General features: G+C 35.0%; 1 protein-coding gene across 2 annotated transcripts; it reads right to left on the bottom strand.

Annotated features, from left to right (window-relative positions):
• Nucleotides 1–20,638: 20,638 nt before the first annotated feature.
• On the bottom strand, nt 20,639–54,444 carry LOC149842598 (PGR5-like protein 1B, chloroplastic). Of its 2 annotated transcripts, none has more exons than XM_089999305.1 (11): nt 54,091–54,444; nt 52,502–52,617; nt 52,261–52,357; nt 52,013–52,113; nt 51,613–51,669; nt 29,758–29,834; nt 29,620–29,671; nt 28,732–28,842; nt 28,555–28,652; nt 28,346–28,400; nt 20,639–20,900 (listed from the first exon to the last, which is right to left on the bottom strand). In XM_089999305.1, exons 1-11 carry the CDS (start codon nt 54,308–54,310, stop codon nt 20,877–20,879), a joined length of 1,008 nt encoding a protein of 335 aa, XP_089855431.1. In that variant the 5' UTR covers nt 54,311–54,444; the 3' UTR covers nt 20,639–20,876. The 2 variants fall into 2 exon arrangements, with proteins under 2 accessions (XP_089855431.1, XP_089855430.1); XM_089999304.1 differs by having other exon boundaries at nt 20,639–20,884.
• Between the last annotated feature and the right edge of the window lie 14,377 nt (nt 54,445–68,821).

Here is a 68,821-nt window from a genome sequence, read left to right as displayed (position 1 = left end):
TTAGTTTAGTTAATATATATATATATATATATATATATATATATATATATATATATATATATATATATATATATATATATTTTAGAGTATGCTACAACTATCTTTTTTTTTTGGGCATTCAAACAAACCTGTGTGAGTGTGTTGCATATATTGATCTTTCTTTGATAAATACGATCAACAAATCATGTTCGGTTGCTTTGAATCTGCAGAAATCAGCAAATACATCACTTTAAGAAAATCATATTTTGTTTCATGCTGGAATTTCATTAGATCACATAGAAAAACGTGAATGCACTCTTAACATCAATTTGATATAACTTGAAGTTCATGTAACTAGCAAAAACAAGCATCATATGATTTGACTCTAATCGAGCCAGTGGTGCATAGGTTTCATCAAAATCTATGCCTTCTTCTTGATTATAGCCTTGTGCCACTAGCCTTGCTTTGTTACGAATGACTTCACCATTTTCATCCAGCTTATTTTGGAAGACCCATCTTGTTCCAATTACTGGATGATCCTTTGGTCTATCAACTAGATCCCAAACATCATTCCTAGTAAATTGGTTAAGTTCTTCAGACATGGCCAAAAGCCAAAATTCATCATCACATGCCTCATTGATATTCTTGGTTCTAATTTAGATATGAAAGCAACATTTGCAATATATTTTTCTAACTGCCTTCTAGTTTGGACACCACTCTTTATTTCACCAATAACTTGTTCATGTGGATGATTAGGAACTTCTTTCCAAACCGGTTGAAGAGGAATATTTTCTTGAGAAGTACTCTTTATCAAGGGTTCTTCTTGAAATATTGCTTCTTCTTCTTCGCTTAGAGGAATAACCTGCTCACAATTCTCATCAAATGCAACATGTAAAGATTCTTCAATACAAGATGTTCTTTTATTGAAAATATGATATGCTTTACTTCTAGAAGAATATCCAAGAAATATTGATTCATCTGATTTTGAATCAAACTTATCAAGATTATCTTTGGTATTTAACAAGAAACATTTACTACCAAAATTTTTGAAATATGAGATCTTTGGTATACGATCATAATACAATTCAAAACATGTTTTATGTAAAATTGGTCGAATAAGAACACGATTTAAGACATAACATGCTGTATTAATTGCTTCAGCCCAAAAATATTTTGGTAAATTTTTATCTTGAAGCATGGTTCTAGCACATTCTTGCAAAGTTCTATTCTTTCTTTCAACAACTTCATTTTGTGGAGCCGCTCTAGGAAAAGCAAAGTTGTGAGATATACCATGTAAATCACAAAACTTTAGAAAAGATTTATTTTCAAATTCACCACCATGATCACTACGGATTTTAATAATAGATGTAGATTTTTCATTTGTAATTCTCCTACAAAGTTTAGAAAATTCTGAAAAAGCATCATTTTTGCTTTTTAGAAAAATCACCCATGTAAACCGAGAATAATCATCTACTATAACAAAAGCATACTTGCTACCATTCAAACTTTGAATTCTAGATGGTCCAAATAGATCTAAATGTAAAAGTTCAAGATGACGTTTTGTTGAAACTATATCTTTAGCTTTAAAAGAACTCTTGATTTGTTTACCCCTTTGACAAGCATCACATAAGTGATCCTTTTTATATGGTATTCTAGGTAGGCCTCTTACAAGATCATTCTTGGATAATTTTGAAATAATTTTAAAGTTAACATGTCCAAGTCTCTTGTGCCAGAACCATTGAATTTCATTTGAAACAATAAGACATTTTTCATTAAAAGAGGGTAATTCATCTAGATATAGTTCATACACATTATTTCTTCTTTTACCTTTAAAAATGATCTTTTTAGATTGAAAATCGGAAATCAAGCATAAATCATTTTCAAAAGAAACATGAAAACCTTTATCACATAATTGACTAATAGATATTAAATTATGCATTAAACCATCTACTAAAAGAATATTTTCTATCAAGGGAAATTTTGGATTACCAATATTACCAATACCTATCACTTTTCCCTTGTTATTGTCACCAAAGGTGACGGTTCCTCCATCCTTATTTTGGAGGGTGAAAAATAACTCCGGCCTTCTAGTCATATGTTTGGAACAGCCGCTGTCCAATATCCATTTGCTCCTTATGTTGTGTACCTACAACAAAATCAGAAAACAGAGCATTTGACCCCTTTCTATTTTTGGGTCCATGAGAGTTAGTCTTAGGAACCCATATCCATTTGGATTTTGGTTTCCTTTGATAATAAATATTCTTTCTATAAAAGAATTTAGAATAAACATTTCTAGAATAATCATTTCTAGATGCATTTCTATTAGAATTAGAAAGTTTAGTTTTATGAACAAAAGGTTGAGAATAATGTCTTTGATTTTTCACCACATAGTTTGGTCTATTTTGAGTATCAAAGAAGCTATATCCCAATCCGGTTTTATTAACCAAGCATCTTTGAGAACCAAGAAGTTTTTCTAGATTCTCTTGACCATTTGTGAATTTGGTCACTATAGAAAGAAGATCATTTGACTTTTCTTTAAGACTAAATATTTCATTTTGTAAGAGATTGGTTTTAACTCCAATTTCTTTTATCTCAAGTGCTTGGCAAGAATTTTCCTTCTTGAGATCTTCTATTTCTTGAAGTAACACTTTATTTTGAGAGTCAAGAGTTAAATTTTCAGTTTTTAACTCTTTATTTTTAGAATTAAGACTCTTAAATTTAGCATATAAATCATTAAATGCTTCAAATAACTCATCATAGTCAAATTGACTTACCGAATCTTCTTGTGCTACAAAACACATGTTGGCGACTTCTTCATTTGATTCTTCATCGGAAGAGGAGTCACTATCATCCCAACAGGCTTGAAATGCCTTTTTCTTCTTGAATTGGTCCTTGGGCTTGAATTTGAGAAGAGGACAATCTTTCTTGATATGTCCTGCCTTTTTGCAGTTAAAGCACTTTACTTCATTGGGAATGGAAGAATCTGCTTTCTTTGCCTTTCTTTGAAATCTTCCCTTTTTCATGATTCTTCTGAATTGCCTTGTGATGAGGGCAATATCTTCATCTTCATCTTCTTCAGAATTTTCTGAGTCAGAAGTAGCCTTAAAAGCAAGAGATTTCTTCTTAGGCTCTTCTTCTTATCTGTCTTGAAGTTGGACCTCATGTGCCATTAGGTTACCTACTAAGTCTTCAAGAGTGAGAGTATTAAGATCATTTGCTTCTTCAATAGCAGTGGTTTTTCTCTCCCATTCAGGAGTTAAACATCTTAGAATCTTTCTGACTAAATCCACTTGTGAATATTCTTTTCCAAGGGATTTCAAAGTGTTAGTTATATCGGTCATTCTAGTTACCATGTCCGATATAGATTCATTTTGCTTCATTTTGAACAATTCAAATTTATGAACTAAAGAAGCAATTTTAGATTCCTTTACCTTTGACGTACCTTCGTGTGTTACGAGAAGAGTATGCCAGATTTCATTAGCTGTAGAGCATTGAGAGATGCGATTGAACTCTACCTTGTCAACGCCACAATATAAGGCATTCATTGCCTTGGCATTAAGTGAAGCAGTCTTCTTTTCATCATCAGTCCATCGGCTGAAATCAGTTGATGGAGGTTGGTACTTTTCTTAAACAACTCTCCAGATATCGAGATCCATGGATTGCAAGAATATTGTCATTCTTACTTTCCAGTATCCATAGTTTGTTCCATCGAAGAGAGGAAGACGAACAAAAGAACTTCCTTCTTTGTGCTGAGATGTTGTAGTTGCCATGCTAGATGATGGTCAAATCAAAATAATAGCAAACCTTGCTCTGATACCAAATGAAAGTGCACTAGGATCGAGGCAACGAGCACTAGAGGGGGGGTGAATAGTGCTTTTATAACTTTCTGCAGAATATTGAAGGATTTTGCAAATCTCAAAGCAAACACACAAAGAACACAAGATTTTATCCTGGTTCGGTCAAACCCGACCTACATCTAGTCCCCAAGCAAAACCCACTTGAGATTTCCCACTATCAACCTTGTAAACTACAAGATCACACAGACCATAACCGGTCCCACTTTCAGTAACAATCCCACTGAAAGCAAACAACTCCTTTACACCAAGAGTCCTTCTTTTTACACAAAAGAAATAACAACTTACAATACAACCTATGAGCCTTCCTTTTGAATGCAAATGAAATGCAATTGGCTTGTGAGGTTGTTGAAACACTCTACTTACGAATTCACTATCTCTCAAAGTGATTTGAGTGAAAAATTGAAGTGAAAATATCACGTGAGTGAGAAAACAAATACTTGAATGGATAGGAGTGAAAAGCAAGAAGTAAATGATTCAAATCGATTGAATTCTTTTTCATTTGAGTGTAAAATGCACTCATATTTATAGTTAAAAGATTCCATACGTTGAGAGTATGAAAGGGTGTCAAAACTGTCTATTTGAACGATCAAAACGTTTGAAAAATGAAAAGACACGCCTTTTTGAAGTTTCAGGAAAACGGCAAAATTAGTCGACTGAAACATCAGTTAGTCGACTAATAGTTAGTTATTAGTAGACTGACAGTTATCGTCGGTCGACTGATCTGTTAATCGAGCCGTTTGAAAATCTGAACTTTTGAAACTTAGTCGACTTGAGAAAAGTTAGTCGACTGATAATATCATCAGTAGACTGAAAAACCTTTTAGTCGACTGCTGCTAAAAACTTCTGAAAAACAAACATTCTGTTCGGTCGACTGATAAAAAGCATTAGTCGACTGCTGCTAAATTTTTCAGAAAACATACATTCTGTCCAGTCGACTGATAAAACCTTCGGTCGACTAATTTGACAAGAATGACTTTTTAGAAAATATGGCGCGAAAGGATTAGTCGACTGATAAGTCTATTTGTCGACTAATAAACATGAAAATTTAAGAAAAGAGTTTTCTAAAAAGATTTTCAAAAGAGTTTCTTTTAGAAAAGTTTTTCTAAAGACTTTTAAGGTGAAATGCAACCTAAATATGCACTCTAAGTAAGGCTCTTACAAGAATCTAAGACTTTTAATGAATTAAACATTTGCACACTAGTCTTCAAAGATTCTTCACTGAATTCTTCAATTTCTTCATAGCCTTAGCTGAAATGCAGTTGATTCCACTTGCTCATCATCAAAACCTTGTACTTGAAGTATCATGTATGGCTTCATTGTCGTAACAACATACACCATCTTTCGGGTGTACTCAGAATGCTGGAAAACCAGTAACATATACCCTTTTCAGGTATACCCAGAATCCCAAGAAACTGGTAACATATACCGTCTTTCAAGTATACCCAGAATCTCGCAGTTAGGTTATATGTACATATATTACATTTTGTTTATTTCTTTTGTGCGAGTTATTGCACGACAATGAATTTCTAAAATCCGAAACCCACACTCGGGGTGATCAAGTGTATGCACATTACCAAGATAGTGCACATTGGGTGACAACAAAAATTCTCGGAATCATAAGCTCATATATGAGCTGAGCACCTATGCATGAAATATTCAATTTTATAAGTCTGAGTGTAAGTATTGTACTTTATTGGTCTTTTTTGACCGCATGCCCAATCATGTGTAAAACACACAGGTATATCTATCACATCAATGTATCATAACACATGCATAGCATACCACACGTAGAAATCTTAAAAGTGCTCGTGTGGCACTACAAAGGTTCTGTGGAACCACATGCTTAGTTTTGAGCTTTAGTTTACTCATGACCCCAATATTTTCATACTGTGCAAATATCAAATACATGCATCTAATAATAGGTAGTTTATACCCTGGACATGGTCAAGACATTCAAATGTGAATCACATATCAAATTTTCAAGTGAAACCAATAGCAATATTAATATCTCATTCTTTTGCAAAGCTTAGTAATAACATGACATTTTGTTCATATGCATATGATGAAATTTGCATTTATGTGAAATACATACATGTACATTTATTTCAATAACATAATGGTAAGAATCATGAAATAAATATTTCTTTCCTATTTAAGTGGGTTTTCAAATGTACGACCACCCTGTTGAATACATGACCATAAATGTAATGAATTTTTACATTTTGTAAAACTATGGTGGAATTTGTTCATTTTATTGACCAGATGCAAGATGTCAGAACATAAAATAGTTAATCTTATATCTTTTAGTGTGTTTAGTGCAATATATGGCACCTCAAGGGTCAAAAAGAGCCCAACCCGCATTCGGATGATTCAGTAAGGTGCAATACCACGAACTATTATGCAAAGGCACCAATAAGTTTTTCACTGAAAACTAAAGACTTAGTCATGATCCTCATCACAAAGGTTTGTTTGCCCACAACCATATTACCTTGTATTATTTATACTTTGCACTTGAATTTGGTCATGTGCAGTTGTCATTCAAGTCTAATTTTTATTTGAAGTAACACACACACATTATCACATCCACTAGTCTATGACTAATCGCATACCCATACCCAACTGAATTTCACAAACACACCTGTGGGTGTACTTGCAAATTCACATAATCATGTACATTTCATTCTAAACCCATGCTTGTGTGTGTTGCTGACTTAAATTCGCAGATTCACCTATACATATATTCTTTTAAATTCACAATCATACTCTTGTACGCATTTGTATAGTTATTTTTCTATGTGGGTCATCCACTAACCCATAAGCGCATACAAGTGTTTAAACTGCAAATTCGCATACATAACCGGTTGTACACATACCCGAATTGCATGCCTAGTCGATTTCTATGCTCACTTATGTAACATACACTCTTGTGTGCAATAATGTATATGACAGCATGTACTGGGATATCTTTGCCGTTCCAACACACATTTATGTGAAAACACTGGATTTCCAAACTATACATTTTAATGAAATATGAATTATATATATTATACTGGAAATTTTCTGTGTAAAAATTACACATCGTGTATGCAGGTTATCTACATTCTGGAAATATTATTTTGGATAGATTCGATGATGTGTGTACAAGTCGTGTATTCGGATCTGCACATTCTCAAGATCCACCATACTATGTATCGTGTAAGCAAAATATTTACAATCTGGATTTTTTTTTTACAGATTCGATGATGTGTATGCAAATCATGTAATCTGATCTGCACAATCACAAGATCCACCAACTAACACATCATGCAAGCAAGTTATTTACATTCTAGAAATATATTTTTTTCTAATAGGTTCGATGGTGTGTATGCAGGTCGCGTGATCGGGTCTGCACCTGATCAAGCTGTAATCACGTTAACTATGAAGCTACAATAAAAAAAATATATTAGGAACACTAGCATATGCAAGTTCATCATTAGAGTACATGACTATGAAAATTCATTGTTAAGAATGTTAGTATATGCAAATATGTTGTTCATGAATACATACCTATGTGTATCCTTAGTCAGGATTTTACAAGAATCGGCAGATTCGTTTTCTTTTATACACATTTCTACCTAATTTGGAAATTAGATATACATGAATACGCAGATTCATGTTTGAACTGAATTTATAAATATACATACACGCAACACCTTGATCTGCATATTTTATATACATTATTGTTCTCAACTAAACCATATAATTTTTTTTTTATATATGGTTATGGAGTTCCGTGTACATACATCTAGAAATATCAGGAGACCTCTGCGTCAACCATAGCTAAGGCTGCTGGTTGAGCATATATGTATTATCATATCTGTAAATAGATGGTCCAGTACATACACGTACCTCCTACACTATGCACAAGCATAATGAGATTATGTCCTTACGTACAATCGAAAGGTGTTGCAACATACTCATGCTACAGGGCACCGAACACATGCATATAGATACTAACCCCTTACCTTAACTTGAAGATGCAAATCCGAATTTGAGAATGTTTGACTTCTCACGCAGCTTGCATGCCCTCTTGCATCATTCTTCTCAGAGGTAACAGAAGCACTTGGTTCACGCACTCTAATGGAGTAGAAGTGGCTGGAAAGAGGAAGAGGATGAAATAAGAAAGGGTAGGATGGAGAGGGAAGGACTTGCTCCCTACCAATTTTTTTTTAAAGCCCTTATTAATTTCCATTTAATTTTCTTGAAAGCCCCCCTTGTCATTATTCCCTGTAACTCCCCTTTTCAAAATCGTGGTTATGGCTTGGTCTTTCTTCCAAAGAAGGAAAACACGTGAATACTTCTTTCTCTTTTGGTTTTCCCTTAGCTTTTATGAGGTGGCCCATTTAGAGAAAGAAGAACATTTTCCAAAACTATTTCTTTTGTTGTTTAATATCTTTATTGGGTTTCCCATTTGAGAATTCGGACAGCCTCCTTCCTTGAAAATGTGCTTTCCTAATAAAGCCACTTTAATGAGTTACTAATAAAAAAAATGAATTGAAATTCTTTTTTTAAAAAAGAATCCGGCGCACAAGGGGATTTGAACATGAGTCCTTCTTCCTCAGGGGCAACAAACCCCACCAGTGCACTACTTTTTATTTCATTGCAATTCATATCTTACTTAAATTACTTAACTCTTTATAGACGTTAGGCATTTTTGACAAAAAGCCACGTTCTCTTGCTAAAATTCGTGTATGTGGTTAATGAAATTTGAACCCGGGTTGCCTCGTAACTAGGCAATACCTATTGCCATAACACCACTTCACCTCTTGTTGTATTATTAGTCTTTGTTAATTCATTTATATATGAATTGGTTTTTGACGAATCTCAAGTATGAGTTGAATAAAAATTATATTTTAGATCTTCTGAACTTTCTAACTAGAATTTTGGATCTTGATTGAGATTCGACCATATTTGGATCCATTAAAATCCAATTGAATTCCAATTGGGTTTCAGATCCATCCAGGATCCGAATCCATTCACCATATTCGAATCCAAATACTGGATCTATTTGATCCTGTTTGGATCCAAGATCCATTTGGATCAAATCCATATAATGTTACCGTATTGATTTTGAAGAATTTTAACATTTATTTATTTTGATAATTATTGAAATTTGACAGGTTTTACAACACTTGACTGTGACTAGTATCACCTCTAATACATGTCTAGAACTATATTCCAACATATGGATGCACCCTTCGTGGTATGTACACATGCATATGACAAAGGTTCCCTACCTAAAATTACATAAACGAAAAAATCATCGGACATTCGATGTAGGTGTGAAACTTCACCACCAATGGATATACAACCCTACTTCTAATCTCCAATGAAGGGCTAGACCTAGAGTTTGAGGAAGAAGAGGGTAAAGAGATAGGAAGAGACAAAATTAAGTGAGGGATCTCCTCTTCTTCTTTTATAGATTTTCTTAGAGTCATTTTCCCAAAAAAACTTACTTCTATAAGAACTATATCCTTCTAAGAGGGTTACAAACATGAAAACTCAAACGAATTGATATTTGAATGGTTGATTCGATAGCCATAGAAATGTAAATCATCATTTTAGTCTTGGATTTAATCATACTTGCACAGATCCATCAAAACATTTAGTCAACGTCAAAAAATATTAATGTTCAGACTGCAATTAGGCACAAACTTCGGTCGACAATAAAATTCTCAAATGAACACCAATTTGGGAGTGTAGATAGTCTATTTTGATTCCCTCAAGATGAGAAACGTCAAGGTTGACTCAATTTAATCGATGAGCTAACAATCGGCAGGAATTTTTGCCAAAATAGTAATGATGTTGTTTAGAGCATCCTACCCTATGGGTCCAATCTATTTGATATTGAATCAATATACCAAATCAAATCTGGTCCAAACTCTTTAATTAAGAGTTTGAATCCAAAATCTAATTCAAACCCACATTTGATCCAGTTAATATTGTTTAGACCCATATCCAATATATTCATAATCTATTAATTAATCTAAATGCACATTGAATCTAAATACTAATGTTTGAATCCATATATGACCTATCCAAAGTCTATTATTTTAAAAAAATACCAAATGACCTAGGATCCACCTGGAGGATCTCTACTCATTCTGCAATCGCCACTTGGTATAGAGATGGTAAAAATAACCATTATACCCTTGGCCACCTTCATGCCCCCCGTGGGCTCCGCATTGACACATGGTGCACCAGTGGGCTGGGCATGATCCTCTGGGCCCCATATGCCACTATGGCATCCTATTAGAACTCTAGGTTGGGTCCAAAATACTGTCTGGTCAATTTTGAAAAATCTATTTCTGGATCTGATTCAAGTGAAAAAACCTAAAATAGTTGGTCCAATTTAAAAAATGAATGTTATGATACAACCCAAATCCAAAATTGCCAAATCAGATCTCCTACAAGATCTACATCTCATAATGGATCTAATTAGTGTCCTGTTTTAATTAGAACTCTTGAATTTTGCCCAAATTTAACATGATTTTAACTTGAATTTAACTTATATTTTGCTCAAATTTAATAGTTAAAATAAACAAAATTAACAAGTGTTACAAATATTGCTCCTGTTATGTTCTTTTTAGTGCTCATATTCTTTTGGTTGAATTGTATGTTTACAATGCCAACTTTCATAGAAGTTTTAGTTACTATAATTTGGCTTATACATGCTTACCATCATATAAAATAATGCAATCATTTTGTTGGAGCTTGGTGACCTGAAGATATTATGTTTGTGTTTGTTTTGCTTACTAGGAATTATACTTGGATATTCATGGATCTCTCTTGAAGATTTTGTGGTACCTTGCACAGAGACAAGGAATAGTAGCTCATTTGTATGTCTGCAGAAAGTATTAGTAAGGGCATTTATAGCTTTCATGGGAACCTTTTCATCAGTAAACGAAGTGTTCTGAATATATATAAGTTTACAGTAAATATATCATGTATGTTCTTTTCTCTTAATTTTTTTTGTTTGATTTGGAATATGATGTCTTCTTTTAAATTGTTGTAATTTTGAAAAGATTTTTAAATGTAAAACATGTGAAAACCAGACATCAAATAATAAAAACCGGTTCTCACTAGTGGATGAGACCGGATCGAACTCAGGGAACAGGAATATTTTGTATTCAAACACACAAGTCTAAACTAACCTTTATTGCCTGAATTATTGAAATGTAAAATGTTTAAGAAAAGTAAAACAACTAACTATTACAACAAATGAATACCCTTTGCAGAGGGCGTAAAGTGCAATATTTACAAACCCAATTAAATTCCTAATTCTAAATCGACAAATGTCATCTACACTCATGCCTCGTGTCACATGTCAGATGCGCGCACAAGATATCGCTTGCTTGCTTTCTCCATGCTTTCCTACAAAACATGAACACACACAGAGCAGAAAGACAAAACAAGTATTGCTCTACTAAAAAAATGTAAAATACTGTAAGCATGTGTGGAATAAAAGAATGCAATACATAAAAACTAAAATGACTAACATATCTAAAAATGCCTAAGATGCAATGTGTGAAATGTAAAATAAAATGTGAACTAAAGTAAAACTAAGATGAAACTAAATGCAATTGAACTTTAAAATGCAATGACATGCATGCGGAAGTGACCAACTAAAAATCAAAACAAAGATGCCTAAAAAGAAATGTTGTAAGCATCTAAATGAAAATATGTAAAATAAGATGACATGAAAATTTCAATGCATGAAATGCAAATTGTTAATGCCGTGAAAAATGTTAAAAACAGGTTGCTATTAAAATGATTTTCAAAATCAACTATTGTGGAAAGAGTTTCACGGTAGCTAATAGAGGTTCATGGTATAAAATATGGTTTCACCGTGAAACCCAAATCAATCTCTGGCTATGAAATTTGTCAGAAGTGATGAGTTCAACGGACAATGGAGAATGTTTGGCTGATATAAAGACACTCCAGTAATAGCAAGGGAATCCGACCAGATCAACAACACTCCAGTAGACAGATGATAAATCTGGTAGATCCAATGATCTTCACGGTGAATTTAGTGCTCCAGATTTTAGCAGCAACAACATATTTCAGAATGCTGGAATGATTTCAGCCAATGCTTCAGCTGATCTGCTTTTCACAGCAAAGGCTTGATGAATTTTTTTTGCAGATGATGATGTTAATATACAGAATGCAGGTAAGATGCTATACTCATGTGATGAAACAAAATGAACAACAACGATGTAGAAAGCAAACATGATATTCGGTGAAATGAAATGAAAACTGATGCAAACTTTTTTTTTCATTTTTCTTTCAAATAAGCTATCTCTACAACGTGAGTTGAAAGAGGATACGAGAGATGATGATGAAGAAGAAAGCAGGAGAAGATAGAAAGAAAATAAAATGAAAAGAAGAAGAAGAAGAAGAAGAAGAAGAAGAAGAAGAAGATGAAGATTAAGAAGAAGAACTGAAGATCGGACGAAGAAGAAGAAGAAGATGAATTACAGAATGAAATCAGAAGAAGAAGAAGAATAAGAATGGAAGACTTACCGTAAAATCAGAGATAGATTGGAAGATAAGTGGCCTCCACCACTCATGCCGCCGCCGGACTGAACATCTCCACCGAACTGAGGAAGAATATAAGGAGAGAGAAGAGAAAGGCAAGGGAAAAGAGAGAGAAAAGAGAGGGAAGGGGAAATCCGGTGGAAGAAGGGGGAAAAGAGAGTGAACAGAGGGGAAAGAAGAAGGACTTGGCGTAAATGGGGAGACACCAATTTTTTTCAAGCTTTTGGGTTTTAAAAACCCCAAACCGGCTGGAACCGGTTTGAATTTTTTTTTTCAGTTTTAAAACAATGCAAACCGGTTCCAGCCGATTTGCTTATTATTTTTTTTCAATTTTTTTTAAATTCAAAACCGTATAAACCGGTTTATGGTTTATTAGAAAAAATTTCAAAAAATAAAAATAAAAAAAAACAAAACTATTTATTTATAAAGAACTCAAAATCTATTCTAACTATTTATATTTATATTTAATTTTTTTTCTTTTCTAAAAAAAACAAACACTTAAAATGAATATAAAACTATTTTTCTCCATTTTTTATTTTTTTATTTTTATTTTTAATAAAAACTAAAACTAAACTACTATGACTATAACAAAAACTAAAATATGCATAAAAATGTAAAATAAAACTATTTTTCATGCATTTTCTATTTTTAAATCATTTCAGCACATTTACTCGAAAACTAACATAAAATTGGGTTTTTGAAACATTATTTTATAAAATCATGCATATTTAAATGTTAATTAACCCTGAATTATATGCACGATCAGAATACATGCAAATGATTTGGACAACAGTAAAAGGAATAGTAACCTTTAATTTAGACAAGTGTTGCAATCTATAGTTTTATACCATATTTTTAGGAAAAGTACAACCCATAATCTTATGCAAAATTTTGCACATAATGAGGAGATTTGCATATATACTTGCAAATTGTTCTGTATATGTGTAATGAGGAAATTTGCATGTAGTTGACTTTCACAACTATCAATGCAAAACTCTTGAAGGAATTCATGCCATAATCACCTATATATACAACAAAATTCACATGGTTAAACGAAATCTCGCACCTCTCAAAGTCAATATCGTGCAAAATTTTGTGAATTCTGTAACTTTTCATGAATTTTGTATTGAAAATTGACTTTCACAACTGTCACATGCGAAAATCTTGATGAATTTCACATGTAAGAGATTTTTGCAAGAGTTGTAGTGATTATCGTAACATAGCTGTGAAAATCATGGGGATTTGCGAAAGTGAGGAGAAGGAGAGAATTTCACAGGTGTAGTGTGAAATTTATGTTTTTCACATAAATATCATGCAAAATTCATTTTTAGTGATATTTAGCGGGACCAGGAGAGTGTCATGACTTAACAAGCAAAACTCAGGAGATGATTGAATTTCAAGTTTGTTGATTATTACCATAAGTATAAAGGGTATTAGATGTTTTGATCTGGCTGCTAACAAACTTTTGATTTCAAAGCATGTAGTCTTTTAGGAAGATGTTTGTGGGAATGATGTTATTTCATATGTTAATAGAAATCTTCAAGCTTTTTGACCTTTTTCAGGTGTAGCTAACAATTTTGATCTTGTAAATCAGGTGGGTGACAAGCATGCAAATTATTGAATGTCCAACTCAGGCATGGTTCTTGTGTACGTGGATGATATAATTGCAAGCTGAAAGATTTGGGGTCATTTAAGTTCTTTCTTGGGATACAAGTAGACCAACTTATTTTGACCTAGGGAAAGTATGCATTGAACTTGCTAAAACTAAATGGGATGCTCCAATACAAGATATAGCCTCCTATTGCCCTTAATACCTGGTTGGGGCAACTGAATGAGGGAGATAATTCACCATTAGTAGAGCCAGAACAATTTAAGTTTTCTTGGTGCACTTCAACATCTGTTATTCACTCATCGAGACTTGGTTTATGTTGTGAACCAAGTTTTTCAGTATATGCATGCACCACATTAAAGGCTTAGTGTTGGATGGGCTTATCTATAAGTGACCTTAGAAAATTGTCATGAGTGTTCCTATTACTATAGTGGCATATTCCAACACAGATTGGAGAGGAGATCCAATCACTTGAAGGTTAGTCATTGGTTATAAAGTTTATTTGGGATCTCACATGGTTTCTTGATCTAGAGACAAAGAACTATGGCGAGATCTATCATCGAAGTGAATACTGAGTACAACTAACATGTCTTGGACTCTAATACTTATTGGTCAGCATACATTGAAACATTACCGATCAATACATTATTGTGATAGTAAAAGTGTAGTTGCAATATTTGCTAATCCTATTCAACATGGCAAAATCAAACATGTAGAGCTGAACCAATACTTTTTGAGAGAAAAGGTCGAAGATAAAGGAGATACAACCTATGTTTATTCATGGTGAAGATTGGATAGCATATTTGTTCACAAAGCTACTCACTGATAGCATTGAATATTGAAAATGAAATTGTCCATGGTTCTTGCCTATGCATAGTTTGAGAATAAAATGTCCATCCTGTATGACAAAATGATGCATTTTTTAAAAAATCCTATAATTTTTAAAAATATGCCCGATATCCAAAACCACAAATGTTTGACATTAAAAGAACCATTTTAACCTTTTTGTGAGCAAATTTCTTTGAAACATGCAAATTTTCTATCAAATATTTGCCCAAGTATTGCATCCAAGATTTGTGATAGACTTTGTCACTGATTTTTTACCAAGAAAATGAAGGATACCAGAAACACACAAAAAATAAAAAAAGTAGACCAAAATACCTTTCCAACGATACCTGATTCTTTAAAAAATGATGAACGAGCATTGAGATACAACCCCAACAACATTCCTAAAATAGGAGACAAACCGGCACACCTGCACCTATTTTGATTATTCTATATTATTTTCGGCCACCTGCACCGAAAATCTAAAAAAATAGTAAAAAGGACAAAGGCGAATTAGGGTGTTAGCATTCCAAGGTCACCAAGATCACCTTGATACGATTTCCTCCTAAATATATGCAAAGTTTCTCTTATATATAAAGACTTTCTCTTAAATATATATGAATTTCCTCCTAAACATGCAAATTCTCTCCTAAAATATGTGAATATGCGAATTTCCCTTATATATATGCAAATTTCCTCCTAAACATGCAGATTTTCTCATATATATGTGTATTTTCTCCTAAATATACGTGAAATCCTTCATATATATGCGAATTTCCTCCTAAACATGCGAATTTTCTCACATATATGTGAATTTTTTTCATATATGCAGATTTTCTCCTAAACATGTGAATTTTCTCATATATATATATATATATAAGAATTTTCTCATAAATATATGCAAAGTTCCTCCTATATATGTGGTTTTCCTCCTAAATGTATGAATTTCCTTATATATATATGGATTTTCTCCTAAATATATGTGAAGTTCTTCCCATATATATGTGGATTTCATCCTAAAATATGCAAATATATAGATTCCATCATATATATGCAAATTTTCTACTAAACATGCAATTTTTCTTCTAAATATATGCGAAGTTTCTCCTATATATGCGATCTTTCTCCAGAATTCCATAAATATATGAGAAAATTTACATGTTTAGGAGTAAATCTCTCTCTCTCTCTCTCTCTCTCTCTCTATATATATATATATATATATATATATATATATATATATATATATATATATAAGAAAATCCATGTATATATGAGGAAAAATGCATATTCACATATTTTATGCAGAACCGTCTCTGTTCTCGGATTTGTATCTCTAATCTGAAGTCAAAAACTTGTGTTTTTATAGTTGTTGAAAAGTTGAGACATATGCTTATAATTTTACTGTTTTGAGTTAGAACCTGTTTCTAAGTTTCAAGACCAAAACAAAAGCATGCTCTGCAGAGTAGAACAATCGAACAATATATCTTAAAAAGGAAGTTTCTTCTCAACCGGTCATCAGATCAAGGTGATCTTAGTGGCATTAAAAAGCTAATGCCACAATATGTCTTTGTCAATTTTATTGTTTTTCCAAATTTTTGACATAAGTAGCCAAAAAATAGTGTAGAATCACACTTGCTCATTTCTTGTTTTAGGAATGTTGTTGGGGTTGTATCTCGGCACCCGCTCATCATTTTTCAGCAAATCGGGTATCATTGAAAATGTATTTATATCTAGTTTCTTTGTTCTTTTCAGTTTTTGTAGAATCTTTCATTTTTTTAGGTAAAAAATTAGTGAGAAAGTCTGTCACAAATCTTAAATGCAATACTTGGGCATATATTTGGGAGAAAATTCTTATTTCTGAATGAAATTCACTCATACAAAGGTTAAAATGATCCTTTTAACGCCGAACATTTGCAGTTTTGAACATCAAGAAAATTTTCAAAAATTATAGAATTTTTCAAAAGTATGTTATTTTTGTTGTACAATATGAGCATTTTCTGCAGTTTGAGGGGGCATGTAAAGGAATAGTGTATTGTATTTTGTTTTGTATTTACTTGGTTTAGTGAGGGCATATTAGTCATTCAAGTTGTAACCCTCTTATGTAATGGAACTTTTATAATTTACACGTTATTAACATAAAAGTGGAGACTCTAGTTCTAAATCTAATTGCTGGATGTCTTTTCCTCTCCCATCTTGTCTTCCCTATTGCATGAATCCTGAGGTACTACTTCACATAAATTCCCATCCTTTACCGTGAATGGTGCTATATCACGCATGGTTAATGGCATTCAACCCTCATATACTAAAAGAAAATCCTGCATGCAACTTTGCAAGATGTGGATCTTAGAATAAGTCAATATCAATATAGCATTTCTTTATGGACAGTTATATGAGAGGTTTATATGGAGATATTATGAATGGAAAATGATAGTACTGTATGACAAAAATGACATTTTTTCCAAAAATATGTCAAAATCCTCCCATAATTTACCAAAAATCCATTGGATGACCAAAACCGCAAATGTTGGGTGTTAAAACAATCAATATTTGTGAGGATGAGAAATTTCACATAAAATATTGATGAGGATAAGGAAGTTTACATATATTTTATGCGGACTTCGTGTGGTCTTCCTCATAAAATATATGCAGTCTTCTTTGCAAAAAATATATGTGAACTTTCTTATCCTCGCAAAAAATATGTGGATTTCCTTATCCTTGCAAAATATATACAGAAAATGACTGGTACTATACAAGTAATTTAACACATTTTTCGAAACACCTTATAATTTTGGATATTCTCCCCATGTCCAAAATCGTAAATAGCCAATTTTGGAATGTCTTTCTTACCCTTTGCATGTGTAAAACTCATGAAGTTGCGCAAAATGTCACTCCATTCATCGGGTGCCATATACTCCCACTTAAAATGAGGTCCACATATTTTTTTTTTCAGACTTCACAAAGTTTGCATAATAATATTTGTGAACATCCTATAAAACTTGAAAAAAAAAATGAGGAAGTTCGCATATATTTTATGCAGACTTTAGAAAATCCGTACATATTTTATGTGAACTTTCTCAAGTCCATGTATATTTTATGCGGACTTGAGAAAGTCTGCACATATTTTATGCATTCTTCCTCAAGTTAGCATCAAATATATGCGGACTTCTTCAAGTCTAGATAAAATATATGAGGACTTGAGAAAGTTTGCATATATTTTATGCGAACTTGAAAAAGTGCACATATCTTTTATGTGGACTTCCTCAACTCCGCTTATATTTTATGAGGACTTCCTCATCCTCGCCTATGTTCATTGTTTGCATGTTTAGGATGAACTATCTATCTTCTAGAGGAAGTTTTTCTCCAACCGCTCATCAGATCAAGGCGATCTTGGTGGCAGTGAAAAGCTAATGTCCTGATCTGTCTCTTTTCTTTTGCTTATTTTTTCGAATCTTTGGTATTGGTGGCCAAAAAATAACATAGAACAAACAAGAAATGTACAACCGTATAGGGTGCAGAGCATGCTTCTATTCTAGTTTTAGAACTCAAGAATAAAAACCCTAGACAACTTTTTAGTTCTAACTCAAAACATGAAAGTTATAGAACTATGCCTCGGCTTTTCAATGACTATAAAACCACAAGTTTTCGATATTTGATCATAGAGATTGTTCTGCAAAAAAACTTACATATTTGGGAGGAACTTCGTATATGTAAAAGGTAAAAAAGTCATTTTAAATTTAGATATTTGCGATTTTGGACATGAGGAGAATATAAAAAATTGTAAGGTTTTACGGAAACACGTCAATTTACCAATACACTAAGGTCATTTTTTGAAAAATACATGCAGACTTTCTCATTTTTCAAAATATATATATGCAAACTTCCTGATCTTCACATAAAATATATGCAGACTTACTCATCCTCGCAAAAATATATGCAAACTTTTTATTCTCACATAAAATATATGCAGACTTTCTCATCCTCACAAATAATAAAAACGGACTTCCTTATCCTCACACAAAACATATGTGCACTTCCTTATCCTCGCACAAAATATATGCGGACTTCCTCATTCTCCCACAAAATATATGAGGACTTCTTTCTTGCAAATATTGATGAATTTTCACCTATATTTTATGCAAACTTCCTCGTCATTGCCTATATTTTGTGATGATTTCTGGGTTTTGTTGAAAAACACATCATTTTTGTGATGGTTATTTTATTATGAAAGTGACCCCAAAGTATGCTGACTTATATACAGTTTAAACAAATCTTACGTATTTGGTTCCAGAGTTCTTTTCAAGTTAGTTGGGCACAAGGCTTTATTGGCAGCCTATTAAGGACCCTTTATATGCAGATACCATGCTCATGTTCATAGAAAATTATGGAAAACATATTGATGAAATAAAGTACTTAATTGAAAAAGCATTAGATGAAGGGACTCGGTTCATCACGATACTTTACTGGGGTTGAGGGTGATAGCTGGCTAGGGCATCTTGTTCTTTTGAAAAAGATAGGCATGTCGGATTGCAAAAGTGGCATATACTCTTGTAGCTGTGAATAAGCACCTGACTCAGGAAGAAGAAACAAACCCCCATCCCGAGAGATATCATTGCATAGCTGGAGCCTTACAGCATTTGTCTTTATCAGGCTTGATAAAGATTATGTAATTGATCAAGTTGCGAAAGAGTTGCGTGATAAACGAAGAGGACATCTTTGAACAGATTGATGTATATTCAAGTATTGATTGGGCTGGTGATCTCTTGCACAACAATTCTAAATCACTATAATTAGAAATATCAAATAATAAAACTAAGTTGAAATTAAATGTAATGTAATTGATGGCAATTTTAAAGGAAAAAGAATACAAGTAAATACAAAATAAGTAATCAAAATCCTAAAAGGAAATAGAAAATGTCACAATGTTCACTTTGTCCAACATTGGTTTAACTGTGTTCATGAAGTATGGTACGGTGTTTGAGTGTTATGTCATGGCAACACGAGATACACATGCTAAGAGAAGTGTCCATGTGACACGTTGCAAAATATCACATGTAGCTTGACTCATACTTAGTTTTATGGAATAACAAGAAACAAAAGACAATAGAAGAACTAGGCATTGTTTTATGGGAGCAGCCACAACTGAAATATTGTGGATCAAACATTTGCTTACCACTCTCGGAAAGCTCCTATCATGAGGTATATTATATTCTGATAATAGTTGTGCAATCGATTTCTTAGTCTTGTTTAGAACAACAAACTAAGCAAATTGACTATTTAGACAAACCAACAATTTGTGCATGAGAAGGTGGAGGGTCAAGAGTTAAAGACCAGATTTGTTTTTAGAGAATATTTTCAGCAACAAATAGGATTTAAAAAGCAATTTGGATGTACATGTCATTGCCCACGTACAACTTGAGTGGAGCTGTTACAAGAATTTAGTGGTACTATGTTTCAACATGTAATATATAAGAGTGATAATCTTGAAATACAAATTGTGGTTACGATATATTGGTAACTTACCATAAAGTTTTATATGATAAAAGGAGTCTTCCACATTTGATCCGCATCCAAGACTGGGATGACATTTCCTACCAAAGATGATTCTTATTTTTCATCAATATCTTATAGTTAGCTTGTATAGAACCCACCATCTTTCACAAATAATGAGCTTCATATGTCATGCCGCATACAATTCCTTTGTTGTCGGATCATTTTTCCATGAGAGGTATTATAAAATGGATAAAAAAGCTACGCAAGTTCTGCCATCTTCAATTGTTATCCGTGCATCAACTTGGACAAACATGCCTGAGTTTTTAAAAGCTCAATAAGGTCCACACAGAAACTCATACATCCACTCTCAAGATGACAAAGCAGAAGACTGCAGCCTTAAGCATAGAACAACATTATATATACATGTGACAAAATACATATGCAATTACTTGGGTGCAATCCATCTCAACTGTACAATGCCACCTACAGGAAACATAGTCACACATATGCTCATCATATTCAACTAAGCCTCTGCTCCTTTAGGTTCCTGCAAAAAGAAACAGCTAGTAGCAGACCAAGGTGATGATCATATAGGAATGATTAGATGGGGAGTATTGTTTATTCTGAAAATTCAGCTGAGAGTGAAGATTAAGGAGAGTGAAGCTCTTATGAACACAGTATTTCTATGTGAGAACAAATTAAAATAAAAAACTATATATATATATATATATATATATATATATATATATGGTACTGATAAGGTGCTCCCGGAGTACCTACTCCCACCTAATAGAAACTTTAGATTTTCAAATTTCTTAAACTTTTTTTGTTGATCAGGCCCTATACATATGATGTATAAGCATTATTTAGTAGGAAACAAGTTTTGGATCATGTGATTACAGCATACATGTATGTTTTTTAAGACCTTTAAAAATCAATGGCTCACAATGTATCAAAATTCCATGACTTAAAAAATCCTATTTTTATGTCCAAAAAACATGATCCAAATCATGATTCCTATCAAATAAACTATGTTGAGTACATCCATAAGGTTTAATGGAGAAGATACAACCTACAACCATGATTTCTATGTGGGAGTAGGTACTCCCGGAGCACCGTAACATTACTCATATATATATATATATATCCAGCAGCTACTAACAGATTCATGAAAATGTTGGTACCAAAAGTTGTATCCATATTGCCATCAAGGCATTAGTTCCATGTTGCTGATGAATTGGGGAAGAATTCAGGTAGAAGCAAATAGTACAATTAGAATGACTGAAAGAGGGAGAACTGAATAAAAAACAAGGAATAAAAATAAAAATAACAAAAATTCTTTCATCAAATTGACAGAGAAACAATATACATCAGTCAGACAAGCCTGTTGATTGGCTTACCAACTGAAGCTGTAACTTTTTAGTTCTTCGACAATTTTATCACTCTTCAAAAATACTAGGTGCAAAATTGAGGACCTTACCATTATATTCCATTATAAACTTAAGGTTTTGTACAGATTTAAATCTTAGACGGTTAGGCATCTTTTTGTGAAGGTAGGATCCACATGACAAGTAATGCTTTTACCTCCACTCTTTTGTATCAAACCTTGGTGCCACATTGTGAAAAGACAGCAATGGAACATGAAGTAATGCATTTATAACAAGCTTCAAGAAGTATACATCCATCTTGTAAATTGGAAGATTATTATGAAATGCAGCAGTTATATGTCCACGGATTTCAGGGTGCATAAACTTTCAACATTTGATACAAATGAAATAACTTCAGAAGCTGTTAAAGGAAATCCCAACATCATAAGAAAACTTCTTACCTCATTAATGCACCTTGGTTGTGGTTAGATTCCTATGAATAATAACAAGGTTCATGCATTTGAAAAGGTTGGACTGGTATATAGTTGCTAAGGTGGAAAGGGAGAAGTGGGCCAAGAGGCAAAAGCAGGAAATGGGGGAAGTGGTACGTGATAAAGAATTGATGTGGATTATTATGTAAGAAGTTAGATTCATATGAGGAAGTGAGTGTGAAGTGATCGAATAAAATTAGAAAATATGAAGATGTCAGCCTTCTTTTCCACCTTAACTCTGCCATTGGACCATTTAACTCCATCTTTAGTCAATCATTCTCATTAAGCCCTTCTTGGCTATGCTGCAGTGGATCCTAGCTGGGGAAGCCTTTTTGACTTGCATGGTTTTATATATGGAGACTTCTCTAACGTAAGATCTTTGATTTTTTCTTTAGTATTGTTTTATCCTTTTCTGTAATGAACTATGAACCCATGTTTTGATGAGATGACACTTTCTTCCAGATCTCTATTTACTACATTTGACCTCATATGCTCTTCTTTCAGACCCATCTTTAATAACACAATCTCTTCTAGTTTCAAAGTTTATTTCTTAGAAAGATGTCGCCTTTTATTGCCTGATTGGAACTAAAGAAAGAGCTGCAATTTCAGTGGCTCCAGCTCTTTCTTCAGTGAGTTTACTTAGCAATCAGCCCTGAGGTCAGCTTGTGTCTAATCTTTAGCTTGTAGTATTTACCTTTATGTAACATTTTGTCGCACCTCTTCTATCATCTACTGTTTGTCTGTTTTATTAGATTTAGATATCTTTGGTTCCTAGAACTGCCAAGAGAAGAAGAAGACAATATGGAGAGGCCTCAGAAACTGCATGATTCCCAATAGGGAAATCATGGTATGCTTCCTCTATTAATAAAGAATCAACAATATTACATAAAATTACAAAAGTGACCTCATTTAACAAGTTACCGCAAAACAAATATGAAGGGCAACTTAGACCAAAGGAAAGTTATTAAAACAGAAATATTCAAACAATATACAGATGGACCCAATCTAGGACCCAGATCCTAATACGTTATCTCTCAATAGCCTCCATCAAGTTGTACGTGGTAACCTGGGTGGTAATGACAACTTAGAGAATTTTGGTCTCCACTTTAGGGGCAAAGTGGTGCAAAGAGTGGTAGTCTGTTATGGCCCAAAATTCTAAAGAGGATCCATATCCAGTGTTCAGGATCCAGACGCCACCTACAGAGGCACATGAGGGTCAACCAGCCATTAGTGGGCCTAGGATAGGAACGTGGAAGTTATAGAGGCTTCTCTAATTAAGAGAAGAATAATTGAATCAGAACTCCAGTCAGAAGAGGAGAGAACACGTGGCACCTCCAAGGAGCACGCCCATCAGCTGAGTGGGGTCCACAAGTGGGGGCATGAAGCTAGAAAGCTCCAGGGACATCTTCCCCCCTTTCTATAAGATATCTGGATAGATCTGGGTTTGGATCCAGAACTAAAGCTAGATCCAATATCGTTATCTCTCAATAAAGCAGCCTTATGCAGACAAGAGGATGTTGATCATGGTACTGTAAGGTGGCAAAAGACATTAGATCTACTGACTTGATGCCAAATCAACACTAAAATATCATGATCTAAAATTGAGAATAGAGAACTTCATGCATGTGTGGATCTATACTAATCTTAACAAAATTTCATTTTTATTAAAAAAAAGACAAAAAGTAGATTTCATTCCTTAATAGTGGCCTTAAGAAAGAGGTCTATATGAAAATCCTATTGGAGTCTCCACTTTGTGGTGTTGCTTTTATTTGAGATTCCATATGAATTCTAGCCTGACTATCCCAAAAAACTAGTTATTATTATTCAAACAATATATTTTTGTCTTCCAGATTGGCAAGTATGGCTCATAAAATGCCTAAAGTTCTATAATATACTTGTTAAAGTTTAGAATATCTGCATTTTTATGAGGCATGAACTATTTTCACTTCAAGTCACTCCTTGACAAAATTCTCCATATAACTCCTTATGTTATTTTCTTTTGCTGTTTGATAGTTGAGAACATATATGTCACTTAGAGAGTGAAAGTATGCCCTTCATTGTATCGCTACTAACTAATATATATATATATATATACTCCTGTAGCTGTAGATATTTGGGGATACTTGTTGGCTTGCAGTAAATGATTTCCAATTGCTGATGTATAAGGTTACCTTTTCATTACATTCTAACCTTTGGTGTAGTTCCAAGAAGAGTTGCATGATGTTGCATTAATGCAAAAAAATGTAGTGAGCCCATTACATATTGTAGGATCTATTATACGATACAATGTTAATTGATAGAAGTGATGACCATTAAAGAAAGCCTTCAAAAGAGGAGGAAAAAGTATCCATTTCCCAGTAAGATATAATCTTTTTTTATAATAGGAAAAAAATCTATAATATGTAAAAACATATCTCAATCCCAGATCCTACATTACTTAACATGGCACACAAACTTGTGACAGAATAAGTGTTCATTATTGATCATAGTCACAGATATCGGCAATATTTTCAAAATATTGTGATAATATCGTTTTAAAATCATATCATGAGATTCTCATGATATTATCAATTATTTTTGTTTTTATTTATCTTCTATATCTTCAATATGTTTTTTCTTCTTAATTTTGCATTTTTACTTATTTCTTTTATTATGTGTATTTTATAGTCTACAACAACAACTACGCCTTCATCCCAAAACAATTGGGGTCGGCGATATGAACCAAAAAAGAAAATCATTTTGGGTCTTCCACATGAATCCTTCTCCTCCAATCATTTCTATCCAATGCCATGTCCTCGGTGAGGTTCAAAGCATTCATATCCTTTCCTATCACCACCATCCATGTCTTCTTAGGCCTACCCCGACCTCTTTTAACTAATATATTTTCCCATTTCTCCATCCTTCTAACTGGAGCATCATTAGGCCTTCGCCGAATATGTCCAAACCACTGTAAACGATTCTCTCTCATCTTATTTTCAATGGGTGCAACGCCTACCTTCTTACGTATGTCCTCGTTCCGAATCTTATCTTTTATTGTATTTCCACACATCCATCTCAACATACGCATCTCAGCTACACTCATTTTTTGAATATGATGTCTCTTGGCAGCCCAACATTCCGTACCATATAGTAAAGCGGGCCTAATAGTCGCCCTATAAAACTTTCCCTTCAACCGCAATGGCATTCTACGATCGCACAACACTCTAGTTGCACTTTTCCATTTCATCCACCCAACCTTTATCCTATGATTTACATCTCCATCAATTTCTCCATACTTTTGAATGATAGATCCCAAATATTTGAAACAATCATCCACCGGTATTTCTTGCTCAGCAAGCTTCACTACACTCCCATCACTACTTCGTTGCTTACTAAACTGACATTCCATATATTTTGTCTTACTCTTGCTCAACTTAAAACCTCTTGCTTCCAATGTCTGTCTCCATAATTCTAACTTAGCATTAACCTCAGTTCTAGACTCATTAATCAAAACAATATCATCAGCAAACAACATACACCACGGCACATTTTCTTGAATTGATCTCGTAAGCTCATCCATCACTATAGCAAATAGGAAATGGCTTAAAGCAGATCCTTGATGTAACCCAACCGTTATAGGAAAATTGGTTGTTACCCCTCCACAAGTGCGGACATTGGTTACTACTCCTTCATACATATCTTTAATTATACTAATGTACTTAAGAGAAACACCTTTCTTCATCATTGTCCACCAGAGAACGTCCCTAGGTACTCTATCGTATGCTTTCTCCAAATCAATAAAAACCATATACAAATCTTTGTTCCTCTCTCTATTTCTCTCAATAAGTTGTCTAAGAAGATGTATAGCTTCCATAGTTGATCTTCCAGGCATAAAACCAAATTGATTCTCCGATATCATGACAACCTTCCTCAACCTAGACTCAATCACCCTCTCCCAAAGTTTCATAGTATGACTCATGAGTTTTATACCATTCTAAACCTTTCTCTCCCAAGTACTCTTCCTCCACTCATTAGGCATCTTATTTGTCCGCCAAATCTTGTTAAAAAGATTTGTCAATCATTCTAAACCTTTCTCTCCCAAGCATTTCCAAGCCTCAATAGGTATACCATCTGGGCCAACTGCCCTTCTTGAATTCATTTTCTTCAAAGCCTCTGCAATTTTTTTCTTTTGAATCTTGCGCATGAAGTCACGATTCATCTCATGAAAAGGAATGGACAAGTCCCCAAGATCCTGAGCATGCCTTTCATTAAATAGCTTATCAAAATAGTCTTTCCATCTCTCCTTAATCTCCTTATCTTTGACTAAAACCCTTTGTGTTTCATCTTTGATACATCTAACCATACCTAGATCCCTCGATTTCCTATCTCTCATCTTTGCAAGCCTATAAATATCCTTCTCGCCCTCTTTGGTATCCAACTTATCATAAACCTCCTTATATACCTTATCCCTCGCATTCCGAACTACTTTTTTAGCTTCTTTCTTTGCTATTATATACTTCTCCAAATTCTCATTATCACGACTCTTACTTAGATTTCTATAACACTCTCTTTTAACCTTAATAGCTAATTTAACATCCTCGTTCCACCACGATGTATCCTTACCTAGCGGTGCACCGCCTTTAGACTCACCTAATACCTCCTTAGCCACCTTTCTCATGCCACCCGCTATCATATTCCACATTGATTCTGAATCCTCCTCAAGACACCAATCAACTTCCTTAACTACCCGCTCTACAAACATTTCTTGTTTAGCTCCTTTCAGTGCCCACCACTTAATTCTAGGATCTATCCTATGTCTATCCCTTTTGCGGCCTTGTCTAATTCTAAGATCTAAAATTAAGACTCTATGTTGTATAGCTACACTTTCTCCCGGTATAATCTTACAATCGATGCAACAACCCCTATCTCTCTTTCTAAGTAGGAAAAAATCTATCTGACTCGTATTAACCCCACTTTTAAATGTTACTAAGTGAGACTCCCTCTTCCTAAACCAAGTGTTTGCTAAGATCATATCATAGGACAAACCAAAATCTAAAATTCTTTCTCCACTTTCGTTTCTTTCTCCTATACCATAGCCTCCATGGATACTCTCAAATTCATCCCTACCAATGCCTACATGCTCATTAAGGTCACCGCCGATGAAAAGCCTTTCTCCATAAGATATCCCTTGTACTACTCCATCTAAATCTTCCCAAAATTGACGCTTAATGGAATCATTTAAACCTACTTGAGGTGCATAAACACTAATAATATTAATAATATCCGTACCTAATACTAATTTAATAAGTAAAATCCTATCACCCTTCCTATGGACCTCAACTATATTATCTACAAACTCACGACTCATAACAATCCCTACTTCATTCTTATTCTTATTTATTCTTGTATACCAAATCTTATATCCCCAAGGTTCTATCACTTTTGCTTTCTCACCTACCCATTTGGTCTCTTGTAGACATAAAATATCAATCTTTCTCCTACACATAACATCGACTAACTCTACCAACTTACCAGTTAAAGACCTTATGTTCCAAGTGGCTAACCTAATTTTATGGTCTTGGACTAACTTCTTTACCCCCACCCGTCCAACAAAGTGAGGGAACCCTTGCCTATTTGACACCACACCCGGGCGCCGGTGTGACACGTCGCTTCCGGGCGACGACCTAACAACCCTTGCCCATTTATCACTGCCTCCGGGCCTATAGAGTACAACGCGTCGCTCAATAGGGAACGCCCCAACAAAATTCTCATATTGGTTCATATTCATAGGGTATGACTAAGTTTTTATGCTGGCTGTCACAGGCCTACCGCAACCCTCCTCCTTTATCCGGGCTTGGGACCGACAGTGTATAGCTTCTTTCTTTGTTGTTATTTTCTTACTTATTTTTTCTATTTTTAAAATTTTTAAGCCCAAAGATTTTCTCAAGATTTATCAACCTAATCTATATTATCGCAAGAAATAACCTTGCCAAGATATAGCAGAGACCGATATTTGTGACTATGTTATTCATATCCTGGCACCAGTGGCCAAATTTAGGCTGTTCAATTTCAAAATTAGTCATCAAGAGTCACATAACATGTTTCTAAATTTAGTCTGCAACTCTAGTTTCTAGAGGAGCAAGAGTAATAATATAAGAACATTCAACTTACACTAGCTATAGTAATCAGGCGACTTTCAGCATCATATATCAATCCGGTGCCGCAACTGATCAAACCAAAACACAAAAATAAACCATATTTGTTATTAAATGTAAAAAAACTCTCTGTAATAGCACATAGCATAATGCACAAACCATGGAAACACAGCTGCCTAGGGAATATAAGATTCACTTTTCAACAGTTTAAGAAGCAATGCTTACTTTGAGCACTTAATTGTATTAGTAGATCCACCACTAGATACTGACAGTATTGACCCAAAGAAGGATAGATTTTCAGTTGCACAGTTTGGACAGGGTCCCTGAACATGTTAAAAGATTTATCATGACCAAAACTGAACCACATAGACAATTTCTTTTATGCTGCTGTAGCTTTCATACCTTCAATATCAAGAAATCCTTCAAAATGGCATTAGTGATGCTCTGTGCTCCCCAAAAGATTAGAGGCAAAGCAGCAAACCAAGTGAAAATAAAACTGAATGGCTCTGGCAGCTGCAATCAGTAAGACATAAGTTAATGACCAAGCTAAATAAATGCACAATACTGTGCAATTTTATTATTACCCTGAGCAGAAAACTGGTAGGCTTAAGTTTGAACTCTTATGTCAAATCCAACAAAAGTGACTTTCAGGAAACAGCAGTAAATGAAACTGTTGATAGAGATGCTTAAGAAAATTCAGGCGGTCTATAGAAACAGTATGGAAGACTCAAGTGGAAATGTTGTTAAGTTTTCCAAACATATTAGCTCTTTAGAAAAATGAAGATTGATTATATGAAAAAAATAAGGTATCATATTTCAACACTTCGACTAAAGAGAGCAAAAATCGGCCATCATCAGATAACAGATAGAGGAAACAGAAACGTAGATGACCCAGTAAAAGGAACTGTTCATAGAAAATCATCATATACCAGCATCATGTGATTAAGAACAAGATCTCTCATACACAAAATGACTGGAAGCTAAACTGAAAAGATCCTTGATTACATTTCTTGGTAAAACGCTGCACGATATTTGACATATAATTATTTGTCAAATTACTACCCCAGAATGTGGTATTTATAAAATTAATTCTTGCTTGGGCATGGTATTCATTGGGAAAAAATAAGCACTTAAAGTTATGCTGGTGTCACTAGCTTATTCCACTGCCGAACATATTGTTTCAAAGTGGGTAACTGCCAAAGCGCATAGAAACAGTAGATAGTCTTATGTCTCACTCAAAAGTCCAAAACATCACCAATATTTATGAACAGAAATTGGAACAGTTTGCACCTCCAGCAGATATGTGATCTCAAATCCAGTCAAGTCATCCAGAAAGAAGAACCTGTTAGTGGACAAAGTGTCAAAATCTTTGAGGAAAAACTACAAGGAATTGTATTGGTGTTACCATAGAAATGTGCATGAACTCACAAGGTCAATGAAATAACAGCAGCTGGCACGTTCAGTAGGAACATCTTCAAGTAGTCAACCTCCAAGTCACTATAGACCTATGAAATGAAAACATAAACTTTGTTATTAGATTACAAAAAATGCAGACATTTATGATTATCAAACTAACCCTACTAGAATATAAATTCAATGCACTGAATAAAAAAATAAAATAAAAATCTATCTGATATTTAAATCATACATCAACATTCCACAAATACCTCCGTTCATGACAGAGGTGAGGTAAAAATTGAGTTCAATTGCAAAAATCAGATCAAATGTGAGCAGAAAAATACTCTAAATGTATTACAGAATTTACAGTCAGATCTTCCTAATTCTCCCAGTTCATGATAAATGTATTGGGTTCAAATTCAAATCGCTAATAATAAATAAGTTCAAAAAACTATGTGCAAGCATGCATAAAGGTACAACATAATTTGTGCAAGTTCTTCATGCTTTTTTTTTCATAAAATACCTCTGATTATGATCTTAGTAAAAAAATTGGTGATATTTTGAATTTCTTACGAAAAAAAGATTCATAAAACAAAATATTAGTGATTAAAACATGACATATTCAATATCTAGACTAAAATGAATATCTCACGATTTATTTCACATATATTAAAAAAGAATGAGAAATACACTACCATCATTTTGATGGTATGACTCCTCATTTCTAAAATATAACAGCATTCACTGCATTGCAATGAAAGCTGGATACCTGCTTTGCAAGCATTAAACGCTGTATGACAGGCAGCAGTACAAGATGCTTGACAGCCCATACTGGAAACCTTGTTACCTATGTCACATGGGTGCGGGTGTGGGTGTGGGGGTGAGACAAAATATATATATATAAGAGAGAGAGAGAGGAGTCTTTTAAAATGTTTGACCCCTCCCTACATTCCTAATTAAAATAAGGAAGAGAGATTTCAGTTGGTAAAACCCTTGAGGTCTCCTTTGCCCACCTGAGGAGTACCGCCTTTGAACTTTAAAGTGATTCTACCAGACTACCATAAGACCCTGTTTAGAATCTGTAGCTGAGATGAGCGTTTATGAAGTTTATGTATTTGAAGAAGTGGCAGCTGCTAAATTCATGATTTAGCCTAAATACAAAAGAGAAAGGGCTTCCCTTCTCATCCCAAATGCATAAACGCCAATCCCAGCACTGAGATTTCAAACAAGCCGTAAATTCCATTGGTGGTGGCCACCTCCAAGGTATATAGCCATAGCATTTATCATCATGAATTTATCCTAGAAATTGGAGTCCCGTGGAATCAAGAAATTAATGTAGAATTAACTATTTAGAAATGCTATGGCAAGCAGTCCATTACACACCAATTTCTCATCAGTTCCCAAGCAGTCCGTTACGTCTTTGCTAGCCTCTAAGAAGTTTCTTCCCAAGATAAAAGTAACTAAAAATCATGTAGAATTAATTCTTTCATTTTCTATGAAACCCCTTTAAGTAACCATTAGTGGTAACGTCCTTGTTTTTTCCATGATGACGAGGAACATGTATCGGCTAGTATTTACCAACCAAACACAAGTTACAAGAAGCAAACAAATACTCCATCAAGCAGCCATTTCTTTTCTTTTTTTTTGGTCCAAAAAATGGATACAAATGACCCTGGGTGCGTGCACCCAGGGTCCGGTTGACCGCACCGGGTGCTGCACCCGCACCCGTGTCACGTCTACGCGGGTGCGGCACCCGGTTGGCCGAATCCCTGTGACTTAGCTTGTTAAGTTACGTAATGGGAAGAGGAGCCCTCCTTTTATTAAAACACGTCGGAAGGCCCTGCCTCTTCCACCCCTTTCCATGTGGGATTATTCTTCCCACAAAGCAGTGTAATATACATATAATTCCAATGGTCCATTAAATGCCCCACTTCATTTCACTTAATATTATCATACCAGCCCAAACCTCTCTCTCTCATATATATATATATATAGACACACACACACACACACACACACACACACACACACACACTAGAATATGAGAACTACAGGTGAATTGTGCATTTCCAACACTTTTTTTGCAAATCCAACCATGTAGGTTTATTCAGCATGGTGAATTGCTAGAAATCAACTGTTGGTTCGTGTATTTTCGATGAAAAAAGTATGATTTTTGGATGCTTGAATGTTTATGAAGATTATGAGCCGTTGATTTCAAAGCCTTAAGAAATATTATTTATGCATCATAATCGGATTATTCAAGAGCTGGTCCTTATAAAACCAAGCATGCAGATCACATCCTTACGATTAGATTTAAGAGAAAAGAACGAAAAATCCATGGAAATTCTCTCTCTCTCTCTCTCTCTATATATATATATATATAGAGAGAGAGAGAGAGAGGCAAGTATTCACTGTTGGTGCATGGGCATGTTTGTCTTTTGCCCCTTGTTTATAGTCATTCTCATTATTGCCTGAGGATCTTTTTGTCCTTGTAAGATTTTAATGCATGCATATAGCATAACCACAAAAGGAATGAATATATGATTCTTATCATATCCTTCTCCCTCACTCTCAACACTATTTCTCTTCTCCTACTTCATCTTCCATTCTCGACACATCTTCACACAAGCACACCCCCCCCCCCCCCACACACACACACACCCCACCCCCCAATCTTCACACATCCCTCATGGCACTCCATTCAAAAATGTAAAACTATCTATATGATGGTATCAGAGCCTAGGCTTTGAACCAAAGGGAGGAAATGAAGACTCTATCCACTGCTGGCTAACATTATTAAAGAGGGCAGCAACCCAAAGATTGAAAACTTGACTGGTTTTGGGTCCATTAGCTTTCATTAGAAAGGGATTTTAGATGGATTTAGAAGAAAAAATGACAAGATTTGGTGAAACATTAGAAAGTTTCAAATTTTCCAAAGTGATTTTTTGCCACCAAAGCAGAATCTTGTTTTTCTGAAGAACTGAGGGTTGTGCAACCTCTCAGGAGCTTTTAAATGTATAAACTTATGTTGCATGAGGAGCTTAGAGGTACTCACACCCTTTGGATATGTTTGCCTAAAAAAATTAGGGGTGATTGAATGTGATATTGAGTCTCTTGTGTGACTATGGGCTGGTGGCAGACCTAGCTATGAACCAGCATGTGTTTGAAGCTTGTAGAAGTTCTATAACCCTTATGGAGCGTTTGTTCCCAAGGGAGGTTTAATATCTCATTGTGGAGAGCACAGATTTGTTCATATAAGAATATGATGACCCTAGTGGAAGAACTCAAGGGAGCACAGAGAAGGAAGGTTTACCAGTGAAAAGAGTGGATAGTATTGGTGGATAGGAAGGATCCAAATTATAAATGCAAGATTTAATGGTCGAAACTATGTTGAATGGGCTCCATTCTTGGAGTTGGCTATTCTTGTGAGAGGTAAGTGGGAGCATACTACTGGATTTCATATGCCGGATGAAAAGAGTCCCCAATACACAAATTGGAGGAAAGAGAATGCACTGGTTATCTCATAGATCTTACAACCGATGTTACCTAGTATTGCTAGGACATTCATGTATTTACACATGGCAAAAGAAGTGTGAGAACCCGTAACTGGGGCATATGTCAAAACAATAAATGTAGCCAACAAATTATGAAAATACTTGATGAGAAAAGGAGATGCCATCAAGGGAATAGAAGCATGAGTAGTAACATGCAGATTTGCAGAGTTTATGGAGATGAACTACAGTGTTTTACCAAAATTGATTGTCCTACATATGCGAACAAAATGAACGAACAAAGTGAAAGGAGGAAGGTGTTTTGATTTGTTATGGGGACAATTTGTTGCATTCTGTCATTGTGCATAAACCATGGATTGCTTATTGTTAAATTGTACATGTATATATATATATATATATGTTTCATATTGTACATATATATGTATATATATATTCATATAAATATATATGTATATATATTATTTATAACGATGTAATAGATAATACACTCTAGGGGTATTTTCATCATTTCACAGCATTGTAATAGGAAGTGTCCATTAGGGGCACTTTAGTTTTCTTTCTTTATTATTAGTTTTTGTCTTTTTGGTTTGAGCTATGGGCAATATTGTCCTTAGCTCTTAGAGCTATTGGGGGTGGTCCCAAGGGCTCTAAGTGCTCTCCTTTTGTCTATATAAAGGGGGTAATTCCCTCTCTTGTATCTAATGCTTTTCTTAAGCATTCATGCAGAATAAGACGTACATTTTTTATGTTCTTGTGTTCCTCTATTTAATTATTTGATGTCTTAAATGCACTCAGTGCTTGTGTAGTGCCTTTGTGCTTTTGTATTGTCCCTTAGTTGGACTTGTGTATGTGCACGTGCACTTTATGTCTATGATTTTGTAAGCCCTTAGAGTCCCTTGTTTTGTATTTTCGCATATTTCATTACATGGTATCAAAGCCAATCAATCTTTCTTGGTATTTTGCCTTTTTTGGGTCTTTGGATTCTTTAGTTCAAGTTTGTGCTTTGTGAAGGTTTGTGATCTTTGTATGGCTTGGATTCAAGGAAAATCTGGACCCAGTATGTATCTTAAATCTTTAGTGTTATTTGAGTTATCTATGTCATGCATTATGCATGAGAAAGCAATCATTTTTCTTATCTTTGAAAAGTTATTTGTTATTTTTGTTAAAAACTAAAATCTTTAAATGCTTTTCAAAATTATTGTTGGATTTATTTTTATTAAATGTTTTATAAGGTTTATAAAATTTGTTTGATCTTGTAAAATGTTATATGTGTATGCTTTTATGAGATCTACTTTGAATCTTAGACTTTTGAACCCGCTTTATTTAATATGTACGTACATAATCTAGTATTTTTTAGCATGTGTTGTTGACATTTAGATGCTTTATTCGAACACTTCATGGTTATAAATGTCAAATCATGTTCGTATTTATTGTTATATTGAAATTTGTTTTTGTTTTTGAAAAATTATCAAATACTTTAAAATAATTTGAAATATTTATTTTTAAATGGTTTTGTGTGTCATTCACAGGTATGATTTTATGAGATTTTGCTTATCTTGTGTTTGATTTTTTCTTTTTTTCTCTTTGATATATTCTTATGTGAAACATAAATATTTTATGAAGTATTAAAAATTATATGGTTAGGATCTTAGTAATCATGGATACCTTGTTATTTTTGAAATTTGAATAAATGATTTTTATATTGATATATGATCCTTGTGATTGTCTTTGATGAATGAGATTGCCTATTCGTGCATAAGATATTGAGCATAATTTCTTCTTATGGGAATTATTCACTTTTATGAATGCCTTTTAAAATTATTAAAAATAGTTATGTTATTGTGTGTTTCTCTTGTTGGCCCTTTTTTTGTGGCCCTTGTGATTGTGTTATTTCTTAGTCTCATGGCTCTTGAATGAACATTATCTTATATGTTTTTGCATGCGATTTAAGTACTATGATTTTTACATACTTGGTATTGATAAAATATTAATTTGAGAATTATGAGTCTTCTTTGTGTACGCCCTTTGTGGGTGTTATAAGTGTTTCTTTCATGGTTCACTTTAGAACTTGTTCATTTTGTATCTATTGATGGACATGCATGTTCGTAATTGAAGATTCTCATTGGTGGACATTTTATCTTGTTGTATTATTGCATTTGCATCATGATACCTCACATGAGTTTTAAGTGTTAAGTTTCTTTTGCATACTTATTATATTCAATAAATTATTATTTTATTGTGAGCCTTCTTGTGTACCCCTTTGTAGGTTTTGTAAGAGTGTTCCTTAGAGAACATTTTTTTATGTTTTTCACTTAATATTGGTGGACATTTTGGTTTGTGATTGAAGGCTTATTCATTTCAAGTTTTTCATCTACCTTTATTAGATTTGATTTGAAATTTTGTTTTTTTAAATCAGTTTTTATATATAAACCCCCATATTTGGAAATTAATTTTCATGTGCTTGTATCGCCTTTTTATGACATTTGTTTTGTCCATCACAGAATTTTATATGATGCATCATTTCTTTTTGGCCTTGTTGTTGTTGGGTTGGAGTTAGCTATTGAGGTGAGTGATGAGTGCACTTCAAGTCATCTTATCAATCTGAATTATCAAGTTTATGAGTGTTGTGTTGACACTTGTCTTGAATCTAATTGATAGTTGATTGACCTCTTGATCCATATTGCTTCTGTTGAACCAGAGATGTTTGTTGGGTGAGTTGTGTACACCTCGATTTTTGTCAGTTTAGATTGTCATCTTATAGTTTGGGTCTAACTGACAGTTGGTTGATCTCTGGTTTTGTGAGTGTGTTGTATCACTCATTTATATGTTTAACGATTGTTATTACGATGGATGCTTATTATTATATTTATTTATCTGTGATGGTTACCTCTTTCTGTAACCATGGAGGTTCAAAAGGTTGAAAACTTGTTCTTTGTTATATATATATATATATATATCCATTGTATTGCCCAATAGGGGTATTTTGGTCTTTTTACTTGTAAAATAAGTTGTTTGTTTAAAACAACTTGTGTTTTTCTCTCTTTTTTATTTTTATTTTCCTTTTTTAAAGGACCTTGGGGGCTCCCCACTCATGGAGTCGTTGAGGAGGGAGCCCCAAGGCCTCCCTCTCCTTTTTCTTTTGTATATAAAGGGGTGTCCCCCCCTTCAATTGTAATCAGCTCTCTCTCTCTCTCTCAATAATATTCATGTTTTTTGCCTTTTGGTATTATTCCTTTGTGGATTTATGTGTATGCACTTAAAGTGCTTATTTACTTTCTTTGTTTCTTATCTATTGTTGGACTTATAAGTGTTCTACACTTAATATTTGTATTTTCGCCTACTTTATTATATGGTATCAGAGCCATTTGGGTTTTCTTGATTTTGGAAGGTTTTTTCTTGTGATACTTAAAGTTCATGACAAAAGCACTATCACTCTCTTCTTCTCAATCATCTTCTTCAACATGGAGCATGAATCAAGGGTGGAGCTCTCCTTTAAGCTCAATGGTTCAAATTACTTGATGTGGGTATCGGCTATGGAGAATCACCTTAGAGAAAAGAAACTTTGGGGCTTTGTGATAGGGACAAGTCTAGAACCATCATTGAAGCTCACCAAAATCGAAAAAGGTGTTGAAAAAGCTCTTATTGAGGAAGATCGTCTCAAAGTCATTCATGATCATCAAGTAAAGGTAGAAGATTGAAAAAGTAACCACGCTAAGATTTTGGCATGGTTTATGAACAATGCTGACATAAGGATTTGTGTCAACATTGCTAAGTTTAGAAGAGCCAATGAAGCTTGGTTCTTCCTTAAGGGTATGTATACCCAAAAGGATCTTGCTAGACAATATTTCTGTCAAGATAAAATTAGATCCACTAAACAAGAGGACATGTGTCCGTAATTATTTTACTTTTTTGTCCCCTCTTTGGGACGAAATAGCTCTTCTTGAGCCTAAATGGGTGGCTCTCGAAGACATTGAAATGAGAAGAGAGCAAGTTGAAAAATGACACTTTTTTTAATTCCTTCATGGCCTAAGACCAGAACTTGAACAAGTGAAGGCAGCTCTTCGCCATAGGAGCAAGGCTATGCCTATTGAAAATGCTCTTGCCGAAGTATGCCAAGAAGAAACCTGTCTTGGCATAACTCATAAGAATAATGATATTTTGGTCATTACTAGGGCGGGTTCAAATGTAAAAACCTATAAGCCACCCCACTTTACAAAAACTAATTGACCCAACTATAATAGTGGTTATAGGAAGGGTGTCACTTGCCATTACTGTAATGAACTGAGACATATTAGACCGGTGTGTCCTAAGCTTAAGGGCAAAGTGGCTTCCGTTGGTGAAGTTACTCCAAAGAAAGAAGAAGCAAAAAAAAAAATGAAGATATTAAAGATACACTTAATCAATTTTCAGAGGCACTCCAACAACTTCTCAAATCTTCTTCAACTTCGGGTGCCGCCATTGCATCGTCCTCATCTCCTCCAGGTATGTGGATTCTTGATTCTGATGCCTCTTTTAATATGACACTGTATAAGAATGTTCTTTCTAAAGTATATTCCAAATCTTCCTCGTCTTATGTTTCAACGGTTGATGGGACTTCTTTAAAAATAGAGAGTATTGGAACACTTGATTTAAAACATTCTAAAAAAAAAATTGTTCTAAAAGTAAGGGTGGTTCCAAAAATAAATTTAAATCTATTTTCCGTCTCTCAAATCTCTGATCATGGTTGCAAAGTTTTTTTCTCACCTAAAGATTGCACCGTGCAGGATCTCCAGTTAGGGAAGTTGATTGGGCAAGGTCATAGGAGAGACGATCTTTATTTTATGGATTTTTCGTCTCTTCCACCCAAGTCATTTTGTAATTTTGTAAATGTCAAAAGCATTGATGTTTGGCATAAGAGACTTGGCCACCCTAGCTTTTCAAAGATGTCTCTTTTCTCTTTTTTGAGAAATACATGTAATAAAAAGGACATAACTTGTAAAAATTGCATTTTTGAAAAAATGAAAGCAATTCTATTTCCCCAAAGAACTTTTGTGTCTACACGACCTTTTAAATTAATTCATTCGGATGTATGGGGTCCCTCACCTATCATATCAAAAGGAGGTTTATCATATTATGTGATTTTCGTTGATGATTTCACTAGATACACATGGATTTATTTTCTAAATCATAAATCTGATGTGTTCTCTTTCTTTAAAGAATTTATTATAATGATTAAGAATCAATTCTTAAGAAATCTTTCTATTCTAAAATCGGATTCGGGAGAAGAATATGTCTAATGATTTTCAAAATTATTTAAAACAAAATAGAATTTGTCATCAAAGGTCTTGTCCTAGAACTCCGCAACAAAATAGCTTAGCGGAAAGAAAACATAGACATATAATAAAAACCACTAGGACTCTTTTAATTTCCAAGAATATTCCAAAAAAAAAATTGGCCGAAGCCGTTCTAACTTCAACTTAATTAATAAAACTCCTTCAATTTCATTAAACAATGTTTCCCATTTGAAAAACTTTTTAAAATGACTCCGAATTTTAAAAGACTCAGAATCTTTGGTTGTAAGTGTTATGTTCTTATAAAAATGATAAGCTTTCTCCAAAAGCCATTGAGTGTGTTTTCTTAGGCTATGGAGAAAATAAAAAAAGATACCGATGTTTTGATCCAATAAATAACAAACTTTATATTTCAAAGGATGTTACTTTTCTTGAAAATGAAAATGGTTTTAAGAGTAATGAATTAAGAGAAAACATTGTTTATTCATTTCTATTTGACTTATTACCAAGAAATGATGAGTCTAATCCTATTGAGGTCTTCGAGTCTTTTGGCAATGGTTCTAATCATAATGAACATTCTTTTGATGAAAAGGATAATAGTCAACATGAGAATTTAAATAAACATATACCAAATCATACACGTGTATACTAGATGGGAAGAAAGTAATCGTCAATGTGCACTTGACAAATTTTTTCAAAACATATGTTTAGAAGAGTCTCAACTTAGAAAATCAAATCATATTTCTAAAGCACCAAGTAGATTTGTATCCTATGACTCTTTCTCTCCAAATTTTAGAGCATGCTTAATAACCCTTCACTCTTACTATGAACTATCTCATTATAATGATGTCAAACAATGGGATCTCTTACTTATCTCTCCATCACCCGACCTTATATTGCTCATGTTGTTCATGCGGCAAGCCAATTTCAGCATGATCCTACCACTGTGCATATGACGACAGTAGTGAGAATTGTGCGATATATTAAAAATACAATTTCAAAAGGGCTTTTCTTATCCTCTTCCTCATCTTTTGAATTAACTGCTTATACTGATGTTGATTGGAGAGGTAATCCCAATGATAGAATCTCAACTACTAGTTTTTGTATTATTTTAGGAGATTCGCTAATTTTTTAAAATTGCAAGAAACAACAAAAGGTATCTCATTCCTCAACCGAAGATAAATATTGTGTCATGACTACTACAACAATGGAGATTGTGTGGCTTAAAAGTCTTCTCAATGATATGGGGATCATCATCTCAACTCCATCAAAGATGTGCTATGACAATAAAAGTGCGATCTACATTACAAGCAATCATACTTTTCATGAGCGCACCAAACATATTGAGATGGATTGTCATTATGTTCGTGATGAATATTTAAGAGGAACTATCACTTTGTCATATGACACCTCGGAGTATCAGTTGCCTGACTTCTTCACCAAAGCTCTTCCTACTCCTCGTTTTCTCTTTCTTCTTAGCAAACTTTCGATTCTTTCCCCGTAAAGTTTGAGGGAGAGTGTTGAATATATATATATATATATTTCTGTAATTCCAATGTATTGCCCTATAGGGTTATTTTGGTCTTTTCACTTGTAAAATAAATTGTTTATTTAAAACAACTTATGTTTTTCTCTTTTATTTTTATTTTTCCTTTTTTTAAAGGACCTTGGGGACCCCACCATTGGAGTTGTTGGGGTCCCCAACGGTCATAAATATGACCATTGGGGGCTCCCCAACGACTCCAAGAGTGGGGAGCCCCCAAGGCCTCCCTCTCCTTTTTCTTGTGTATATAAAGGGGTGTCCCCCCCTTCATTTGTAATTAGTTCTCTCTCTCTCAATAATATTCATGTCTTATGCCTTTTGGCATTATCCTTTTGTGGATTTATGTGTATGCACTTAAAGTGCTTATTTACTTTCTTTGTTTCTTGTCCATTGTTGGACTTATAAGTGTTCTACACTTAATATTTGTATTTTCGCCTACTTCATTACATTCTTATCTTGATTTGTATATTATTTTTAAATCGTCTTCTTGATGACATTAGTTTGATTTCATTACAAGCTCTCTTTACCTCGTTGGTTTCTCCACTCATCCCTCTTAATTGAGTGATATTTTTATTAGATAAGAGATTTTTGTTTATCAATTTTACAACTATGGTTGTAGTGAGTTATGTGTTACAGTTTTACAATCATTTGTGAGGTGAGGGATGTGCACCTCTTGTGGTTGTAGATGAAATTGGCCCATAAGTGGCATTGTGATTGATCTCTTGTCCTATGCGTTGATACACTTGAATTTTGAGGATTTTTTAGTTGGAGGTCAAACAGGTGGTTGCTTATGGTGAGCAAGTTGGTATTGAGATTTGCAAATATGATTCCCTTTATTAAGTGGGATTTTTTAAAGAATCTCTCCATGAAATTTCTAAACTTTTTCTACCTGTTTTTCCTTGTATGAAGAAATGTTTATTGATAACATATATATATATATATATATATATATATATATATATATATTAAGATTATTATTTGGTCCTTTGTGCTTAAATCAATTCTAGGTTGTGTGAGTGAATTTTAATGGATTGTGATTTATGAGACTGCTCCCATTCATTATTATGTGCATTCAATATGTTTTAATTACATATACATATGTTTCGTCATGATTATCTAGTTTGCATTATTATATGCACAAATTTAATTAACTCCTCTTTTCTTGAGGATTCTTTTTGAATTGTTATACTTTATATGCATGATGTTGATCATTTGTTTTATTTGAAGTGTTTTTCTCAAACTTTGGGATATTATTAATGCATGAATTGTTTATCTCTTCTTGATAATTTATATGTTCTTTAGTGATTAAATTCTCTTGTGATCAATATTTATATTTTCTTGAAAAATATGTTGATTTTGGGCTTATGATTGTCTAATGTTGATTTTATAAAAATTTATCTTTGAGGTATGCTCCTCTTATCTTGCTTGAATTGTTACTAATATTTCTAAAAATCTTAAAATTATTGCTACTTTGTTTAAAAATTCTACTTGAGTGTTATTCTTGTAAGTTTTGAAACTATATAACTATTTGGTTAGGATGTCTTCTTTTGTGTAGTTGGAACTATTGTTTTGTTATCTCTGCAGGTTCTTAAAGATGCGATGGATTGAGAAAGGAATATCTTTGATGCATCATATCATGAAGATGGAAATAGCCGATAAAGGCGTTTGGGGATGATCATTAATGAAGACATTTGAAGACTTGTATTTGCAAAATTCTCGAATGTGTCATAAAGATGAAGATTTTCAATGAAGACACTTGAAGACTTGGATCCTTCTTATTGATTCTTTTTTATATTTTCAAATTGTCGGTATATCACACCACAAGTTTGAAGGAGAGTGTTAAGTTGTATATATATATATGGGTAACTGAAATATGTTTACCAACCAAATATGTTTACTGGTATGAACCAAGTTTTTCATAGGTTTGTTTACTTCTTTCTTAAATTTCACTGAACGGATGTGGTATAGACGCTTGGTTTTATAGAAACAGACTCTGGGATCAACTAATTACGATGTATAAGGATCTTTTAAGGGTTGAAAATTAACGACTTAGAATTTTCATAAATATTCAAGCATAAAAAACTGCATTTCTTGATCTAATTACAGTGATCCAACAATCAATTCCTAGCAAATAGACCACGCCGAATGTATCGGCAGGATTAGAATTGCAAAAAATCTTATGAAAAACTTGATTCATACCAGTAAACATATTTAGTTGGTAAACATATATCAGTTTCCAATATATATATATATATTATTTATAATTATGTAATAGATAATATCCTCTAGGGGTATTTTCATCATTTAACAACATTTTAATAGGAAGTGCCCATTATGGGTACTTTAGTCTTTTTATCTTTATTTATATTTTTTGTCTTTTTGGATTAAGCTAAGGGCATTATTGGTCCTAGCTCTTAGAGTCGTTAGGGGCAGTCCCAAGGGCTCTAAGTGCTCTCCTTTTGTCTATATAAAAGGGGAAATTGCCTCTTGTATCTAATGCTTCTCTTAAGCAAGGTTTGTATCGTATTGTATGATACGACACAATACATATCGTTACTTTTTGGTCTAACGATATAATACACTAGTAATGCGATATGAGTGTGTATCATACTCATATCGGGTGTATTGTACGATATACCCTTGTATCGACCTGTATCGTATGATACAGTATACTTTAAAAGACCCGAAAACAAGTCTTTTTATTTTGGGTTTGAAAGCCCTTTTAAGGGCCGACTCACATATGTAGAGGCTTTTGGAAGGGAACCCACGCACCCTAGGTTCCATGAGATCGATTTGGGGCCTGATTCGTGCACAAGGGAGAGGGATTTTGCAATTTTCTCAAGAGTGCATTTCTAACCATTTTTTCACTCAAGGAAGTGGGTTAAGGTAAAAAATCTCAATTCTTTGCTTGTTATTGAATGTTTTTAGGGGAAGATGGCATCGAAAGATCCAACATGGCAATGGTGCACTCAAATAACAAGTGGAAACCAATTAAGAATCAAATGCAGCTATTGCAAAAATAGTTTTTCGGGTGGTATCTCTCGGTTAAAGCATCATTTAGCCGGGACACATCATAATATGCATGCATGTACATCAAGAAAATTATTGGATGTCGTAAAATGACAATGCTAGTAATTTATTGATAAACTAAGAGCAAAAAGACAAGAAAGAGAGATGAATGAAGCAGAAATGGAGTATACAGAGTCCTGAGAGGATTATTATGAAGATGAGCTCCCTACTTCTGATCCTATAGCCCATAGCATAGGATCAGAAGTAAAAAGTTCTGCAGTGAAGGGAAAAGGTATGGCTGGTACCAGTAGTAGTGGCGCGAGCACAAAAACAAGAGAAGGAGAAAGAGGGAGTTCTTCAAGAGGAAGACCAGGAGGTAGAGCTAGAGGATCTATTAGGAGTTTTTTTTCCTCGAATTGCCCCTAGGGCGCAACACGATATTCGTATTGCTATGACTCCTCAACATTTAGTCGAGCAGGCTGTCAGAAATATCCACCTGCAAGGGTTAGAGATGAGGTAAAGAGAGAAGAGAGAGAAGAGAGGGGTCGGCGGCAATAGGGTTTTCCTCTTTTATTATTTATAAGTGTTGTATATAGTATGACATTACATAAGAAGTAAAAACAAATTACAAACATGCCACCGCCCACGCATCCCAAGATGGATCCTTGGAATGTGGTGCGGGTCGGATCCATGATCCAAAACTAACAGCCTCCTTCAAGTTGAGTATGGTCTTTGATCATGCTCAACTTGCCTTTGAGTGCCCAAAACTGATGAGTGGATAATCCCTTGGTAAAGATGTCAGCAACTTGCATATCTGACCGAACATATGCAGGTTCAATTTCTTTTTCTTCCACCTTTTGCCTAACAAAATGTTGATTGATCTCGATATGCTTCGTGCGACAATGAAGGATGGGATTGAAGGCAATATTAATAGCACTCTGATTATCGCAAAGAAGCATAAAGGACGAGATCGGTTCTTGTAATTCTTGCAGTAGATGTCTCACCCATGTAACATCGGTTGTTCTTGCTGCCATTGCACGATATTCTGCTTCAGTACTAGATCGCGCCACTGCCTTTTGCTTCTTGCTACTCCATGTTACAATATTATTGCCGATAAAAATGCAATACCCCGAAACTGATCTGCGCTCGTCAGGATCACCCACCCAGTCCGCGTTTGTATAAGTGAATAGTCGATGCCCTGACATATAAGTTGTGTCCTTGGTGTACATCAAGCCATCTCCAATCGTACCCTTTAAATACCGAAGGATCCTTTTTACTCCTTCCATATGTACATCTGTAGGAGCATGCATAAACTGTGAAGCCTGATTGACAGAGTATGCTATGTCAGGCCTAGTGAATGTTAAGTATTGTAACATCCCTACAACTCGACGATACAAAGTAGGATCATGATAAGTAGTGCCTTCTTTAGCGCTTAGCTTATGATTTAGAAGGCAAGGTGTGCTAATTGGTTTATAATTCTCCATCCCTGTAGCAAGTAAAATATCAATGGTGTACTTATGTTGGCTCAATGTAATAGTCTCATGTCAACTATCAACTTCCACACCCAAAAAAATATCGCAAGGGACCCAAGTCTTTCATCTTGAATTTATCCATCAGCATAGACTTGACCCAAGATATGTGAACCTTATCACTCCCGGTAATAATGATGTCATCAACATATATAAGCGCCCAAACAATAGCTGAATCACTTTTGAATATGAACAATGAATGATCTAGAACACTTTTAGTGAACCCATGATGCTGGATCTCCGTGGAAAAACTCTCAAACCAAGATCGAGAGACTTGTTTCAAGCCATAAAGAGAGCGTCGAAGTTTACATACCCAATTGGATGAATCATGCATACTATAACCAGGTGGCTGCTCCATGTAAACTTCTTCCTTTAGTTCACCATGCAAAAAGGCATTTTTAACATCAAGTTGACTGAGTGACCATCCATGTTGTAATGCCAATGCAATGATAATCCTGACGGTGCCCAATTTTACTACTGGGCTGAACGTTTCATCGTAGTCCTGCCCATACTGCTGTGTGAAGCCTCGTGCGACCAGACGAGCTTTATAGCGCTCAACACTGCCATCCGGTTTGTGCTTGATCTTGTACACCCATTTGGACCCTACAACATTCTTATTATCTGGCCTTGGTACAATTTTCCATGTATTGCATTCATGCAATGCTTCCATTTCCTCATTCATCGCCTCTACCCAGGCACGGGAATGTACAGCATCATGAAAGGAGGAAGGTTCTGTTTCTTTGGACACTCTGGTTAGAAATGTTTGAAAATCCAAAGAGAAATTGTTATAACTTACCCAACGATCTATAGGATGTCTAATCCGAGTGGAACGTCGTAGAGGAGTCTCATCATTGACTGGATGAGCTCTACGAGAATAAACAAGACCAGAAAAACGTGAGAATGTTGTTGTAGGAGGAATGTCTTCCATATGCGGTTCCACATCGAAAGTATAGGGTTCATTGTCTGTCAATAAAGATGAATTCTCACAAGGCAACGAGTCATATAAAAGTGAGTCACTGAGCCAAGGATCATAACTGTCCTGTGTATCTGTGAAAGACGAACCCAGAGTGTCAAAATTTTCATCATAAAAAACAACATTTCTAGATATCCGAATTTTGCTTGTATGAGGATCATAACACTTGTATCCCTTATAGTCATCTGCATACCTAAGAAACTTGCACTGTACAGCTCTGTCTTGAAACTTATTTCTCAATGAATGATCAATGTGAACATAACATACACAACCAAAAGGATGTAGTTCTTCATATGATGGATGACAATTATAAAGAACAAAATATGGAGAATTATCTTCAAGGATGGTTATGGGCAACCTGTTGATAACGTAAACAGCTGTATGGAAAGCCTTGGTCCAAAGAGAGAAGGGAATACCCACAGTGTGCATCATGCTCAAGGTTGTCTCAACAATATGCCTGTGTTTTCTCTCAGCTACTCCATTTTGTTGAGGGGTATGAGGGCAAAAAATGTTACGTGTAATGCCATGCTCCTTCAAATATTCACTAAAATCATGGGATATGTATTCTCCCCCCCCCATCACACTGGAAATATACAACATTGGTATTGAATTGGTTTTGGACTAGTGCATGAAACTGTTTGAACAACTTGAAAACTTCATGTTTGTTTTTCATGAAGTAAATCCAACTAAATCGAGTGTAAGAATAAAAAAAGAGTACATAGTATCGAGATCCAGAAAGAGAGGCAGTGGGCGCAGGACCCCAAACATCTGAGCATATAATCTCAAAAGGCTTTGTTGCTCTTTTATTGATATTATGAAAAGGAAGTACATGACTTTTGTATAAATGAAAACTTGGACATTTTGACTCTAAACTGACTGCGGGTATTAGACCTTTAGCAGACAACTTGTCAAGAAAAACTTGACTACAATGACCCAAACGAAGATGCCATAAGTCTGGCTTATTAAGTTTCAAGACTCTAGATGAAGAACTATGATCTGTGGATCGACTAAAAAATGTTGGAAAGGAAGGAGTTGAAGAAGCCACGGTTACGGAAGACGACGTCTTCAAAGGCACATGAGATTCTTCAAAGACGTACATGTTCCCGCGCCGTTCACCTTTAGCGAGCATCTTCTTGGTGTGAAGATCCTTAAAATAAACATAAGAAAGAGTAAATTCAACAGAAGAATTTGTTTCATCAATTAATTTAGACACAGATAGAATATTCTTTTGAATAGCAGGTGTGAGTAAGACATTTGACAAGGGCAATTGAGATTCAGGCAAAGAAAGGGAGACATTTCCAGTGTGAGAGATGGGGTGGTGAGATCCATCTCCTATGACTATAGTGTCATTTCCAGTGTAAGGAGTCAAGTGAGAAAATTTACCTGCATCAGAAGTAACATGTGCTGCTGCCCCTGAATCAATATACCATATACCATCATCATTTTGACGCAAGTTCATCTGATTGAAAGTAGTCATAAGGATATTTTGTACGTCTTGTGGAAGAACATGTCCCTGAGGAGTGCGTGCAAACGTTTGAGTTGCCCTCTGCCCTGGCCTCCCTGTTTTTTTCTGGTTCTGAGGATTGTACCAACAATTTGCTTTAACATGTCCCCGCTTGTTGCATAGAAAACAAGTAGGAACACGTCCCCCTCGTGGTACACTGCCTGAGCCAAGGCCTCCTCCAGCTGGTGTAGGTAGTAATCCTCCTTTGTTTATAATTGGTCCATTTGGACGAGGAGGAGTAAATAAGGCTCATGTTTGAATAGGCGTATGTGCCATCATCACAGGATGAGTATCATCTGACGCGTGTTCCTGATTTAAATTGACCTCATATTGCAAAAGCTTAGATTGAAGATCATCAAAACATGGAAGAACTGAGACAACCTGGAGTGTTGTGCAAAACATGCGATATTCAGGTCCAAGGCTACCTAATACCTGTTGTACCATGTCCTTATCTGATACAGGACTTCCAATGGCAGCTAACTGATCTGTAATAACCCTGACATCCCCCATGAACTCTGTAATAGATTTGTTTCCTTTTCGCATGGATTGAAATTGCCACTTGAGTTACAAAGCCCGAGATTCAGAAACCTGAGAAAAGGAATGAGCTAGTCCATTCCACAACTCGGCAGCAGATTGATCATCAGAGATAGTTTGTAAAACACGATCAAAAAGTGTGGAAGTTATGTAAGCAACTAATGTCTGATCCTGTTGTACCCATATGTCATAAGCAGGATTGGTGGTTCGAAGTTGACTCACCTTCCCATCTTCACCTGTTATTTCTTGCATGATATGTGTAGGTGGGGCGGGTGATCGCCCATCTAGATACCCATAAAGACCATGACTGCGAATAAAGGGCACAATCTGACGTTTCCAAAGTAAGTAGTTATCATGAGATAACTTGTGGGTCATGAGGTGAGTAAGAAAACTAGGGTTCAACTTGGAATCCATGGATTATATGAAGAATGAGAAGCCAAAACTGTTCTAACAGTGTATTGAAGAGGAGACAACAATGCTCTGTGCTGAAAATAATATCAGCACACACGTTATTCAGAGAAAGAGGAAAACAACAATGTTGTTGTGTGTTGAAAATGATACCAGCACACACGTTACACAGAGAAAAAAGAAGCAGCAATGTTGTTGTGTGCTGAAAATGATATCAGCACACACGTTACACAGAGAAAAGGAAGCAGCCTTGTTGTTGTATGCTGAAAAAGATATCAGCACACACGTTACACAGAGAATAGTAACGTGCGAACCAGAAAAAGGGAAAGAATCAGAAATATTTTGGGGAGAAAACAAAAACTTGGCCAGAAAAAGGGAAAGAATCAGAAATATTTTGGGGAGAAAAACAAAAACTCGGGATGTTAAGACGTGCGTACCAGAAATATGTGTACCAGAAATATTGAGAATGAGAAGAACCAAAAAGAAAAACTGGAATGACGTGAAAGAGGATTAAGAAAAAGGAGGAAATAAGCAAAAACTGATTTAGGAAGAAGGGACATAAATAAACCTACGTCCTTTAGCAGCACGTGTTGGTCTTTAGAGGCCTTCTAGATGATTGATTTCCGCGCCTGTGCTCTGATACCATGTCAGAAATATCCACCTGCAAGGGTTAGAGATGAGGTAAAGAGAGAAGAGAGAGAAGAGAGGGGTCGGTGGCAATAGGGTTTCCTTCTTTTACTTATTATTTATAAGTGTTGTACATAGTATGACATTACACAAGAAGTAAAAACAAATTACAAACATGCCACCGCCCACGCATCCCAAGATGGATCCTTGGAATGTGGTGCGGGTAGGATCCATGATCCAAAACTAACACAGGCAAATGTCACGGTTGAGAGATAGTTCTATGATACTTGCATTCCTTTTAATGTGGCAAATTTCTTTCATTTTCAGGCCATGGCAAATGTCATAATCAGTATCGAGTCTGGATACAAAATGCCTTTATATCATGCTTTAAAAGGAAAGATTTTAGATACTAATGTGAATGAAGTGAAAACTTATTGTGATGAGTTGAGGCAGTCATGGAGAGAGATTGAGTGTAGCATCATGACAGATGAGTGGACAGATAGAAAGTCGATGGCTTTGATAAATTTTCTTGTTTATTGCCCTAAAAAAACCATGTTTTTGAAATCAATTGATTTATCCAATACACCTAAGACAACAAATGTATTGTTGAGGGTTTTTTACCAGGTTCTGAAAGAGGTCCAACCTCAAAACATTATACAATCCATTACTAATAATGCAGCAAATAAAGAATTGGCAGAAAATTTTGGGTCATTCTTTTGGACCCCGTGTGTTGCCCATTGCATAAACCTCGTGTTTGAGGACATTGGTAGCATGGATGAGGTACATCAGACAGATGAATGTTGCAAAGAAATTACTAACTTTATTTACAATCATGCATGGGTTTTGAGCCTAACGAGAAAGTACACTAATGGTGCTAAGTTAATTTATAGTGAAGTTACTAGATTTGCTATAAATTTTTTTACAGTGCAAAGTATAAAAAAAAATAAAGCTACACTAAAAAATATATTTTCATTAGATGAGTGAAATACATATTCCCATGTAGAAAAAAAAAGCCCAGAAAATTTATAGTTTATTGTATTCAAAAGTGAATTCTGGGATTCATGCGTGAAATTATTAAGAATAAGACCAGCTATGAGTTATCTCTATGAGGCCATGGATAAGGCAAAAGAGGTCATTACAGATAATTTGAAGGGAAAGAAAAAAATTTACATACATATATGGAACATCATTGATCATAAGTGGATTAGGCAACTTCATCAACCTCTTTATGATACATCATACTATTTAAAGCTTGCATTTAGATACTCCCCTACTTTTAAAATGGATAGGGAAGTCAACAAAGGACTTTTGGATTGCATTGAAAGGTTGAACCCTGATTATAGGGTTCAAGATCAAATTCACAAGGAAATGAAAACATATGATAATGCATTGTATGATATGGGGAGACCTGCAGTAGTACAAAACCGTGTCACAATGGGTCGAGGTAATTTATTTTGTCTATTTCAATTTTAATTTCAAATTATTATTTAGTTATAATGTTTTTTATGATTATATATTTGTTATTGTCTTATAATTGATTTATCATTTTCTTGTTTTTTTTTCAGACTTGTGATGAGCTAAGTTTGAAAGTAATGTTCCAAATGTAAGAGCTTTTGCCATTTGCATTCTAAGTCAAACATGTAGTGCAAGTAGATGCGAGAGAAACTGGAGTGTCTTTAAGCAAATTCATACTTAAAGAAGAAATAGATTGGAGTACAAAAGGCTCAATGACCACGTTTATGTTGGCTAGAACTTATGACTCAGGCAGAAATATATAAAATTGTAAAGTTTATTTGTTATTTTCATTTGAAACTTAACTAATTTTAATTTTTTTCATGTCATCTTATTAGGCAAATAAAAAAGTTATCAGCAAGGAGGCATAAAGAGCAATTTGATCTCATCAGTTTAAAATATTTTGATGAATTGAATGCATGGGTTGAAGAAGAAGCAGAGACACTTTTGAATGAAAAGGACATTCAATGGATTAACATGGAAAGAGCACAAGTAGATGATGAAGACCCCATGTATCTTAGAGACAATATGGATGTCGAAGGAGAAGGAGAAGGAGAAGAAGATGAAGATGATTATGATTATAATTATTGATGTATCATGTATTAATGTTTTATGAAAAAACTTGTTCTTGTGAGATATTTTTGTTTATGTAATATGAAAGTATAACTCTTGTGGTATGTAATAGAAACATAAATGATTCATAATGTGATTTTATGTATGTAGTTTGTGCAATTTATCATTATTTCATGTGAAATGATTTTTTTAGAATTTTTACTGATTTTTTCTTGGATCCTTTGGGATTTTTTTGAATTTTATTAAAAATTTAGTGATACGTTTATGAAACGATATGATACGATAAAATATTACTATTGGGTCGACCGATACGGGTAATGATACGCTACTTACAACCTTGCTCTTAAGCATTCATGCTCAATAAGATGTATATTTTTTATGTTCTTGTGTTTGTCTCTTTAATTATTTGATGTCTTGAATGCACTTAGTGCTTGTGTAGTGTCTTTGAGCTCTTGTATTGTCCCTTAGTTGGACTTGTGTATGTGCATGTGCACTTTGTGTTTATGATTTTGTAAGCTCTTAGAGGCTGTTGTTGTGTATTTCCACATATTTCCTTACACTTATGTCCTATGCATCAACTTTTGCAGCGATTGCAGGCACAAGCACTTTGTTGCAACTTGTTGTAAATGTACCCTTTGCAAATAGTAGGATGGAAACTGCATGATATGCATGTGTACCATATAAATAGTCCAGTACGCTGGACTTTTAAGATTTATGTTCATATGAAACATATTTCTTCATCTTCTAAATGTTTTAGATTTATAATATTATCCCGACATATGGAAAATGTTTGATATTAAAGAAGTCTTCACAAACCTGATGCCTTGAACAACAAGGGGAAACAGAAAAGCATGTAGATTCAAGAAACAAAGAAAAAACACAAACCCATACCTTTCTACTGCGAAGGCTGCAACGAGGGCCCTCTTGTATAATCGTGCTTCCATCTTTCTGCAGAAAAGCATATATGGATGATTGAAAACTCGTACACTTTGAAAACTTACAAAGCATAAAGTCATACTGATTACATTGATATCTTTGATGACTCTATGATGCATTGCTCATATAAGTATCATAATTTAGTCTCATAACATTATCCAAGTACCCAACGTTTGAATTTGAACAAGGTCATGACGATAATTTCACATAACCACTAACTACTCCCTTTGTCACAATTGCTCCAGAAACATAAATGAGTCTCATGTAATTAACGAGCAATTATGACTAGTGGAATGTGTGGACAAACTTACAGAGCTATCTGATTTTAGAAGACAAAAAAGAAGTGGAAGCAAACCTTAAGACGTAGTTTGAGCGCATCAAATTCTTCATCTGACATTATTGGCTTCCCAACCACATAAGCCATTGAAGCTTCAAGCAACTTCTGCTCATCTGGGCCTGAACATTGAATAAAACAAAGAATTATACCACTTTCTCTCCCAAGTTATCAGATGCCAAACATTGGAACTTAAGTTCAGAAATGCAGTAGTAGTTGTGAGGAAGTGATCTTGAAATACTGCATCAAGACAAAAGTTGAATCTGAACTTAGCATGACAACGCTGCTCCCTTCCCACATTAGCTCTTCTTTGAGGTTGTCAAATTCCTCATTACTCATTATTGGCTTCTTATCATAGTAGAATGACTGCATCATACAGAAGATGCCTCACTATTATTGCTTCCACAAATGAATATAAGCTCAATATTAATATCTCATGGTGATGTTTTTTCTATATCAAATCTAATTCAAAGATAACTGAAAAAAGAAAACAAGGCCCATCTCATGTACTTGCAAGGCTTGTAGAAACTCCTGCTCAAGCTCCCCTAGTGTCTTTTCTTTTTTTTTATCAAGACTACAATATGGTAAGATCTTGCTATCAACAACCTCCTCTCCTTCAATCTGGCCTGCACAAAATGGGGTGACTTTATAAAGGAAGCAGAACTACTAACTAGGACACTATTTCAAACTAATCAAGTAAACCAGAATGATATCATCAACAAAAATTATAATAAAATAAAAAAAGAAAGTGCTGAGAAGCATACATTTTTTTTTAAGGAAGATGATAAGCATACAGCTGAAATCAGCAAATAGGCAAGTGTTGACAAACACCACTAAACAGGAAAATCCAGAACGTAGATGATGAGGGACTTGAGGCAAGTTCACACATATAGAATATTCACTGCTACCACGAACTCTTGTACACTTTGTTGATGGAAAGGATGTTAGGCTTGTTAGCGTGTTTATTTGACTATGAGGGCATCCTGGACACTTTCATCTGGGTAAGCCATAAAATGGAAAAGGGGCTAAGAACTTCACAAAGGGTCATCCTAACTTCCTATAAAAGCCCCCAGATCGATAACCTTTATGTGATTTAGATATGGCATTCAGAGGAACATGAAAAGAACTTCCTAAAATACAAATGAACATGGAAACTTAAAGCTGCCAAAGATCTGCATATCTCATTCTGTCTATGGTCGAAAACATGGATCTCCATGGATATACAGTCACAAGTCACCATAAAGGAACTCCAAGCTAAAGAAGAATGTTGGTAATAGTCCTATAGAGTTTCTTGTCATTCCATACATGAGAAGGCACCAAGGAGGGTTAACATGGAAATGCGTGAACCACCAAAATAACACATTGCAGCAGACCTAGTGACCTATACCCAGTGCTCTTCATTAGATTGATCAAGAATTAGAAGAAATTATTAAGAATTCACCCTTGAGGAACACATCCATGATCTATGATTTTTCATTATGCTGCGTGTTGGTGCATTCGTGAGAGGAGATTACAGTTGCTCATTTCCACTATGAACTAGATAAACTAGATAACGATTACGAGCTTCAGACGCACACTCACCATTGCATTAACCCAAAAATCTTTCCATAGAATTGTGTTTCAACATAGGCCTTTGAATAAGTGGTATCAGTGAAAAATGCTTCATCTTGGATTTTCAAGAAAAAAACCATTTCATAACAAACATGATCATCAACAAATGCAAAAAATAAGTCCGCGACAGAGAAATGCTCAGAGCTAAAGCAGGTTCCCAAATATCTGAAAGGACAAATCCGAAACGAAACAAGGCTCCAAGTTTATCTCTTCCAAATTCAGCGCATTAGTCAAAATACACGGGCATGAATGCATGTAAAGAACAGACAAAGAAACAGTGAAACATATCCAATGGGGCAACGTTGGCGGATCCCTTTGCTGCTACTGATTTCCAATTTCCCATAGCTTCAACGTCGATTTGTCGACCGCCACGCAAAAACAAGAACGTGGTTTGTCGAAAGCACAGCAATCCGAGAGGCACCCACATACGATCCTCCAAATAACATCAATATTCCGAGAAAAAACAAACCGGAGAAAGAAGCACGCACCTTGCTGTTCAGCAGACTGGGCCGCGATGGGCGTGCTTCGGCGCGTTGCCGTCGACGCCCTGAGATTGAAGCTGCCATGATTGGGGAAAGGAATTCTGATGGGAGAAGAGGGCAGGGAAGAAGAAGAAAGGAAGGGCCTGCAGATCGGGGAGCAGGACAGGCGGGAAGGGAGAGAACTGGAGATTCGAGAGGCGGCGGCGAGGAAACCGAATTCTACCATGGTAATTGGTTAGCGTGACCGCCTCGGCTGCTTGCTTTGGAAGCCACTGCCCTTCTCCTACTGTGAAAGAGAGAGAGAGAGGGTGGTGGTGGTTGTGCATAAGAGAGACGGGATAACGAGGTGGGGGAACGTGTGGAGGGAAAAAAATGGTCTCCCTTTGAATAAACGAGGCTGTGGTTGGGCGTTGGGCCTCCCAAGATTCTCTCCAGTGCCAAGTGTGAAGGTTCGCCAAGCAACCGACTCGTATCAGGGCTATAATAACAGATGAATCGGGAATCGGATAAGGTCGCTAGCATAGTGACAAATCTGAGCGAAAATATCGCGAGAAATTACCCGAAAGTTAAAACCGGTAATTTCTCGCTATATTGCCAGTTTCTCACGAGTTTCTCATCAAAAACATAAAATATCGTGTTTTAAATACGATATTTTATGTTTTTATCAGATTTATACCGTGAAAAAATCTTGTGGTTTTTATTTTTTATATTTCTTTGTAAAAAAATGTTTTCTGTATTTTTTATTGCCACGATTTTGCTGAAAAATACAAGATTTAAAAAAAAAAAACAATTTCTCGTGGGTTTTTGGCTGCCAATATTTTATCGTTTTTAACTTTTGTCATTATGGTCCCTAGTTGCTACTTGTGAAGGACTGTAATTGGATCAAGATGTAATGAGATATCTGATTCGAATCTAACCCATCATTTCTGGATTCAGATCCTTATAATAGGATCTGATGTGGATACAAATTTGCCATGTCATTTATTTTGGATTTGGATCTATATTTTAGGTTGGATTTAATTCAGATCCGGATTAAAATCCCAAAATAGCTTTTTGCATGTAAAAAACTGTTCTTTTTTTACTATTACCACATATGTTTTATATTCAAATTCAATATGTTCATAATGGATCTGATTCTGATTCTGATCCAGATCCAAATTCAGATTTACAATATATATTTTGGATTTGGATTCAGATCTCATACTATTTGATCCATATCTGATCTGTTTGCAGCCCTCGTTGAGCATGGACCCGACTGGAACTGGTTGAAACCAGACCTTGATGCCAGCACTCTTAATGGTAAGTTTTTCATAGGTTTCACCTTACAAAATTAACCTAACATATTTATTTGTTGATAGGCATGTAGGGGATAACCCTCATGGGATTCGAACTTGAGACCCCCGTTAGTAATAAATAATAGTGTGACCTAACCATCCTGGTATTTCATTCGATACTACACAACCTAGTATATTGCATCACCATCTTATGGCAAGTTTGAGAAAAGTTGTAGGAATGAATGGAGCATTGCTACATGGGGAAGGTCACTTTGGAAGTTCGATTACCTAGGAAGAGAACAAGCTTTCTGAAACATGCGTCCTAATTATGAGAAACTCGATTCCCTTTATTGTGAAGCCCTCTTCTTTCTTGTTTTTTAAATTGATTCTCTTTAGTTTTCTTAATGTTTTTCTCTCACTTATCATTTTTCCTAGCTTCTTATGTTTTTTTATATAAATAATTAATATTTTTTATAATAAACTTGCATATTGGTTTTATATAATTTTATAAGTATGCTTATGTCATTTCTTATTTGCTTCATATTATTTTATTTGTATTTTCTTTTCATTTTTAATGCACTTGTGCAATGGCTTCAAAACTATATCAGATAGATTTTGGATTGATCGGATCCAACCTGGATGTGACCCATATTGACATAGTCACACCAAGTGACATACACAAGAGAGGTTCTTTGGTTTTGAGGGTTATAGGACAGTTATGAGGCCTCATAAGTATCCATGTATGCTCATTATGAACCTTCACCGGATCTCCCTATAAATAAGAGACCGTAGTGGTGTGATGAGTGACATCTACGCGTTATCGGTCTCTCTCACTATTTTCGGGTTCTAAGGGTCTTGCCCACCTCCGGACATTCTTGTCTAGGCTCATTGTGAGCATTGATTGGCTGAGAAGAATGCCGACCACTCGCGTCCATTGGACATCGTTTGGATAGTCCATGACCGCATCAAGTGAGTGGCTCTTCTGCAATCTATTTGGTGCAACATTGGGTTATGGGCCCACATCACACATCTGCTGTGTATGTATGGGTTGTGGGTGCATCAGCAATCATACTGTACACTCCATAATTTTTTGTCAAAATTCATGATTTTAGATGAGGTTATGGAGCCCCCGCCATCAAACGACCTATTGTTGCAGCCATCGGGAGGCCAGGTCAGGCTATGCAGAACGATAGTTGTCTGCCTGAGGCCGACCATCGGCGTCGGCCACTGAGGTAAGCTGCTCCTGGCACCCGTCGAAGGTTGTCGATGACCGTGGTTATGTACAGCCATTGTCGGAAGCAGCCAGACCCAGCCTGGTTGTTCGCTGCCGGTGGGTGATCGTAGACTACAATGATAGACCGACGGATGCCAAACGCTGTTGTCGATGGTGGAGGCTAGTCGTGGGAGGTGGCCAATGTCTGTTGGTGAAAGCGAGGCGGGCAGTACCCTGAGAAATAAAAAAGTTTTGATTTTAGGGCCACTATTTTTATCTGTCGTGCCACAGCATGGCTGCCATCACCGGTGAATGGTTGCGATCGATGGTGGCAAGCCATCTGAGGCTGATTATCACCGACGGTGTATGTGGCCAGCCTTGGTGGCGGGTGTGGGTTGAGGGAACAAAGTCCGCTACTGCAGTCGTCAGTGGCGGAGGTCGCTGGGGGAAGAGGGTATAACCCTCAGCAAAAAACAAAACTTGTGTTGGGAGCATCTATAGTGGATCCCGACCGGGGCGGGGACCCGATTCGAACCCATAACCATTTATGTGGTCCCGTGTGGATCGGGTATGAGCCCAATCCGGACCTGGATCCACTGGCAGGATCGAGTTTGCACCCGACCTAACAAGACTCAATCTTGACCCGAACCCATTAGTGAGACCGGGTAAATCAAGTTTGCATCCATCCCAATACAGACCCAGACCCATAAATGGGTTTCGAGTGGATTAGGTCTACACTTGACCCAACAAGACCCGAACCCATTGGTGGGACTGGGTGGATTGGGTCTACGCTTGACTCGGTAGGATCTAGTTTGAGACCCGGATGGTTTTCGAGTAGACCGGGTCTAAGTTCAACCCGATGAGGACCTGATATCTTGTTTAAACCGGGTCTTGGTATGGCATTGGGTCAGATCAGATCCAGATCCAGACCTTGTTAGCTGTATGGCACCAAACCAATCTAGGAACCGATTCAGTCCTTTTGGAACTGCTTTGGTTCATTCTCAAACTAGTTTCAGTCCTTTCAAGATCAGTTCAGTAGATTCTAAAACCAATTTAAGGGTTCAGAATTCAAAACTAGTTTAGGGCATTTCAGGACCGGTTTAATGGTTTTGGAACTGATTTGAGACTTTCTATGACCAGTTCAATAGTTTCCTAGACTGGTTCAAGGTTTTTGTGATTGGTTTAGGGTCATTAAGGACTCTTTTAGGGTGTTTTAAGATCCCAATCCCAGATATGTCTAGTAAATGCATATCTTTATCAATAATCTCATACTTTTTAGTGACTTTAGCATAATATAAAGTGTCTTTCATGTTATTTTTTTAGTTATATATGATTATCTAAGCATGAAATTATGAATGAATGCACTATTTTTATATTGTAACATGCTTTACATATACTTATGGTAAAAGTTCTTAATCAACTCACTCTTGAAATCACCAAAGTGATTTGAGTTGTATTGATTGAGAGTTCTTTTAATTGTGTTGAGAGTGATATTCAGAATTATGATTGTGTGTGATTTTATAAAACAATGATTTTACTCAAAGGTAGGTTATTTTTTTTCAAATTTACATGGGATGTAATAGTAGGTGTATACGCCAGCTCATGAAGCATGATTGCACCTAAAAATACAGTGTTGAATTGTCTTTGGTTACATAATTTGCTAGTTTCACCAATTGAAGTCAATTTCTTAAGAACTGAGGAGGCAAAGTAACTCTGAGGGTTATTGTTTTCACCAAAGTGAAACGATAATGACTTTATCATGTTTGCCTTAGAAAATGTGAATAATAAAGGGTCTCATATTTACCTTTTTAATATGAATCTTATATGAGCAATAATTTAGTATTTTTCCTTCATTCTTTCAAAAACTAGGTTCCTTCATCATTAATGGATCTAGTAATATCCTCATGTTAGACAGATCTAATTTTTTTTATTGGAAAGAAATATTGTTCACTTTGGGATACATGAACCTAGATTTAGTGTTAGGAATTGATGAACCTCTTACTCTAACAGAGCAAAGTACAGTCGATTAAAAGGCATCCTTTGAGAAGTGGGAGTGTTCTAATAGGAGTCTTAGTCTGTTGTTTTTGCAATCTAGAGTGACTATAAATATTAGAGGAGTCATCCCTAACTGCAGGGCAGTGAAGGAATTTTTGATAGTCATTGAGGCTTAGTTCGTCAATTCTAATAAAGCTAAGACCAATACTCTTATGTCCAAATTAGTATGTATAAAATATTCTGGAGATACCAACATCTGACAACACATTTTAAAAATGTGGAACATTGCATCTCAACTAAATGGCATGAAGCTCTGCAAAAATCTTCACAAAATCCACATCATGGCCACCAAGAGCTTTCAAAACACCGATTTTTTTCAAATTCAACCTCAGGTTGAGCCTCTTTTTATTAAAACTAGTTTTCACCAGTCTTGTCCATTTCAACCCTCAGGTTGAGCTTTCTTTTACCAAAACTAGTTTTCCACCGATCTTCTAAATTCAATCATCGGGTTGAATCTTTCATCAAATTCAGCTTTTGAACCGATCTTTTTCCAATTCAATCTCTAGGTTGAATCTTTCATCAAATCCAGCTTTTGAACCAGTCTTTTCCAATTCAACTTTCAGGTTGAGCTTTTTATCGAATCCAGCTTGTTTTCAAAATTCAACCTTCAAGTTGATCTTTTTGTCAATTCCAATCTTTTTCAAAAATCCAACATTCAGTTGAACCAGTTCTCAAACTGGACCAATACTCTAATTATTTTCTACCTTTTGCAACAAACCCTTTTTCCAAAAAGAGTTTGAAGGAACTCACTCCTTTTGCAATTACTTTCATTGTTTACTTTCGCAAGAAACCTTTCATAGGGAGAGTTTGAAGGGAACTCATTTTTTTGCGAAGTTGTTTGCAAAACAATCACCCTTTTATTTTACACAAAGAACCCTTTTTCCAGGGCGAGTTCTGATGGAAACTTGTTTCTTTGTGGCCCCTTTGTTAACTTGTTTTGGCCTCCCCCTTCATAGAGAATCCCTTCTTAGGAGAGTACGCTGGAACTTGCTCCTCTATGGTCACTTTCAACTTTTATTATCTGGCCACTTTAAAAAAGAGAAGCCAAAGATTAAGAACTTTTGACGAAAACTTAATTTCTTTTGAAAAGATTCATTTTGCAAGCACCTCCTCTTTAGGGAAAAGAGGAGTCTTCTTGTTTCACATCCGTTCAGGTAATGGGTAAACCTGAGCCTTGCTTTGGGTACAACCTTTGTTTTAGTTAATGAATTCATCAATTTGATATCAAGTAATTCTTTTCATAAAGGATCACATGATTTGTTGCCAATATGTTACTAAGAATATCTGTTGATTTCAAGAATTGTATTCATTGCATAAGGGTCCACCTTGAATTTCCTCTTGTATTCTTTTAAAAGGGTGAAACTTATGTGAGATAAGGAGAAAATTCAAGTTTTTCTGTTGGTCAACTAAAAGGGATGAAGAAAAGATCCTCGATATGACCGACAGAGGAAAAATTCAATGACATTGAGAAGCCAAAAATGAATTGATATTGATTATAGCAATAAAACATTTTTAAAGGCAGTTCTTCTGGCAATAAGGTAGTGGAAATATCTTGTGTGGTATAGAACCCACTCTATTTCTCCAAACATTCAAGTATAATGAAATACTTGCAAAAGGGATCTCTCAATTATTACTAAGTTGAAGGATGATATGAGAGTTTAGATCCCTAGGGACAAAGAAGACTCAAATCATCTTCAAGTTGAAGGAAGATGTGACGTGCACTTCCAGGGAAAGTTCAAATTGTCACCAAATTGAAGGATGACATGAGAGTCTAATCCTCAGGGGCAAGGAAGGTTCTGATTGTCTTCAAGTTGAAGGAGGATGTGACGTGCTCTTCTAAGGAAGATCTGAAATATCCTCAAGTTAAAGGTTGATAAGCCAAACTTCCCGCCAAACCCCAAAAGGGCTTAAATCTCAAGTTTATGTGTCAAAGAATGTAAAGAGATATGATAGGTAAACCATATGTATCAAACTGCCAAATTGCAAGGAATCATCTTTACTTATGTGAAATTCTTTGTTAATATCTTTTCATCCACTTGCTTTTATGAAGCTAAGAACAACTTCTCTCTTTTCATATCAAGGAAATAGAGAGATTCTTTGGAGAAACTCGATGGCAACAACTTGAATTTGATTCTTGATTTATGGGATTAGCCCAATTGGAGGTAATACTCTAGGTAGAAGAGGGAATATTTTTTGCACGTACGTGCACATTTTCAATATTTTGATCAAATATAATTTTTGTCTTATTGGCAATATCTACTAGCTCTCCTGGCATGAAGCGAGATCTTGATGTCTTTTTGATGTATCCTTGCACCTTTTTCCTTTGCGTTGTCAGAGGAGTTATTATTGTCCCTCTTTAAGATTTAAAAACTTGAGTTTTCAAAGTCCTTCCCTTCTTTTGATTTGAGCGCCGGAGCTTTCAAAACTTTAGCACACTTCCCTGTTTTTCCCCACTGTCTCACCACAGAAAGTTCTCGTTCAGGTTAAGAGTTAAACCTAAATATTTGCAAAAGATCATTTGTTTTTAAAAATCTTCCTTTTTGTCTCAGTCATGAGACCCCCCTTTTATAAACTTTCATTTTCAAAGCTTTAGGGATTTTGTTTTCTTACCTTTTGCAATCTCTTTCGGATTTAGTGCAAAACCCGAAAGTCCATCACAGTTTCCTCACCCCTTTTTATCAAAGTTCATTATTTTCGAGGATTCCATTCTTTTCAAGCCCATTTAGGTCAAGAGATAAACCTGAGTCTTTGCAACTGGTTGTTTTGGTCGTAAGACCCCCTTTTGTTTTAAAATTCCTTTTTTCAAAGGATTTTGGGATTTTGTTTTACCTCTTTTACTGTTTCTTTCTGAGATTCCTTACTCCTTTTTATCCAATCCCATTGTTTTTAAGAATTTCATTATTTTCAAAGCCACTCAAGATGAGGGGGTTAAACCTGAACATCATTTCATGAGGAATTTTCAAAATCAACCTTCCACACTCAATTCAGATTTTCTAATTGGGGCATTTTCATTTTGTTTTCAAAATTTGGTGTGTTTTTCTTTGCCACTAAGCTTGGATTTCAACAGACTTAGTAGCAAAGAGGGGTATCTGTAAACACCCTAAAATTTTCAATTTCATTTTTGGACATCCCCTTTCACAGATGCCAACCCCTTTAGCACAGTATAGGAGTCTAACTCCTAGGACTATTCCAATCTAGGTGTCACTTCACCCCATTCTACCAGAAAAGCTACCATTTGGCCCCTAGATAACCCTAAATCACTGTCAGTTAGACTCAACCAAACTCATTTTAAGCTCAGAAAAGCTAGAATATCAATCATTTCTAGCTCCTCTGAACTCACAATGAGTAGACATTTATTTCAGCTAAATTTGGTTCATTTAATATGAAATAAGCTTATTTCTAGCTTAAATTCAACCCAATTGTCACAAATTTAGTTAATTTCAGTAGATCCTATTCCCCTATGTTTAACTTGAGTTCATCAGAGGTTCAAGTGATCCAATTTTAGTCCAAACTTGTTTTCCTACATTGTTAGAGCTCATTTTAGCTCAATTCAACTCATTTCAGCTAGAATCGAACTAACTGTAGTCACCCTAGCTAGGATTTAGTTTGTTTAAGCTCTGGATTAGTTCATCTTAGTTTAGTTGATTGTGGTTTTAGTTCAAGCCCAATGTTTTGTTCACTACACTTAGTACACTCTCGTTGCTTACTTCACTATATAGCGAATTTCTCACAATTTCACTTAAAATTATGTATCTTTTCAATCATCTAGTCTGGGGTCTAGTTGAGATAGTGTCTTCTTAGTTCACCTGAGTTCAAGAACCTTAGAACCCCGTTCAAGCCAGTTTAAACCTTGTTTTCTAAGTGTCACTCTTCACTCTATTTCACTATCACTTTCCACTTACACTTGTTTTTAAAGTTACCCACCCGTGAAATTTTAAAACTTTAAAAACAAGGAGATTTTAGCCTAGCCAGAGCATGGGACCCAAAGAGGGCCCCACCATGAGGTGGATCCCGCCTCATGCCCCTGCCTAGGAGGGAAAAATCATATATATTCTAGGTCAATTCTCAATCAGGGGCAGTCTGGCCAACTCCTAAGCCAGGGGTGATTTCTAGTCTGGACTAGGGTCAATTTTGTGAGTTGATATTTTGTATGTATCTGAGATCCAACCCATGTGACAATCTGAGCATTGGATACCTGATCTGATCCAACATCTGATCTGATATCCATTATTTGTTTCTTACTATGGACATGGATCTTTTTATCTAGTTCACTTTGTTATCTGTATCTAGGGTCCAATTTATTTTCTTAACCTGGATTCTTTCATTAGATATCTAGGGTCAATTCAACAATCATTCACTACTCCGAATCCATTCTTCAATGCTTACCTAATATCTGGGATCCGTCTCAACCACCTTATCTTTGATCCAGGATCCACTTCCTAATTTTATCTTTGATATAAGATCCATTTCATTTGCCTTATCATGTCAGTATCCATTTTTGGCAAGCTTATCCTCGATCCAGGATCTGTCCACCATTTTCGAGCATAGATCATATCCATTGTCTTAGACCTGAATTCAATTGTCATTTTAAAACTTTGGATCCAGATATGGGTTCAAACTTTCCTTTTGATCCAGTCTTTAACCTAGATTCAAAAAATTGATTGAAAAAAACCTTTTAAATCTAGCACTTTTACATTTCAAGAGTTGGTATTCTGAATTATCTTTTGCAAACATAATGTGTACCGGATCTAGAGCAAGATTGTTTTTTTATTCAGATTTTTGGCATTGGATCCCAAGATGGATCTTAGATCCAATCTAATCTAGATGGGGCCCACCTAGGTGGTGCCACATCTAGAGCTTTCTAGCTCAAGGTTTCTTTCTTATGTTATAATTTCATTTTAGTAAGTGTTTCATTTTGATTTTAATATTTTCCTTGTGTTAAGTTTTCATTTAGGTTAAAAAGGAAAAAATAAAAAATGATTCAAAGTGGTCCCCACTAAGGGGTAGACCCTTTCTTCTTCTTCTATTTCCTTTTTCTTTCTTTTATTCTTGTCTTTTGTTCTCAAAATTTTCTAAAAATTTCCTTTTTCTTCTTTTTTTTTCCCAAGTCTTCAAAATTTCCAAAAAATCTCTTCTCTTATTTTTTTGTTTTTGTTTTGGGCAAGCACTCCTCTTGGAGGAGGCGCCAGCCAAGAGGGTGGAAGGGTCCCACAAGGAGGTTGACCTCCTCCCTCTCATTCTTTCTTTTCTTTCTCCTTCCCTTCTTTCCTTCTTGCAACTCTTTCTTTCTTTGTAGATGACATCAATATAAAAAGGGTTGTAGGGGCTGGGCTGAAAAAAAATCTGAGCTCGCTTTTTCTTCCCAACGTGTTCTCCTCCTTCTCCTTGCCTTCTTTTCCTTCTTAGTTGCAGCAAGGAGAACATGAAGACCAGCATCACAAACCAGCCGGCCTGCACTCAAGTGGAGCATCTTTTCTCAACATAGCCCGAAGTCCAAAGAAAGAGCAGACAATCTCCTCTTCTTCTTTTCATTATTTTGGATGCTTTAGTATAGTCGATAGCTGATGTACTTTTTTTTATGCACATAGAGCCATTAAAGTTTAGATTTCAGCCTTCATATGGCTGAATTCTTCCTCTCAATTGGCTAAATCAATTATCCTCCATGCTTTCATTTTGTCCTTTTATGCAAGCATATTAGATCTAGACTATATTTTTTTTACATTCAGGTATAATTAGGATTAGTTTGATTTTATTAATGCACATTAGTTAGTTAGTTTCAATTCCATTTTACTAGTTATGTCATTTCCTGTAATTTTTCTCTGTTGGTATCATTATTTGGTGTGGCTATTTTCCTCTTTTTGAATTGAATTTTTTACCAAGTGTTCACCCATGTGCCCGCATGAGTCTGGCCAGGTTTCACTAATTTTCAGACTCTTTGGCCTCTTTTCAAAAATCAAAATCGGAACCTTTTTCCCTTCACTGTCAGGTCATTGTTCATAATCAGGGCCAAGTTGTTGGGGTCATATCTCCCTAACCGGAGATGATTTTTTAAATCCGTAAAAAGGGACTTCTTCATCTTCATGTCTGGTTTATTCCTAGTAAGTTTGAGGTTTTTTCATGGTCATTTGTTATTTCATTTCAGCTCAAAACCATGACTGGTTACAGAATACTATGTTATGTAACATGTTAGTTTTCTTAAATAGAATGACAACTTCATGAGTTTGCTGTGAAAACCGTAATAGTTTTTCAATCTTTGTAAAATAGTGTGGTTTCTTTGTCCTCTTAATCAACTTTTCCCATGATTTTGGGAAAAATTGACTTTATTTACCTTCTGAACCAGCCAAATTACAGAAATTGGTCTTCGGCCCTCTATTCCTATTCTAAAGTCATTTGTTTCATCAATGTCTCAAGATCTAGAAAAGATTTTTGAATGTCGTAAAAAAGACATGTTTTTAAAATTTGTCCTGAGTCTACAGACCCAGCTTGGGCCAAATTCAAGTTTGTCTATGTGTCTCTACTCAGAAAGCCATAACAGATTTTTTTTATGCTATATTTCTATCAAAAGTTTTGCAGTGTTTATAACCAGGGACTAAATCAATACTTTTCTTTCAAGTTTTCTTAAAAAAAATTATTCTAAGTTGTTCCTAATGTTGTTAGGAGTGTTTTTACCAAATCTCAGAATTTTAGCATGTGATTTGCTATTTTATTTTGCTATTTTTCCAAAATTGGTTTTCTGCAGAATTTTGTTCTGCAGAAATATGGGCAATTTTGAAATTTACTTGCTTATATTTTTAATTTTATGAATTGTTTTTCATGATTTTAAATTTGATTATGTTTTTTGTTGTGTCAGGGTGCCTTCCACCCAATTTGGTGTGGATTTAAGTTTATTTAGCCTTTGAAATTAGGTGTATTTTGAAATTTGTTTTTAAAACCTTAGTATTTAGGACTATTTTGGCATTTAATCTAAGTTTCTAGGGGTATTTTGCCTTCATTTCCAAAATTTTATTTTCTAAAATAAGTTTAGTTTAACAGTCCATTAAATCATGCATTGTCTTTTAGATTATTTAGGAATTTTATTTTATAAATGCATGGGAAAGGCTTATGTTGGGATAATATTCTACAATTTCTAGATATTATCAGATAAATCCCAAAATTCCTATATCTTTTTACTAACATGTGTGTTTATTTTGCAGGAAATTTCAAAGTTCCATTTTCCTCTTTCTTCCTTTATTTTATTATGCAATTTTCAATGTAAATTGTAATCAAAGACCAAATATAGTGGATTTTTTTTTATGCATAGCTTAGGTTGCATATGCATATAGTTTATTTTCTTATTATTAATTTCTATTGTTTGTCATGCTTATCCACATTTCAAATTCTACAATGGTGAAACACCAATGGCACATGCACTTTATTTTAAGAAGTTAATAAATTTAGTGAAAGTCATATTTGTGGCCATAGTCAGAATACAAATAAAATTCAAGCTTTATTAACCCATTTTAAGTCACAAACAGCCTAAACACTTAGGCTATTTTTAAAAAATCATTGCATATTTCTAATGTTTTCAAGATATTTTATAAAACCCTCCTTTTAGAATTTAATAAGATATATTTTAAAACATATTTGTGGCCATAGTCACGAATATGTGGCAAATCCATCTTTATTGAATTTTATAAGGCACAAAACCCCCTTTTCATCAAAAGAGTTTTTTTTTTTTTAAACAAGGGGATTTGTCAATGAATTTTCTCAAATCTTTCAGAAGGCATTTCGGTAAATTGCATCGATGCATCATTTGGACTTAGATTGCATCATGGATGGTTCCACAAGACCACACACCCAATTACTTGGCCCTTTTAGAGATTCAATTTCAAGGTATCTCAAAAGATTTCTTCAAACTTTTTTTCAAAGTATTTTAAAAAATTTCTGGCATGCATCATGTTTTCGATAAACTTTTTCAAAAGATATGTCATATGTGTGTTTTCTCTTTTATGTATGCATTCTAGGATTTAAAATAATCTCTTAGGCATTTGAATAAACAAGGTATGCTATTCAATCCTTGGTTCGTTTACCCCTGGTTAAGGCACCTCGAACGGTCGAACCTCGTACCGACAGGCGAGTCCCAATCTCTCAAGTTTTCTTGCATTTTTTAAAATGGAGGCGAGTTTTTTAAAAACTTTTTCAAAAAGGTTAGTTGAAATGCAAAAGTAAAATTTTGCATGTAAACATGTGCATATGGATGTATGCGAGCTATTTTTCCCATGTTATATGGGTGAAAAATATCTTTCTACCTTTATAAATGAATACTCATGGTATATGTATCTTTACTTCATGTGCAGGTTGCACGTATTGTAAACTCCCAACCGCTGAAGCATATAGGATGCTTGCCATATGAGCATTTTCATTATCATCCTAAGAATAGTCCTTTAGGCTCAATTTATCTCCTTTTACTATGGATGCCGATTTAGGGGAACAATTCTCCATCCCATATCTTTTAAAAACTTTAAGGATATAGGATTTCTGAGAGAGGCCAATGATACCCATACTTTTATCATGACAAATCTCAATTCTAAGTACATATGTAGCCTCACCCATGTCCTTTATATCAAAATGAGAGGAGAGAAAATATTTTGTCTCATTGTAAACATCCTAAATTTTCCTCATTCATTTTCAAACACCCCCTTTTAGCAGATGCCAATTTCCTTAAGAGTCTAACTCTAAGTCTGTCCTAGTTTAGGTGTCATTTCGCCCTTTTTGTCAGTAAAATTTCTATTTTACCCCTAGGTCACCTTAGATCTCAGTCAGAGTCAACCAAGCTTATTTTAAGTTCAGAACATTTAGAATGTCTGTCATTTCTAGCTCCCTTAAGCTCACGATGAGTGAATTTTGTGCATTTCTGACCATTTTGGCCGAATCTAGTTCATTTCTCAAGAAATGAGCTCATTTTTAACTTGAATTCTAACCAATTGTCTCTGAGTTAGTTAATTCCAGTCAATCTTGTTCCTCTGAGTCTAGCTTGAGCTCACAAGGAGTTCAAGTAGTCCAGTTCCAGTTCAAATCCATTTTCCATACAGTTGAAGTTTATTTTTGCTCATTTCAGCTAAAATTGAGCTAATCCCAGTCAGTCTAGCTAGTGTTTGAGCTCCAGATTTAGTTCATCTTAGTATAATTGACCTTCATTTTAGCTCAGACCTAGTACATTCTCATTACTCACTTCACTCCAGTGTGTATTTATCACCATTTCTCTGAGAATTGTGTCATTGCTCAATCATTCAGTCTAGAAGTTTAGTTGAGTCAGTGTCTTTTTAGTTTACCTGAGTTTAGAAATCCTAGAAACCAGTCTAAATCAGTTCAAACCTCATTTTTTAGTGTCACTCCATGCCCTGCAAGGGAAAAATCATTTCTTAGATCATTTTTGTTCAAAACATCAATTTTATCATTTTTCAAACAGATACAATTGCCAACCTGGGCTCAAATCAAATCCTTATCTGAAATTTTAGCTATATCCGAGATCCAATTCACATTTGGATCAGATCCAATATCAAATTTGATATTCAATTATCAATTCACATCCTCGGACGAGAATTTTCAATTCCTTGTCTCTGCCAGGGGTCTGGGATTTCAAATCATTCATCCAGAATTTGCATTTTGCATGTCATTTCATGCAATTTTATCACATTCCATATCATTGCATGTCATTTTTGAGATCCAACACTCTTGTTTTCAAAATATCAAACCCAGATTTGATTTTAGAACCTTTCTTTCAAAATCAATTTCATTAACCTGGGTCTTAAATTGATATTTCCCATTTGGCCAACCCTCGAGCTTTATATCTCCTTATTTTAAAAACATTTCCCTAGAAAAACAATCTGGATTCATTTTAAACTCGATTTTTAAATCAACTTCCAATTTTTACCAATTTTCTTCAAGTGGGGCCCACCCTATAGGGGGCACCAAACCCAAATTTTCTAGCCTTATTCAATTTCATCTCCTTTCCATGTTTTGCTTATTTCAGAATACAATTTTTTTTACAAATGTAGGTGTCTTTTAAAATCTTTTTGAAAATCTTGTTTTTAACCCCTTTATTTTGTCTTTTAAAATTATTTTTTGAAAACCAAGTGGGGCCCATATTAGGTGGCGCCACATTTGGAGGTGTTTAAGTTAGTTTAGGTTTAGTTAGTGTTTTAACCAAGTTGAA

Source organism: Nuphar pumila, chromosome 3 (assembly GCF_984573655.1).
Source record: "Nuphar pumila chromosome 3, dmNupPumi1.hap1.1, whole genome shotgun sequence".
Classification (NCBI taxonomy): domain Eukaryota; kingdom Viridiplantae; phylum Streptophyta; class Magnoliopsida; order Nymphaeales; family Nymphaeaceae; genus Nuphar; species Nuphar pumila.
The sequence above is the reverse complement of the archived record's forward strand: the minus strand, read 5'-3'. Positions and strand labels throughout refer to the sequence as shown.

What these genes read in the sequence shown, in the direction of transcription:
- LOC149842598 (XM_089999305.1), bottom strand. Translation starts at nt 54,310, where the DNA reads ATGGTAGAATTCGGTTTCCTCGCCGCCGCCTCTCGAATCTCCAGTTCT. An exon ending in CCAGTCTGCTGAACAGCAAG is followed by an intron (nt 52,618 to 54,090) that starts GTGCGTGCTTCT and finishes CATTTTGTGCAG; the next exon opens with GCCAGATTGAAGGAGAGGAG. An exon ending in AGTTTCTACAAGCCTTGCAA is followed by an intron (nt 52,358 to 52,501) that starts GTACATGAGATG and finishes TGTATGATGCAG; the next exon opens with TCATTCTACTATGATAAGAA.